This window comes from Lutra lutra, unplaced genomic scaffold (assembly GCF_902655055.1).
Source record: "Lutra lutra unplaced genomic scaffold, mLutLut1.2, whole genome shotgun sequence".
NCBI classification, from domain to species: Eukaryota; Metazoa; Chordata; class Mammalia; order Carnivora; family Mustelidae; genus Lutra; species Lutra lutra.
The window spans coordinates 150823-222911 of record NW_025923844.1 but is presented as its reverse complement, the minus strand read 5'-3'; the positions used below and the strand labels follow the sequence as shown (position 1 = coordinate 222911).

At 46.1% G+C, this 72089-nt stretch overlaps 1 long non-coding RNA gene and 2 pseudogenes across 1 annotated transcript; 2 read left to right on the top strand and 1 right to left on the bottom strand.

Annotated features, from left to right (window-relative positions):
- The first annotated feature begins 23377 nt into the window (after positions 1-23377).
- Positions 23378-38282, top strand: LOC125092696 (uncharacterized). Its single transcript, XR_007125045.1, has 3 exons — positions 23378-23388; positions 37065-37070; positions 38151-38282. It is a non-coding gene; the product is annotated as an uncharacterized LOC125092696 (long non-coding RNA).
- Positions 38283-49290: 11008 nt separating this feature from the next.
- On the top strand, positions 49291-55888 carry LOC125092693 (uncharacterized; annotated as a pseudogene).
- Positions 55889-57909: 2021 nt separating this feature from the next.
- Positions 57910-66051, bottom strand: LOC125092692 (uncharacterized; annotated as a pseudogene).
- Between the last annotated feature and the right edge of the window lie 6038 nt (positions 66052-72089).

The following is a 72089-nucleotide window of genomic DNA, read 5'->3' as shown; positions in this document are numbered from 1 at the left end:
TCTGCCCATTATCCAGAAGAAGCTCTCAGACCTTTACTCTAAAGCAGGAATAACAGATATGTGGATGAAACTTCAGCAGCCCCTCTAATTTACAGTACCTCGCTACCCTGTTGGAGAGGGAAGGCCCTCCTTTCTCAGGGCCGTGGATATGCTCTGGCACAGTTAAGAGGCACCTCAGGCATCCTATTTTCACCCTGCCCACAATGATTGGTGTGAACAAGAAGGGATCACTAGGGTATCCACTGTGCTCAACCTCCTCCAGCCCATGGGCGGGCACACCCACATATTCCTCTTTCCCTAAAACTCAAGAGGAAGGGGTGAGGCTGCCCTTGGATAGTTCAGAGGGGTGGGCATCACCTAGTCTACTCAGTATTAAGTACCTTATGGCACCGGTTGGCAAATGCCCTGAGGCATTGAAGGAGAGGTTTGAGCCAATATCTGCAGCATGTGAAAAAGCCATATCCCTGGGGTTTCTGAAAGCCAGAACCCCAGGAAGTGGGCAAGCAGCAAGAGAACACCTTTCTGTATCAGATGTCTCCAGGCAAGTAACCCTGATACGGACTACACTAGAATCTGGGTGCCTGGCTGCAAGGGTTCCAAGTTCTGTTGGGGTTTGTGGTCAAGGAAGTGACATCATTGTCTGGGATCCCCTACCACTGTCCACTCCTGGTTTGACACCTACACAAACAGTGCTCTGGTCTGTTATCTCCTTATCGCCTTTCTTCAGGAAAGGCCACATCTATACACAGTGACACCAACACACTCCTCTCCACAGGGCCCCTGGGAAGATCTGGGTGCAGCCAGGGCCCCAGCTTGGAAACACATCTGGTTTCAGACACAACTCTATTCTTACCTGTTTTTGACCCTGGATAAACCATTGTGCCTGACAGGGATGGTCTTCTCTGTAAAATACGGATGATAATAGCATGTCCTTCTACCAGATATCCATAGGCGTAGGTTGGGTAATTTCTATGATGTTAGATGACCAGTGTCACATGTAGAAAATACCTCCAACCAAATTTCCTTCATCTTATCAACTTCTTTGAATCTGCTACTAGTCAGATTCCACCGCACAGTCCCTACTGGTTTGTGTGATTTTGTATGTACATGCACACTCTCTCCTATGTGAACGCATGTGTTCATCAGTGCTCACAGTCTGGAGTCCCAGAAGAACAGGGTAATAGCTTGGGTATTAGCTTCCCAAGATCTTAGGCTTCTAATTTTCAATTCAAACCCTAAAGAAGTGATTCGATCCTTGTCCATTGAGGGTCAGAATCCACCCTTACCCATAGAGATTGCCTGTTCTGTGATGTAAGCCATTACCTTCTTTCCAAAGGGTGTGATGTCCATTCAGTGGGTTTCCATGATCTGGGGTCATCCTCCAACAAGAACCTGGGGAGATGTCTCCTATCTAGGATAACAACAATCACCCTCAACCTGTTACCATTTCCATGTCTATAGCCACTTCCTTCTAGACAACCTTTTCCTGAGTCACCAGTGAATAGCTAGGTGTATCCAGGTCCCCACCTTTGAGGACACTCAAAGAGCTGGGTTCACTCCCGGTAAGCCTTCCTTCCAGTCTGATACTGGGCAAGGCACAGACCCTGCAGAGATCATCACCTTCTCCCCTCAGGGATACCATTGGTTCCCCAAATCCTCTGTAAACATCCTTGTGTACCCACCTCTGCTGAGCGTGATCTGGATTTAGTGATTCACTTTTATTCCACAGAACATGGTAACATGACCCAAAGGCCCTGCTGAGATTTGGTTATAAAAGCTCACTGTTCAGGCCAAGTTGACTCTGACCCATGTTCTCTATCAGATCCTTATACTAGAGTACAAGCCCTTAGGTTGAACCATGACACAGACATATACACGTGGCCTAGCCCTGTTGGTCAACAAAAGACAGAGGAACTCAGTTCTTTCAGATGAGCCATGTCTAGCGAATGCCCCTAAGTGAGCTCAGGTTCTCAGTGAGGCAGGTCCTCCCTTGGTGTTGAACAACAGCCCCAACCTGAGAGACTCTGGAAGGAGCCCCCAGGTGAGCACTGTTGGATTCTTGATCCCCTGAGACCAGGAGACAATGTTTGTGGGTTCAACCACTGAGTATGGAGACATGTGGTCACACAGCACTGGGAGAAGGGCACTGATACTGTCAAAATGCCCCAGGCCCTGGTCCTCCTACCCTCTCTCTCTGCTCTCTTCATCAGCTTCCTCTGGCCACCCTGGCCTCCTTTCTAACCTCCACTCTGAGAATATTAAAGTCTGCCTCTGATCCTCTGCTCCATGATGCCCTCTGACAGGCTGAATACACTCAAGATCTGTGCAGGGTTGTCTCCTTCTTTTCCTGCCAAAGGAATTCTCAATGTCTTCTCAGAATATCCATGTCATTTCCCTCACCTGGTGGAGCTCAGGACTTAGTTGTAGTCCCTTGCTCTTTTCCTATGGAGCAATTGCTCTTTTCATTCACAATTTTGTTTCTTCTTTGTCCATCTTTTCGTATAGACCCTGAGCTCTTAGAGAGAGAATCTGGTTGGCTGATAAGCACTGTTACCATCTGAGTATGCAGTGCCCAGTGGCAAAATGAACACAAAATGGGATCCATCCCAACACTGACCAGCTCCATTGCTTGAGCCTCATTGATTTTGCTCATGTGTAAGTCCTTTTGTTTTCTTTTGTTTTGTTTTTTAAGCTAACTATACCTGACGTGGGGCTCAAACTCATAATCCTGAGATCAAGTATCCTACTGTCTGAAAAAGACGGGTGCCTCTTTGGTCATTTTTAAAGGATTTAGGCTGGTAACTATTGAGGTTTGGTGATTTTAACATGTTGTAGGTATATTACATTATGTTAAATTACCAAGTAACTCCCCAAATTTTGGTAGCATGTCACCGCAGATTTCCTCCCATGACAGTGCTGAGTGGCTCTTAAAATTAGGAGACTGAAATCCTTTATGTAGTCTTTTAGGAAGGCAGATTCCCTCCACCATCACCCTTCTCACTCCCTGGGTTGTCATGCACATCTGATGCCATCAGCACAAGAGGAAAGATAACAAAGAAATACACAAAGGAGGGTGTTTCCAGCCAGGTCTTGAAGGCCTAAATGTACACCTTTATGCTCAATCTTTTATTTATTTATTTAGGTATTTATTTATTTATTAGACGGAAAAGAGCACAGGAAGGAGGGGAGGGGCAGAAGGAGGAGAACCACAGAGATGCTGAGGTGAGGAGGACAGGGTTTTGCTGATATAGACCTGTGGAGGGAACAGTTTAGGCCACACAGAGCAATTCTCCATCAACTGGTAAGCCGTGAGTAATGAGCAATCTCTCAGATCCCTGTGCCCATGACCAGCCATCAGGGGAGAACTTCCAGGGATTGCTTCATGAACTCAGAGAACATTGAATGGTGGGAAAATTTTCCTTATTTAGGAGGGGCATGAAAAGTCAATCATGATGATGATACTTTCTCTTCTTGGACCAACAGCATCAGCCACAAAAGAAGATCCTGAACCACTTCAAGAGCTCCTCTAGCTCCCACTATGGTGCCTGTGGCAGCTTCATAGCTCAAGGGGTGTGGGTGGGAATAAGTTGTGCGCGTGATATGGCTGTGGATACAGCAGAGGGGAGGTGCCTACTGCAAAGATTTTATCGACAACGAAGTGCATGATTGAAACACTTAGGAGTCTACTACCGTGGGGGACATTCCTGGCTTAAAAGTGTTCAAGTGGTGAAGCAGGTTGGAATCCCAGATGTGACAGTATGAACTCAGGATCCTGTGGGGTCAGAAGAAGAACAGGTGGGGCCTGAATGCTTCAGAGTTCCCAGATATCAGTTAGGGGGAAATGGCGGTAAACCACGAAGATAGCTCCTGGCTTTCTGCTCTGTGTAGCCCAATACCCTGAATCACAGCCTGGTTGGGCATTCACTTTTCTGGGAAGGGTTCAGCAAAAAACAGAAGCATGGCAAGATCTACAACACCCTGCAGGTATCGAGTGGGTCTGTGTCACAGGAATCCATAGAAATTGGATTTGGTGATGCCTGGCTGGCTCAGTTGTTTAAGCAACTGCCTTCAGCTCAGGTCATGATCCCAGAGTCCCAGGAGCCAGTCCCATATCGAGCTCCCAGCTCAATGGGGAGTGTGCTTCTCCCTCTGACCTTCTCATAAATAAATAAATAATAAAGTAAATAAATAAAATAAAATACATAAAATAATAAAATGTGAATAAATAATAGATAGATGGATAAATAAATAAATAAATAAATAAATAACAAAATCTTTAAAAACAAAAAAATATTGGAGTTGGAACTCAGTTGCATGCCTGAGATAAAAATGTCTTTTCACTGGCAGCGTGAACACAGAGTTCTGGCAGAAACTGAGGAGTTAAGACTGGTGGATTGTTTTTTTCTTTGAGGGTTCACTGAAGCTCTGGGGTGCAAATTTTCAGCTCCTGGATAGAGAGCAGGGTGAAGTGATATGCATCTCACCCACTGGCGCTGCTAGCCTTCAGGGAGTAAAACAACACCACATACTGGAATCCAGAGCTGCTTACACAGAGTCCTGTCTCTGCTGCTTAGGAGAGCTGTTTTTGCACTAGCTGACTTACACTTGAGGATAAAGTCAAGAGATCCCTCCCCTTGAACACAATCACGAAAGACTCCCTCCTCTCAAGTTTACTGATAATAGAGGGTTGCAAAGCTTCACCGCTTAGGGAAAACACTAAGTAGCATTCTTAGATTTTTATTTTGTAGGGTTTTTAATTTTTTTCAGGTTTTTCATATTTTTCATCTCTTTTAAAATAATTTTTATGAGAGAGAGAGTGGGGGTCTTTGGGCAGAGGCAGAGAATCTTGAAGCAGACTGCCTGCTGAGCACAGAGTCCAAATCTGGGCAGGGTCCCAGGTGGATTTCAGATCAATATGAGCTGGAACTGAACAACCGTGCCACCTAGGCTCCCTTCCAAGAGTAGCTTTAATTGAGAAGAAATTAAAATAAGATCAATCCTAAATATGCATGAATAAAAAGGAAGAGTAGGAGAAGGAAGGGAAAGAAGAAAGGAAAAATCAGAGAAAGAATAGTCAAGGAGTGATATGAATTTTACTAAAGTGTGGCATGAGGCAAAACTAGAATGAAAGAACTTTATTAGTAACATATTCGTGGTATGACCAAATGTGTTTTGTATTTATTCTATGTGCTTGAAAAAAATATCTTTCTATTTTTTAAACTATGCATGAATTATTTCATTTTTATCTTTAATATTGAAAGAAAAGACATTATATAATTTACTTTCTCAAATGTCTTAGGATTTCTGGCAGGGATTCTCCTCAACCACACTGTATCATCAAAGGTCTTGTAGGTGATCCTTGACTGTGTTCTCGAACGTGAAACAATAATAGTAGACATTCCTGCATCGTGTTTGTTTCTTTTTTTGTCCATTCTGCAATGATAAGTACTAATTAATTTAGTTATGTACATATTAAGTGTCTTTTTCTCTATCACTTATCAACTCCAAAAGGGCAGTCACCTTTTCTGTTTAATTCACCAAAATAGAATCAGTTGCTAGCACAATGACACATGAGGTAGGAACTCAATAAATACCTTGGAACGAATAAATATGTAAAAAAAAAAAGGAGAGAAATTCTTTCACAGTTTAGAAATATAATTGAAAATCTATAAACACGACATAAAAATTGATTCATCAGAGCCAATGGTTGCAAATTTGTTGTCACAAAATGGGCCATTAGTGTATAGATTTTTTTTTCTTTTTACTACTCTTTCATTACTATTTTTCACTAAGATTTGTTATTCCTCAAAGTGAAAAATAGATATATTGTCTGAGAAAAGAATAAATAATTGTTTTAGACGTAGTGTAAACACCAGGACCAGCACTAAGTTGAGGCAATTGATGCATCCAGAGCACAAGCTGTCAGGAGACATGCACACCTAGGTTTGCACAAGTCTCATCCATGAATCTTCATGACCCTGCAAGTGATTGGCCCCTTAAATTTTGTATCCTAGGGGCCTCACTTGTCTCATTCTGGTATCTATGTTAATTTATCTATTATTTATTCTTTCTATAAACTTATCCTTGAAAGAGAAATGGGTGCATTTCCAGGCTATCTCAGTTGCCAACAATAGGTTCATGAATTTCCTTCTTTTCATATACAGATTTCTTTCCATCTCTTGACTGCCTGACAAACCCACATAACAAAACTTCCAGATTGGTGACAACTATCTATTTCCTTTCCTCCAATCCAATACTGCTAATTGTGAACCAGCTTACTGGCTCCACTAAACATTTTTGTTATCCAGACTTAGCTGGTGTGTAATGAGACTTGTTACTCTTTTCTTCATCACTTTGTGCAGACCAGAGATTACAAATGAAGTGTTGGGTCTCAGTGCATAGACACCTTTTTTTTTGCCTTCAACATACTTAATGTTAACTACTTCCCAACATTAAAAATTATCAATTTTATAGGAAAATCCAGATATACAAAATCTCAAAAATAAAATAAAAATATTTTAGAAGATTTTCCTTTATTTATTTTAGAGAAAGAGGGAGAGGATGTGCATGTGCATGAGGTAGAGGAGGGGCAGAGGCAGAGGGAGAGGAAGAGAAATCTAAACCAACCCCATGCTGAGCAGGCAGCCCCACATAAGTCTTGATCTCACAACCCTGAGCCAAAAGCAAGAATTGGATGCTTAATCAACTGAGCTACCCAGGTACCCCATAAAACACATTTTTTTTTAAAGAAAATCTGAAAAGGGTCTTTTAATACATGGCTCCAGTCAGCTGGAGCTTTCTGAACATTCAGCTGAAATAAATGCCTTTCTTAGAAGCTGCCAAAGGACTTACCACAGATAAAGTGTTTCTTCTCAGTTTTCAGTTAATTTCAGACATCTGAATTCTCCAATGATACCTAGCCCTCATATATGAAAACTCTATTGACAGTGGGATGGGGAGACCCCCCCTTTCTAGAAAATGTAAGTTACTGCTCAACTCACTCCTAAAAACACAAGATCCCAAACATTTCCACATTATTTTATAGACACAAACTCGTTAGGCTAAGAAATGTCCCTTTGACATTCCAATCACCCATAGCACTGGTATTGTTCTTTTTATTTTATTTCTAATTTTTTAAGAAAAAATACTGTAGTATCATTAGCATACTATGTTATATTAGGTTCAGGTGTACAACAGAGTGACTTGATAATTCTGTGCATTACTTGATGCTTACCATGATAAACAGTCACCATCTGTCACCACACTGCATTGTTACAGTACTATTGAACATATTCCCTATGCTGTACTTTACATTTCTGTACCTTATTTATTTTGTAACTGAAAAAATTTTACCTATTTATCCCTTTTATCTGTTTTTCCCATTCTTCTACCTATTTTCCCTTTGGCAATCACCAGTTTGTTCTCTGTACTTAAGAGTTTGGTTTTTGTTTGTTTTTCAGATTCCACATATAACTGAAATCATATGGTACTATTGTTTTTATAGTACTGTCACTCCTCTTAAACTTCACATGTCTTGTCTTTTAAAATCTGTACCACACGGGGAAGGAGAAAGTACCAAACTTGTATCCCATATTATATATATATATATATATATATATATATATATATATATATATGGTGTGTGTGTTTACACACACACACACAGTATACAGGATAGAGAGGTAGATTCTGTGAATAAGAAAGTGTGAAAGTTGAGAGCTTTGGAGTTAAAAACTGAATTTCCAGAAGTGGATCCCTGGTTCAAATTTCAACATTACATATTCCTATCTTGCTAGGCAGGAGTCACACCTATAATGTCTTTACCAAAGTATTCTTCCAGCCAACAATTCTTTTTCTCTCCAGATCGTGCTTTTTGTGTGTTTTTCAGTGTGGATGGGCTGACAGTTTTCTGAGTATCCAAAGTCTGATTCCTTTTTGCTTAACAACTGTTTAACAATTCCTTGTTAAAATCATCTCTAAGCTCTTGCCCTCTACCATGAACTGTAACAAAAATCCAGCTAGCACCCTTGACTTTTTTTTTTCTTAGAAATCTCCTCAGGTAATCATTCAAGCTCATCACAAATATATTCTGTTTTCCAGAAAACACTAAGCACAATTCAGCCAAGGGCTTTACCTCTTTACAAAGATCACCTTTCCTGCAGTTTCTAATGACATTCTTCATTCCCATCTGAGACCACATGAGCATCACCTTTAAAGGTTCATACTTCTACTGACAGTCTCTTCCAGTCAATGTAGCCTTTTCTAACATGCACCTTGTAACTCTTCCAGCCTTTCTCCATCCCACTTCCACAAAGTTACTTCCATATTTGCAGGTATTTGTTATAGAAGCTCCCTACTTTTCAATGGCAAAATCTCAATTTTGTTGCTAGCATTGTGTTAACAGAATGCCAGCCACCAGACTGGGTGTCTTAAACCAAAGAAATTTATTTTTTTCAGAATTTTGGAAGATGGAGGCCCAAAATTAAGGTATCAGAAGGTTTGGTTTCTCCTGAAGCCTCTCTTCCTGGCTTGGAGACCGGACCTTCTTGCTCTGTCCTCACATGGTCTTCTCCTATGCAGGTCCATCTTTGGTGTCTCATCCCATTCTTATAAGGGCACCTGACTTATCGATTAGGATTGGATTAGGATTTAATTTAATTTAAGCTACTTAATTATGATTTAATTTAACCGAATTGCTTCTTTAAATGATTTATTTTTTAAAGATTTTATTTATAGAGGGAGGAGTCAAGATGGCGGAGAAGTAGCAGGCTGAGACTACTTCGGGTAGCGGGAGATCAGCTAAATAGCTTATCTAAAGATTGCAAACACCTACAAATCCAACGGGAGATTGAAGAGAAGAAGAACAGCAATTCCAGAAACAGAAAATCAACCACTTTCTGCAAGGTAGGACTGGCGGAGAAGTGAATCCAAAGCGACGGGGAGATAGACCGCGGGGGGAGGGGCCGGCTCCCGGCGAGCGGCGGAGCAACGGAGCAAAATCAGGACTTTTAAAAGTCTGTTCCGCTGAGGGACATCGCTCCAGAGGCTTAACTGGGGTGAAGCCCAGGCGGGGTAAGCGCGGCCTCAGGTCCCGCAGGGTCGCAGAAGGATCGGGGGTGTCTCAGTGTCGCAGAGCTTACCGGTATTAGAACGGGGAAGCCGGCTGCAGAGACAGAGCCAAGGAGTGACTCTCAGCTCAGGGTTGCCTTGAACCAGTCGCAGGCTCGGTCAGCTCGGAGCGCGGCCGGAGGCCAGGGTGACGGGAGTCATTTGGCGCTGTTCTCTGAGGGCGCACTGAGGAGTGGGGCCCCGGGCTCTCGGCTCTTCCGGGCCCGAGACCGGGAGGCCGCCATCTTTATTCCCGTCCTCTGGACTCTACGGAAAGCACTCAGGGAACAAAAGCTCCCAAAAGCGAACCCGAGCGGATGACTCAGCGCGGCCCCGGGTAAGGGCGGTGCAACTCCGCCTGGGGCAAAGACGCTTGAGAATCACTACAACGGGCCCCTCCCCCAGAAGATCTACGGGAAACCCAGCCAGGACCAAGTTCACCTACCAAGGAGAACGGCGGAATTCCAGAGGAGAAGAAAGCAAAGCACGGAACTCATGGCTTTCTCCCCATGATGTTTTAGCCTTGCAGTTAATTTATTTTTCTTTTTCAATTTTTTTTTCTTTTTCTCTTCTTCTGCTAAATTTTTTTTAACTTTTACCGTTTTCTTTTTTTAACGTTTTTTAAATAGTTTATCTAATATATATATATATTTTTTCCTCTTTTTATATTTTTTCTTTATCGGCTTTCTTTTTCTTAATAGTTTTTTTTTCTTTCTTTCTGAACCCCTTTTTATCCCCTTTCTCCCCCCTCACAATTCAGGATCTCTTCTGATTTGGCTAAAGCATATTTTCCTGGGGTTGTTGCCACCCTTTTAGTATTTTACTTGCTCCTTCATAAACTCTTATCTGGACAAAATGACAAGGCGGAAAAATTCACAACAAAAAAAAAGAACAAGAGGCAATACCAAAGGCTAGGGACCTAATCAATACAGACATTGGTAATATGTCAGATATAGAGTTCAGAATGACGATTCTCAAGGTTCTAGCCAGGCTTGAAAAAGGCATGGAAGATATTAAAGCAACCCTCTCGGGAGATATAAAAGCCCTTTCTGGAGAAATAAAAGAACTAAAATCTAACCAAGTTGAAATAAAAAAAGCTATGAATGAGGTGCAATCAAAAATGGAGGCTCTCACTGCTAGGATAAATGAGGCAGAAGAAAGAATTAGCGATATAGAAGACCAAATGACAGAGAATAAAGAAGCTGAGCAAAAGAGGGACAAACAGCTACTGGACTACGAGGCCAGAATTCGAGAGATAAGTGACACCATAAGACGAAACAACATTAGAATAATTGGGATTCCAGAAGAAGAGGAAACAGAGAGGGGAGCAGAAGGTATATTGGAGAGAATTATTGGAGAGAATTTCCCCAATATGGCAAAGGGAACAAGCATCAAAATCCAGGAGGTTCAGAGAACCCCCCTCAAAATCAATAAGAATAGGTCTACACCCCGTCACCTAATAGTAAAATTGACAAGTCTTAGTGACAAAGAAAAGATCCTGAAAGCAGCCCGGGAAAAGAAGTCTGTCACGCACAATGGTAAAAATATTAGATTGGCAGCAGACTTATCCACAGAGACCTGGCAGGCCAGAAAGAGCTGGCATGATATATTCAGAGTACTAAATGAGAAAAACATGCAGCCAAGAATACTATATCCAGCTAGGCTATCATTGAAAATAGAAGGAGAGATTAAAAGCTTCCAGGACAAAAAAAACTGAAAGAATTTGCAAACACCAAACCAGCTCTACAGGAAATATTGAAAGGGGTCCTCTAAGCAAAGAGAGACCCTCAAAGTAGTAGATCAGAAAGAAACAGAGACAATATACAATAACAGTCACCTTACAGGCAATACAATGGCACTAAATTCATATCTCTCAATACTTACCCTGAATGTTAATGGGCTAAATGCCCCAATCAAAAGACACAGGGTATCAGAATGGATCAAAAAACAAAAACCATCTATATGTTGCCTACAAGAAACTCATCTTACACCCGAAGACACCTCCAGGTTTAAAGTGAGGGGGTGGAAAAGAATTTACCATGCTAATGGACATCAGAAGAAAGCAGGAGTGGCAATCCTTATATCAGATCAATTAGATTTTAAGCCAAAGACTATAATAAGAGATGAGGAAGGACACTATATCATACTCAAAGGAACTGTCCAACAAGAAGATCTAACAATTTTAAATATCTATGCCCCTAACGTGGGAGCAGCCAACTATATAAACCAATTAATAACAAAATCAAAGAAACACATCGACAAGAATACAATAATAGTAGGGGATTTTAACACTCCCCTCACTGAAATGGACAGATCATCCAAGCAAAAGATCAACAAGGAAATCAAGGCCTTAAATGACACATTGGACCAGATGGACATCACAGATATATTCAGAACATTTCATCCCAAAGCAACAGAATACACATTCTTCTCTAGTGCACATGGAACATTCTCCAGAATAGATCACATCCTCGGTCCTAAATCAGGTCTCAACCGGTATCAAAAGATTGGGATCATTCCCTGCATATTTTCAGACCACAATGCTCTAAAGCTAGAACTCAATAACAAGAGGAAATTTGGAAAGAACCCAAATACATGGAGACTAAACAGCATCCTTCTAAAGAATGAATGGGTCAACCAGGAAATCAAAGAAGAATTGAAAAAATTTATGGAAACAAATGATAATGAAAACACAACAGTTCAGAATCTGTGGGACACAACAAAGGCAGTCCTGAGAGGAAAATATATAGCGGTACAAGCCTTTCTCAAGAAACAAGAAAGGTCTCAGGTACACAACCTAACCCTACACCTAAAGGAGCTGGAGAAAGAACAAGAAAGAAACCCTAAACCCAGCAGGAGAAGAGAAATCATAAAGATCAGAGCAGAAATCAATGAAATAGAAACCAAAAAAACAATAGAACAAATCAACGAAACTAGGAGCTGGTTCTTTGAAACAATTAATAAGATTGATAAACCCCTGGCCAGACTTATCAAAAAGAAAAGAGAGAGGACCCAAATAAATAAAATCATGAATGAAAGAGGAGAGATCACAACGAACACCAAAGAAATACAGACAATTATAAGAACATACTATGAGCAACTCTACGCCAACAAATTTGACAATCTGGAAGAAATGGATGCATTCCTAGAGACATATAAACTACCACAACTGAACCAGGAAGAAATAGAAAGCCTGAACAGACCCATAACCAGTAAGGAGATTGAAACAGTCATCAAAAATCTCCAAACAAACAAAAGCCCAGGGCCAGACGGCTGCCCGGGGGAATTCTACCAAACATTTAAAGAAGAACTAATTCCTATTCTCCTGAAACTGTTCCAAAAAATAGAAACAGAAGGAAAACTTCCAAAGTCATTTTATGAGGCCAGCATCACCTTGATCCCAAAACCAGACAAGGATCCCAACAAAAAAGAGAACTACAGACCAATATCCTTGATGAACACAGATGCAAAAATTCTCGCCAAAATACTAGCCAATAGGATTCAACAGTACGTTAAAAGGATTATTCACCACGACCAAGTGGGATTTATTCCAGGGCTGCAAGGCTGGTTCAACATCTGCAAATCAATCAATGTGATACAACACATTAATAAAAGAAAGAACAAGAACCATATGATACTCTCCATAGATGCTGAAAAAGCATTTGACAAAGTACAGCATCCATTCCTGATCAAAACTCTTCAAAGTGTAGGGATAGACGGCACATACCTCAATATTATCAAAGCCATCTATGAAAAACCCACCGCAAATATCATTCTCAATGGAGAAAAACTGAAAGCTTTTCCGCTAAGGTCAGGAACACGGCAGGGATGTCCGTTATCACCACTGCTATTTAACATAGTACTAGAAGTCCTAGCCTCAGCAATCAGAAAACAAAAGGAAATTCAAGGCATCCAAATTGTCCAAGAAGAAGTCTAACTATCACTCTTCGCAGATGATATGATACTCTATGTGGAAAACCCAAAAGACTCCACTCCAAAACTGCTAGAACTTGTCCAGGAATTCAGTAAAGTGTCAGGATATAAAATCAATGCACAGAAATCAGTTGCATTTCTCTACACCAACAACAAGACAGAAGAAAGAGAAATTAAGGAGTCCATCCCATTTACAATTGCACCCAAAACTATAAGATACCTAGGAATAAACCTAACCAAAGAGACTAAGAATCTATACTCAGAAAACTATAAAGTACTCATGAAAGAAATGGAGGAAGACACAAAGAAATGGAAAAATGTTCCATGCTCCTGGATTGGAAGAATAAATATTGTGAAAATGTCTATGCTACCTAAAGCAATCTACACATTTAATGCAATTCCTATCAAAGTACCATCCATTTTTTTCAAAGAAATGGAACAAATCATCCTAAAATTTATATGGAACCAGAAAAGACCTCGAATAGCCAAAGGAATATTGAAAAAGAAAGCCAAAGTTGGTGGCATCACAATTCCGGACTTCAAGCTCTATTACAAAGCTGTCATCATCAAGACAGCATGGTACTGGCACAAAAACAGACACATAGATCAATGGAACAGAATAGAGAGCCCAGAAATGGACCCTCAACTCTATGGTCAACTCATCTTCGACAAAGCAGGAAAGAATGTCCAATGGAACAAAGACAGCCTCTTCAATAAATGGTGTTGGGAAAATTGGACAGCCACATGCAGAAAAATGAAATTGGATCATTTCCTTACACCACACACGAAAATAGACTCAAAATGGATGAAGGATCTCAATGTGAGAAAGGAATCCATCAAAATCCTTGAGGAGAACACAGGCAGCAACCTCTTCGACCTCAGCCGCAGCAACATCTTCCTAGGAACATCACCAAAGGCAAGGGAAGCAAGGGCAAAAATGAACTTTTGGGATTTTATCAAGATCAAAAGCTTTTGCACAGCAAAGGAAACAGTGAACAAAACCAAAAGACAACTGACAGAATGGGAGAAGATATTTGCAAATGACATATCAGATAAAGGGCTAGTGTCCAAAATCTATAAAGAACTTAGCAAACACAACACCCAAAGAACAAATAATCCAATCAAGAAATGGGCAGAGGACATGAACAGACATTTCTGCAAAGAAGACATCCAGATGGCCAACAGACACATGAAAAAGTGCTCCATATCACTCGGCATCAGGGAAATACAAATCAAAACCACCATGAGATATCACCTCACACCAGTCAGAATGGCTAAAATTAACAAGTCAGGAAATGACAGATGCTGGCGAGGATGCGGAGAAAGGGGAACCCTCCTACACTGTTGGTGGGAATGCAAGCTGGTGCAACCACTCTGGAAAACAGCATGGAGGTTCCTCAAAATGTTGAAAATAGAACTACCCTATGACCCTGCAATTGCACTGCTGGGTATTTACCCTAAAGATACAAACGTAGTGATCCGAAGGGGCACGTGCACCCGAATGTTTATAGCAGCAATGTCTACAATAGCCAAACTATGGAAAGAACCTAGATGTCCATCAACAGACGAATGGATAAAGAAGATGTGGTATATATACACAATGGAATACTATGCAGCCATCAAAAGAAATGAAATCTTGCCATTTGCGACGACGTGGATGGAACTAGAGGGTATCATGCTTAGCGAAATAAGTCAATCGGAGAAAGACAACTATCATATGATCTCCCTGATATGAGGGAGAGGAGATGGAACATGGGGGGTCGAGGGGGTAGGAGAAGAGTAAATGAAACAAGATGGGATTGGGAGGGAGACAAACCATAAGTGACTCTTAATCTCACAAAACAAACTGAGGGTTGATGGGGGGAGGGGGTTGGGAGAGGGGGTGGGGTTATGGATATCGGGGAGGGTATGTGCTATGGTGAGTGTTGTGAAGTGTGTAAACCTGGCGATTTGCAGACCTGTACCCCTGGGGATAAAAATATATGTTTATAACGCTGTAAAAAAAAAAAAAAAAAAAAAGAAAGAAAGAAAGGATGAATCCCCAAGTTTTGTAGCAACATGGACGGGACTGGAAGAGATTATGCTGAGTGAAATAAGTCAAGCAGAGAGAGTCAATTATCATATGGTTTCACTTATTTGTGGATCATAACAAATAGCATGGAGGACAAGGGGAGATGGAGAGGAGAAGGGAGTTGAGGGAAATTGGAAGGGGAGGTGAACCATGAGAGACTATGGACTCTGAAAAACGATCTGAGAATTTTGAAGGGGTGGGGGGTGGGAGGTTGGGGGCACCAGGTGGTGGGTATTGTAGAGGGCACGGATTGCATGGAGCACTGGGTGTGGTGCAAAAATAATGAATACTGTTATGCTGAAAAAAATAAAAAAATTAAAAAAAAAAAAAAGAAAAAAGAAAATGGGGATGAGGCTGAGGGTCACAATGCATGTTTGTGCCCAGGGTGTCCCTCATGGATGGGCGTGGTCTCATGGGCCATGCAGCTGGTTCCCACTTTGAGGGTTTGACCCCCATCTTCACAACAAGGTTTTCCTGCCATGCGGAATGAGGTGTACTCTGTTGCTTGAGGTTCCCCCATAGGCCGAATTTGAACTAAGGTCTGTGCACAGATGCCTGAATACCCAGGTTGGGTAGAAATGACAGCCTCGGGCTGTGGCAGGTCCCACCTGCAGGATATGTGGCTTGCTCCCTGGATGGCTGATGGGAGGTTGGGGCTCAGGCTGTGTCAGACAAAGCATTAGTGCACAGGGCGGCCTATGATATTGGGGGGCTGTCGAGGGCTGTGCAAGTCGATCCTCACGTCGGGTTTCTAGGCAGACCCATAGAGCACATTTTCTTTCTGGTTGGCAGGACGAAGGCTGCATTTTGGCTCCAGAATTCCCAATTTGGAGGGCTTGTGGGCCAGGAGTGTGATGACGGAAGTCTGAACACACAGGGCCAGTTCAGTTCAGTGCCGAGTGCATGGCAGTTCCAATGTGCACCATCTGATTCGAGATCTCCAGCCCCTGAGTAAGGGCGAGTGTCAGATGGTCACTAACGCGGCAATTTGTGCCCATGATGGCCGATGAATGGAGGGGTGATCTCATGAGGCCATGGAGGTTTTCCCAGGCTGGTTCTTTTGAGAGTCTCCAAACAGCAAGGTTTCCTTCTGTGGGACAGGCAGAGTCCTGTTTGATGGCTTCAGGGTCACCCATATGGAAAGTTTTGGTAGTAGAGCTCTCTGCGTGGATGCCTGGAAAGCCCACCTCAGCTTACCATTGCAGCCCAGGAACAAGACAGTTTCCATCTGGTGGCTCTAGGGGAAAGTGCCCAGTGGGCTGAATTGACAAGGAGTCTCATGCTAATGGGTCCCAGTGCTGGTTTGTGTCTAGGGAGACCTTAGAATGTGGTGGGGGCTCAGGCCCATGCAGCATTCGCCTACCCTGAGTGCTGGACAGAGCTCCCAAGACCCTGGTTGCCTTCTGGGGACAGGCGGTGTACTGTTTTGTGGCTCAGGGACCACATGTTGGACCATATGTAGGTATTCCAGAAAAGGCCTCTTGGGATACGTGCCTGCAAACCTATGTTAGTGTTCCGATGAGGTCTTAGAGGCATGTCAGGTTCCATCTTCTGACTCAGGGTCATTGACCTGGGTGTCTGCCTGAAGGTAGGTGTGTGGCATGTGTCAGACTGCCCTTTTGTCCAGAGTGTGCTACGAAATTGGGGTGGGCTCAGGGGCCTTGCAGGTGTCTCCTAATCTGAAGGTTTTGTGCAACTGGGATGGACAGAGTTTCCTTCGGGAGGGCAGGCACAGTCCTGCGGTGTGGCTCCAGATGCACCATCCTGGAGGGCCTGTGGGCCAGGGCTTTGGGAGCTAACATCTGCAAACACAAACTCGGGTTAGTGTTAGGGGCGAGGTGATGGCACGCTTGATATGCAGACCCTGAGGGCATCTCCTCAGGGTTTGAAATTAGGGCGGCTGGGAGGCGGGAGTGCAGGCTTTTCTGTCTGGATTGTGTGTCTCGGATGGCCACAGAATGTAGGGGTGGCCTCAAGGGGCCATGGGAGATACTTCCTCTGTGTGAATTCTGCCTGGCTCCCAAGGGTTTAGGGTCTTTCAGGGGGAAGGGAAGAGTGCTGTTTTCCGTCTCAGGGGTCCCACCAAAGCAGGGATTCCCGAGATGGGTTCTGGGTCAGGGCGCCTGGAGAAACCGACAGAGGGTTAGGATTTGGGCCTAGGCGCATGGCAGGCCCAATATGCGGGCTCATGGTCCAGCTACGGAGGGGCCTTGTTTGAAAACGGGCTCAGGCTGAGGGTCACAATGCCTGTTTGTGCCCAGGGTGGCTCTCATTGGTGGGCGTGGTCTCATGGGCCACACAGATGGCTCCCACTCTGAAGGTTTGAGGCCCATCCCCACAGCAAGGTTTTCCTGCTGTGCAGAAGGAAGAGTACTCTTTGGCGCTTGAGGTTCCCCCATAGGCTGGGATTTGATCTAAGGTCTGGGCACAGATGCCTGAATACCCAGGTTGGGTAGAGATGAGAGCCTCAGGCCATGGCAGGTCCCACCTGCAGGATATGGGGCCCTCTCCCTGGGTTGCTAATGGGAGGTCGGGGCTCAAGCTGTGTCAGACAGAGCATGAGTGCACAGGGCGGCTTATGATATCGGGGGCCATCTAGGGCCTTGCAGGTTGATCCTCATGTGGGGATTCTGGGCAGGCCCATGGGGAACTTCTTCTTTCTGGTGGGCAGGCAGAAGGCTGCGTTTGCTTCCAGAATTCCCAATCTGGAGGGCTTGCAGGGCAGGAGTGTGAGGACGGAAGGGAGGCCTCATGAGGCCTTGGAAGTTTTCCCACACTGGGTGTTGTGAGCTGCTCGAAACTGCAAGGTTTCCTTCTGTGGGACAGTTGAGTCCTGTTGAATGCTCAAGCACTCCCATCCGGAAATACTCGAGAGCAGGGTTCTAAGGATGGATGCATGGAAACCCCATAACACATTCCCATTGGCTCCTAGCGACAAGGCAGTTTGATCTGCTGGCTCAGGGTAGAGCTACCCAGGTGGCTGAGTTGAAATGGACCCTCATGAGGATGGGTCATAAGGTGGGTTTGTGGCCATGGAGACCTTGGAATGTGTTGGTAGCTCCGGGGCCCTGAAGGATTCTCCTACCTAGAGCATTTGGCTCAGCTCCAAATAGCAAGCTTCCCATGTGGAGATGAGAGGTGTTCTGTTTGGTGCCTCAGGAAACCCCCATATGCTGGTACAAGAAACCAGACCTCTGAGGAGAGATGCCGGGAAACCAAAGCTAGGGTTCAGTGTAGGGCTTAGGGGCCTGTCCAGTTCAATCATCTTTCTCTGGACATCAGTGTGCATGTCTGAGTGGAGGTATTTGCTCAGGGTGTGTCAGAATGCACCTGTTTGTCCAGGGAGGCCTACACTATTGGGATGGCCTCACGAGACTTGGAGTTTTTTCCTAATCTGTAGGGTTATGGCCAATGGAATGGGTACAGTTTCCTTGGAGAGGGCAGGCCCAGTCCTGCCGTGTGGCTCCAGAGGCCCCAGCCTGGAGGGTGTGTGGGCCAGGGCTGTGGAGAGGGCCATGGACGAGTCTCCCTCTCTGGGAATTTGGCCCGGCTTCCAAGAGCTTGGGGTCATTCTGTGGGAATGGAGGAGTCCTGTTTCCTGCCTCAGGTGTCCCTCCAAAAGAGAGATTCCAGAGCAGAGCCCTGGGTACGGGTGCATCAAAATCCTGATCTCTGGTTAAGAATGGGTCCTATGGGCATGCCAAGCCCCATTTGTGGGCTCCTGGACCAGCCACTGAGAGGCCTTATTAGAAAACAAGGCTCACGCTGAGTGTCACAATGCGAGTTTGTGACCCAGGTGGCCCTCAAGCATGGGCGTGGACTCTTGGGCCATGCTTTTTCCTTGCACCATGTCTATAGCAAGGTTTCTTGTGGTGGGGAAGGAGGAGTTCTGATTTGTGTATCAGGTTCCCTTCTGTGCAGGAATTGGAGATGAGGTCTAGGTTCAGATGCCTGAAAACCCAGGTTGGAAAGAAATGATGGTCCAAGGCCATGGCGGGTTCGACGTGCTGGTATGCGTCCGGCTGTCTGGGTGTCTGTCGGGAGGTCTGGGCTCAGGCTGTGTCAGACAAAGCATTAGTGCCCAGGGCAGCCTATGAAATTGTGGTGTGGCCAAGGCCTATGCAGTTTGATCCTCGTTTGTAGTTTCTTTTCTGCTCCATAGGGCACTTTTTTTCTTCTGGAGGGTCTTAAGGTCCATGATCAAAGGAGAGAGACTGATACAGAGGGAAGGTCAAGCAGAGCTTTAATTCTCACCAAGCATCGAGAATCAAACTGACCGGTATGGGCCATCACTTGCAAAGAGGCGACCCCTCCCTGCCTCACAGACTAACTTTTATAGAGGTAGTTTAGCCGGGCTATACACAGGTGGCCAATGAGTTTACAATACACAGAGAAAACTGCACAGTCATGTTAGGTCACACACAGGCGGCCAAATGAATCTCCTTTCACCCTAGTAGATATATGCACGCTCCACTGATTGCATGACTCTACCTGGCCTGACCCGCCCTTGTATCTGGGCCTTGCAAGTAAGTTCCTCTGGGAGGGGCATGGTCAGTCTAAGTTTACTGCATAGGTCAATCTAAATTTACTGCATAGGGTCAATCTAAGTTTACTGCCTAAAAACCAAAATGGCTCCCTCTGTTAACGTAGGCCCTTACATTCCCCCCTTTTCTTTGGAGATTTGTCAAATCCTTGACTTTTCAGCCAGTTCTATGTTATATTGAGCATATAAGGCTAACATTTTATCACTCTAATTTTCTCTTATACAAATGACATTAGTCCACAGTCAGCTGATGAGTTAGCCATTTACCACTTTGTATAACCTTTTCCATTTTTCTTAATTTCCTTCATCTAATCTCCCAGCTATACTTTACCTAACCAGGTAACAATAGGAGCAACAATACACTCATAGTCTTTTGAGTCTTAGCTTTAGTCCCTGGTCAGCGGAGTCCATCGGCTGAGGCTTCCATCCCTTGGGGGCATCCTCGTCCTCATTTGACATGACCCACGTGAATCCAGGCCCTGATACCTTCTACTTTTATTGCCCTGTGGATGGTCAGGATGACAGTATAGGGTCCCTTCCAGAGGGGCTCCAGGTTTCCCACTTGGTGGCAGCATATCCAAACCAAGTCCCCGGGTTGGTAAGGATGTGGCTCCACCTCCCTCTCCATCTCTGTGTGGGCAGTTCGGATCCCTTCATGGGTTCTTTTTAACACAGACTGTAATGATTGCAGTGAATGGAGTAAAGACTGATCAGTCATTTTGCAAAGGCAACTTCTTATAGCCAAGGGCAGAGCGGGGTGGTCTCCTGAACGTTATTTCAAATGGGGTCACCTTGTTTAAGTAGGATGTACATCGCGCCCTGAGGAGGGCGAAAGGAAGGAGATCCACCCATCCACCACCAGTCTCCAGAATTAGCTTTGTCAAAGTCTCCTTAAGAGTCCGGTTCATTCTCTCTACTTGACTGGAACTCTGGGGCCGGTAGGCACAATGTAGTTTCCACTTAGTGCCCACAGACTTGGGCAATGCCTATGAGACAAAACTCACAAATGCAGGGCCATTGTCTGACCTGATCACAAGAGGCAGCCTAAACCTAGGAATTATTTCTTCTAATATATTTTTGGCTACCACTCCTCCCATCTCATGTTTGGCGGAAAAAACCTTCATAAATCTTGCCTTGGGGCCCATGTGGCCTGGGCCATCTCCTTCATTTTATGTTTCTTCTTTTACCCGGTCTCTCTCTATTTTTTTTTCTTCTTTATTCTTTCTTTTTGCTAGAGATGCTTGGTTGCTCAGAAGTACTCCAGGGTGCACCTTGCCTGCATCACGGTCGATACATTCAGCTACACATCCGTTCAGCCATCTCTCACCAAAATGAGAGGAGGAATGCCCAACAGAAGAAAAATTCAGACACTGGGCCTTCTGCATCAGAACTATTGGATATGGACATAGACAGTATGACAGAAAGGGAATTCAGGCAACAATTATCCAGGCAATAGCTAGGTTGGAAAAAGCATTTGATGACAAAATGGAACTGATTAGGGCAGAAGTGAAAGCCACCAGGGATGATGTTCACAATATTCTCAGTGAGTTCCAATCTAGTCTAAATTCTCCAAAAGCTGGGGTAACTGAGGCAGAAGATAGAATTAGTAATCTGGAGGACAAACAGATAGAGAAAAAGGATCAGGATGAAGCCTAAAACAAACAGCTTAGAAGGCACGAAAACAGAATTAGGGAAATAAATGATGCCATGAAAAGTTCCAATGTCAGAATCAATGGAATTCCTGAGAGGGAGGAAAAAGAAAGAAAACTAGAAGATATAGTTGAACAAATTCTCCATGAAAAATTTCCCAATCTCGCGAATGTAACCACCATTCATGTACTAGAGGCAGAAAGGTTTACCCTCCATATCATAGAATATAGAAAGACCTCGAGACACCTGATAATGAAAATGATGAATCATAATTGTACACAGGAGCTCTTGAAAGCAGCTAGGGCAAAGAAATTCCATATGTACAGAGGGAAGCCCATCAGAATATCCTCAGACATGTCCACAGATATCTGGCAAGCCAGAATGGGCTGGCAAGAGGTATTCAGGGCACTAAATGAGAAGAACATGCAGCCAAGAATACTTTATCCAGCAAGACTAAGATTCAGAATGGATGGAGAAATAAAGAACTTACAAGACTGGGAAGGTTTAAAAGAGTATGCAACCAGCAAGCTGAAACTGCAGGAAATATTAAGGGGGGGGGTTCTATAAACAGGAAAAAAATCTAAGAATATAATTGAACAGAAATATATGGAGACAATCTATAGAAAAAAAGAATTCACAGGTAACAGGATGTCTATTAAAACTTATGTCTCAATAATCACTGTCAACGTGAATGGCCTAAATGTGCCCATAAAATGACACAGGGTTGCAGTTTGGATAAAACGACAGGACCCATCCATATGTTGTCTACAAGATACCCATTCTGAACCTAAGGATACAACCAGACTGAAAGTGAAGTGATGAAGAAGAAAGTCTCAAGCCAATGGGCCTCAAAATAAGGCTGGGGTAGTGATTCTCATATCAGAAATATTAGATTTTAAACTAAAGACTGTAGCCAGAGATACAGAAGGATACTACAGCATCCTTAAAGGGACTATGCACCAAGAAGATCTAACAATTTTGAATATTTATTTCCCCAATATGGGAACAGCCAAATACATAAGAAAACTGTTAATCAAGACAATGACTCATACAGATATGAATATATTAATAGTAAGAGATCTTTTTTTTTGTACTTAATTATGTTTTAGTTAATGTTTACTGTTTACATCTTGTTTTTCTTTTTCTTTTTTTAATTTTATTTTTTATAAACATATATTTTTATCCCCACGGGTACAGGTCTGTGAATTGCCCGGTTTACACACTTCAAGGCACTCACCATAGCACATACCCTCCCCAATGTCCATAACCACACCCCCCTCCCAACCCCCCCTCCACCCATCAACCCTCAGTTTGTTTTGTGAGATTGAGAGTCACTTATGGTTTGTCTCCCTCCCAATCCCATCTTGTTTCATTTATTCTTCTCCTACCCCCTTAACCCCCCATGTTGCATCTCCTCTCCCTCATATCAGGGAGATCATATGATAGTTGTCTTTCTCTGATTGACTTATTTCTCTAAGCATGATACCCTCTAGTTCCATCCACATCATTGCAAATGGCAAGATTTCATTTCTTTTGATGGCTGCATAGTATTCCATTGTGTTTATATACCACATCTTCTTTATCCATTCATCTGTTGATGGACATCTAGGTTCTTTCTATAGTTTGGCTATTGTAGACATTGCTGCTATAAACATTCAGGTGCTCGTGCACCTTCGGATCACTACGTTCGTATCTTTAAGGTAAATACCCAGCAGTTCAATTGCTGGGTCAGAGGGTAGTTCTATTTTCAACATTTTGAGGAACATCCATGCTGTTTTCCAGAGTGGTTGCACCAGCTTGCATTTCTCCGCATCCTCGCCAGCATCTGTCATTTCCTGACTTGTTAATTTTAGCCATTCTGACTGGTGTGAGGTGATATCTCACTGTGGTTTTGATTTGTTTTTTCCCTGATGTCGAGTGATATGGAGCACTTTTTCATGTGTCTGTTGTCCATCTGGATGTCTTCTTTGCAGAAATGTCTGTTCATGTCTTCGGCCCATTTCTTGATTGGATTATTTGTTCTTTGGGTATTGAGTTTGCTAAGTTCTTTATAGATTTTGGACACTAGCCCTTTATCTGATATGTCATTTGCAAACATCTTCCCCCATTCTGTCAGTTGTCTTTTGGTTTTGTTAACTGTTTCATTTGCTTTGCAAAAGCTTTTGATCTTGATAAAATCCCAATAGTTCATTTTTGCCCTTGCTTCCCTTGCCTTTGGCGATGTTCCTAGGAAGATGTGCTGCGGCTGAGGTCGAAGAGGTTGCTACCTGTGTTCTCCTCAAGGATTTTGATGGATTCCTTTCTCACATTGAGGTCCTAAATCCATTTTGAGTCTATTTTCGTGTGTGGTGTAAGGAAATGATCCAATTTCATTTTTCTGCATGTGGCTGTCCAATTTTCCCAACACCATTTATTGAAGAGGCTGTCTTTTTTCCATTTCCATTTCCATTTCCTGCTTTGTCGAAGATGAGTTGACCATAGAGTTGAGGGTCCGTTTCTGGGCTCTCTATTCTGTTCCATTGATCTATGTGTCTGTTTTTGTGCCAGTACCATGCTGTCTTGATGATGATAGCTTTGTAATAGAGCTTGAAGTCCGGAATTGTGATGCCACCAACTTTGGCTTTCTTTTTCAATATCCCTTTGGCTATTCGAGGTCTTTTCTGGTTCCATATAAATTTTAGGACTATTTGTTCCATTTCTTTGAAAAAAATGGATGGTGCTTTGATAGGAATTGCATTAAATGTGTAGATTGCTTTAGGTAGCATAGACATTTTCACAATATTTATTCTTCCAATCCAGGAGCATGGGACATTTTTCCATTTCTTTGTGTCTTCCTCAATTTCTTTCATGAGTACTTTATAGTTTTCTGGGTATAGATTCTTAGCTCTTTGGTTAGGTTTATTCCTAGGTATCTTATAGTTTTAGGTGCAATTGTAAATGGGATTGACACCTTAATTTCTCTTTCTTCTGTCTTGTTGTTGGTGTAGAGAAAAGCAACTGATTTCTGTGCATTGATTTTATATCCTGACACTTTACTGAAATCCTGTACAAGTTCTAGCAGTTTTGGAGTGGAGTATTTTGGGTTTTCCACATAGAGTATCATATCATCTGCGAAGAGTGATAGTTTGACTTCTTCTTGGACGATTTGGATGCCTTTAATTTCCTTTTGTTGTCTGATTGCTGAGGCTAGGACTTCTAGTACTATGTTGAATAGCAGTGGTGATAACGGACATCCCTGCCGTGTTCCTGACCTTAGCGGAAAAGCTTTCAGTTTTTCTCCATTGAGAATGATATTTGCGGTGGGTTTTTCATAGATGGCTTTGATAATATTGAGGTATGTGCCGTCTATCCCTACACTTTGAAGAGTTTTGATCAGGAAGGGATGCTGTACTTTGTTAAATGGTTTTTCAGCATCTATGGAGAGTATCATGTGGTTCTTGTTCTTTCTTTTATTAATGTGTTGTATCACATTGATTGATTTGCAGATGTTGCACCAGCCTTGCAGCCCTGGAATAAATCCCACTTGGTCGTGGTGAATAATCCTTTTAATGTACTGTTGAGTCCTATTGGCTAGGATTTTGGCGAGAATTTTTGCATCTGTGTTCATCAAGGGTATTGGTCTGTAGTTCTCTTTTTTGATGGGATCCTTGTCTGGTTTTGGGATCAAGGTGATGCTGGCCTCATAAAATGAGTTTGGAAGTTTTCCTTCTATTGCTATTTTTTGGAACAGTTTCAGGAGAATAGGAATTAGTTCTTCTTTAAATGTTTGGTAGAATTCCCCCGGGAAGCCGTCTGGCCCTGGGCTTTTGTTTGTTTGGAGATTTTTGATGACTGTTTCAATCTCCTTACTGGTTATGGGTCTGTTCAGGCTTTCTATTTCTTCCTGGTTCAGTTGTGGTAGTTTATATTTCTCTAGGAATGCATCCATTTCTTCCAGATTGTCAAATTTGTTGGCGTAGAGTTGCTCATAGTATGTTCTTATAATTGTCTGTATTTCTTTGGTGTTCGTTGTGATCTCTCCTCTTTCATTCATGATTTTATTTACTTGGGTCCTTTCTCTTTTCTTTTTGTTAAGTCTGGCCAGGGGTTTATCAATCTTATTAATTGTTTCAAAGAACCAACTCCTAGTTTCATTGATTTGTTCTATTGTTTTTTTGGTTTCTATTTCATTGATTTCTGCTCTGATCTTCATGATTTCTCTTCTCCTGCTGGGTTTAGGGTTTCTTTCTTGTTCTTTCTCCAGCTCCTTTAGGTGTAGGGTTAGGTTTTGTAAATGAGACCTTTCTTGTTTGTTGAGAAAGGCTTGTACTCCTATATATTTTCCTCTCAGGACTGCCTTTGTTGTGTCCCACAGATTTTGAACCATTGTGTTTTTTTTTAAAGGTTTTATTTATTTGTCAGAGAGAGAGAGAGAGCGAGCACAGGCAGACAGAGTGGCAGGCAGAGGCAGAGGGAGAAGCAGGCTCCCCACAGAACAAGGAGCCCGATGTGGGACTCGATCCCAGGACGCTGGGATCATGACCTGAGCCGAAGGCAGCTGCTTAACCAACTGAGCCACCCAGGCGTCCCAACCATTGTGTTTTCATTATCATTTGTTTCCATGATTTTTTTTCAATTCTTCTTTAATTTCCTGGTTGACCCATTCATTCTTTAGAAGGATGCTGTTTAGTCTCCATGTATTTGGGTCCTTTCCAAATTTCCTTTTGTGATTGAGTTCTAGCTTCAGAGCATTGTGGTCTGAAAATATGCAGGGAATGATCCCAATCTTTTGATAACAGTTGAGACCTGATTTAGGAACCAGGATGTCATTTATTCTGGAGAATGTTCCATGTGCACTAGAGCAGAATGTGTATTCTGTTGCTTTGGGATGAAATGTTCTGAATATATCTGTGGTGTCCATCTGGTCCAGTGTGTCATTGAAGGCCTTTATTTCCTTGTTTATCTTTTGCTTGGATGATCTGTCCATTTCAGTGAGGGGAGTATTAAAGTCCCCTATTATTATTGTATTATTGTTGATGTGTTTCTTTGATTTTGTTATTAATTGGTTTATATAGTTGGCTGCTCCCACGTTAGGGGCATAGATATTTAAAATTGGTAGAACTTCTTGTTGTACAGATCCTTTCAGTATGATAGAGTGTCCTTCCTCATCTCTTATTATAGTCTTTGGCTTAAAATCTAATTCATCTGATATAAGGATTGCCACTCCTGCTTTCTTCTGATGTCCATTAGCATGGTAACTTCTTTCCCACCTCCTCACTTTAAATCTGGAGGTGTCTTCGGGTGTAAAATGAGTTTCTTGTAGGCAACATATAGATGGGTTTTGTTTTTTGATCCATTCTGATACCCTGTGTCTTTTGATTTGGGCACTTAGCCCATTAACATTCAGGGTAAGTATTGAGAAATATGAATTTAGTGCCATTGTATTGCCTGTAATGTAACTGTTATTGTATATTGTCTCTGTTCCTTTCTGATCTACTACTTTTAGGGTCTCTCTTTGCTTAGAGGACCCCTTTCAATATTTACTGTAGAGCTGGTTTGGCGTTTGCAAATTCTTTCAGTTTTTGTTTGTCCTAGAAGCTTTTAATCTCTCCTTCTATTTTCAATGATCGCCTAGCTGGATAGAGTACTCTTGGCTGCATGTTTTTCTCGTTTAGTGCTCTGGATATATCACGCCAGCTCTCTCTGGCCTGCCAGGTCTCTGTGGATAAGTCCACTGCCAATCTAATATTTTTACCATTGTATGTTACTGACTTCTTTTCCCGGGCTGCTTTCCTGATTTTCTCTTTGTCACTAAGACTTGTAAATTTAACTATTAGGTGACGGAGTGTGGACCTATTCTTTTTGATTTGGAGGGGGGTTCTCTGAACCTCCTGGATTTTGATGCTTGTTCCCTTTGCCATATTGGGGAAATTCTCTCCAATAATTCTCTCCAATATACCTTCTGATCCCCTCTCTCTTTCTTCTTCTGGAATCCCAATTATTCTTATGTTGGTTCATCTTATGGTGTCACCATAAATATGCTTTAGCCAAATCCGAAGAGATCCCAAATCGTGAGGGGGGAGAAAGGTTCAGAAAGCGGTTCAGAAAGATAAAACAAAAAAACAAAAACAATTTAAAAAAAAAGAAAACGAATTAAGAAAAAATATAAAAAAGAAAATATATATATATACATTAGATAAACTAGTTAAAAACTTAAAAAAGAAAAGGGTAAACGTTAAAAAAATTGGCAGAAGAAGAGGAAAATTTTGAAAAAAAAATAAATTAACTGCAAGGCTAAAGAATCATGGGGAGAAAGCCATGAGTTCCGTGCATGCTTTCTCCTCCTCTGGAATTCCGCTGCTCTCCTTGGTATTGAAACTGCAGTCCTGGGTAGGTGAACTTGGTCCTGGCTAGGTTTCTTGTTGCTCTTCTGGGGGAGGGGCCTGTTGTAGTGATTCTCAAATGTCTTTGCCCCAGGCGGAATTGCACTGCCCTTAACAGGGGCTGGGCTGAATAATCCACTCTGGTGTGCTTTTGGGAGCTTTTGTTCCCTGAGCCTTATCCGTAGAGTTCCTGAGGATGGGAATGAAGATGGCAGCCACCAGGTCTCTGGCCCAAAGGAGCCAAGAGCCCGGGACCCCACTCCTCAGTGCACCCTCAGAGAACAGCACCCAATTACTCCCGTCACCCTGGCCTCCGGCCGCGCTCCGAGCTGACCGAGCCTGCGACCGGTTCAAGGTAACCCCGAGCTTAGAGCTCACTCCTCGGCTCTGTTTCTGTAGCGGCTTACCCATTCTAATACCTGTAAGCTCTGTGACACTCAGACACCCCCAATCCTTCTGTGTCCCTGCAGGACCTGAGGCCACGCTGACCCCGCTGGAGCTTCATCCCGGTTAGGCCTCTGTAGCGATGTCCCTCAGTGGAACACTTTTTAAAGTCCTGATTTTGTGCTCCGTTGCTCCGCTACTTGCTGGGAGCTGGCCCCTCCCCCTGCGGTCTATCTACCCGTTGCTTTGGATTCACTTCTCTGCCAGTCCTACCTTTCAGAAAGTGGTTGATTTTCTGTTTCTAGAATTGCTGTTCTTCTTCTCTTTGATCTCCCATTGGATTTGTAGGTGTTTGCAACCTTTAGATAAGCTATCTAGCTGATCTCCACTACCTGAAGTACTCAGACTGCTACTTCTCCGCCATCTTGACTCCTCCTCTACCAATAGTAGGAGATCTTAACATGCCACTCTCAGTAATAGATCATCCAAGCAGAAAATCAATAAAGAAACAAGAGCATTGAATGACACTTTGGACCCGATGGACCTCATAGATAGATACAGAACATTCCACCCTAAAACAACAGAATACTCATTCTTCTCGAGTGCACATGGAAGCTTCTCCAGAACAGACCACATACTGGGTCACAAATCAGGTCTCAACTGATACCAAAAGATTGAGATTATTCCCTGCATATTCTCAGATCACATCGCTTTGATCCTGGAGCTCAACCACAAGGAAAAGTTTGGAAGGAATTCAAACACCTGGAAGCTGAAGAACACCTTGCTTAAGAATGTTTGGATCAACCAGGAAATCAAAGAAAAACATAATTCATGGAAACTAATGAGAATGAAGACACTTTGATCTAATGCCTATGGGATACAGCAAAGGCTGTCCTATGAGGGAAATACATAGCCATAAAAGCCTCCCTCAAAAAAATGGAAAAATCCAGAATACACCAGCTGTCTCTACATCTTAAAAAACTGAAGAATCAACAACAAATTAATCCAACTTCACACAGAAGAAGGAAATAATCAAGATTAGAGCAGATGTCAATGATATAGAAACTAGAGATACAGTAGAATTCATCAATGAAACTAGAAGCTGGTTTTTTGAAAGAATCAATAAGATCGATAAACCATCGGCCAAACTAATCCAAAATAAAAGAGAGAAGACCCAAATTAATAAAATTATGAATGAAAAGGGAGAGGTCATAACTAACACCAAAGAAATAGAAACAACCATCAGAAATTATTATCAACAGTTATATTCCAATAAGTTAAGCAACCTAGATGACATGGATGCATTCCTGGAAAACTATGAACTTCCAAAATTTAACCAGGAAGAAATTGACAACCTGAATCACCAATATCTAGTAATGAGATTAAAGCAGTGATCAAAAACCTTCCAAAAAACAAGAGTCCAGGACCTGACAAATTCCCTGTGTGGTGCACGAAATCTTTCACTGCAGTAACTTCCAGAGGACAGATGGTCCTGTCTACTCAGGAAAACCAAACAGAAGTTCTCCCCTGCACTCAGCAGTCTCTGCAATTCACAACTCTTAGACATAGAGGCCCCCAAATGTCCAGTACTGACCCATAGGTAGTGACATCTCTACACTCCTATTCATCAGGAAGAAGATACAGAAGATGAGACCGTTCTCCTTCAACAACTTTAATAACTAAAGGGTCTAAACTTATCAGGAGGACATAAGGAGGGAAGAGAAGGCGAGTTGAGGACAAAGCAGAAGTTGGCATGCCACAGCACCCCTCCACAACATGTGATATGGGTGACATTCCTCAGGCAATCTGTCTGCCCTAAAGCAAAAGAAAGGAAAAAAAAAAAAAAAGATTCTTCACAAATAGAGATCAAAACACTGCAAGACCTCCCTCAGTTTACAAATGTCCTAGTGATTGCCAAGGAAGAGCCTTGCTTGTCAATAGGCTAGCTAAATTCCAGAGACCCGTAACTCCATTTCCTGAAGCCCTAATATCCCCCTCCCCTCCATCACACTGACAGAGACTAAGGCAGAAGGAAATGTCAATAAAACGGAATTTCTTCACAAACCTGCAGTCTCTTAAAGGACCTGTGAGAGGAAGAAGTTAACATTCCTCCAGGAAGTTCCCAACTATCTTTCTATTAATCCCTTCACTTGACAAGAGCAGAGCCTCCTGTATCCTCGGTGTCCTCTGTCCTAGTGCAACGTTCTTGCAAAACCTCCCTTTTGCACGACCTCCCCCAATGCCATCCTAGAGAGTCAGCCTCCCGTCAGGACCCCAGCATAGCAACCCTCTCTATCAATGGGTCGTGTCCCTGTGCTTTAATAAAAATCACCTTTTTCCAGCAAAGCCATCTCAAGACTTTCTTGACCATTAGCCTTGAACTCCAACGTCTTTCCTACATCAGTCCTGTCTCTTGTAGGGCTCCTGTGGAAACAACCCTGCAACAGGGTCCTATTTCTGTCAACTCTTCCATCTCCATCCAACTAATGCATTGCACATTCTTTGTCCTCTGAGGACAGGACACTTCTGTGATTCTTGCACTGAAACTGTGACATGGCAACTCTTTCAGTCCTCGACTTTGTTGGGTTTGCCCATCTTAAACTCCCCAACATCCCATCCTCACTTTCTCTCACATGTTTATCTGGTCAATAGATTCTCATCACCAATACCCTATAATAGGTTTCTGCTCCTGAGTAGAGGACTCCATTTCTTTCCTTTGTCATCAATCTCAAATCTTAACTCTCAGATGTTTGTCTCACAACTTTCAAAATTTTCTTTCCCCTAATGCCTCTCTACCAGTTTCTCTTCTCACGTTTTTCAAGCATGCCCACACTTGCTTCCTTCCTTCCTTCCCTTCATTATCTTTTTGTTCTTTGTATTCTTTCCTCCCTCCTCCTCTTTATTTCTTTTATTCTGTTATTCTGCCAACATAGAGTTCTTCAGTAGTTTTTCATGTAGTGCTCCATGTAGTGCTTATAGTTTGCCTATAAGATCCAAGTGCTCACGGCAATACATTCCCTATTAAAAAGGATGGAGTGATACTCACACGGGTGCATCTCAAAGGTCTGCTTCTCTGCAAGTCAATGGGAAGTTTCATGGTCATGAACCCTGGTCTTCCACACTACAGCTGGACATGGGTTACACTAAGCATTCACCACAAACTCCTGTATTCCAAGAGACTGAGGAAATGGGTTGTCACACCAAATATCTGAATAATTTCATTTCTTGGCCGAAATGGGTCTCAAGTCAAGCCATCACCATGTAGAAAGATGTATCTGAATTGAGGAAAGGAACATTGCACTCAAAAAGAAGTGGCATGAAGAGTTTTACACAAAAGCTATACCTTAAGGAGGAGGCTGGAATTACTACGAGTCAGGAAGGGAGGAACATGAGTGAGCAATCCTTCCACAGCCCTTCCTGTTCTGGACATTAGCAGAGGGTTCACACTGCACAGGAACCCAGCCAATGCTGGGGCACAGGAGGGAGATTTCTTGTTTCCCTCACCTCACTCCATGTGTGTTGTGTCCTGGGAATAAAAACCTTGAATTTACTGACAATGGAAGAGCCTTGAGCCATGTGTCCCTGGTGCAAGAGGCATCAGAACTCATTCATCCTGGATCGCACCACACACATCTCCCCAGTCTGGGATAGCCTTTAGTCAGGGCTCTAACCTCGGGAGACATGAGAGAACTCACCCTTCCGAGGAAAATAGACATGATACGCATGGGGGAAACAATTCCAGGGCAGTGTTCACCTCTGTACACAGAAAAACCACTGGAGAGACACCTGAGGATGTAATGAAGATTATAGACCCTTCATACAGAGAGCTCTGCTCTTATTCATGTCCAGGACCTCACAGGGGATAGAAGCCATGTGGTGGGACAGCTATGCCAGAGCTTGCAGCAACATGCATCCCTTCAAGGCCATGGGCACGTTCCCACAGACAGAAACTGGTTGAATGCCATCTTCAAGGGAAAGCACTAAGTCCAGCCACACCCTTAGCCAACATCTGAGGACCCACACTGGCGGGAACCCCAACAAATGTGGTCAACGTGGAAGAGCCGTTAGATACAGCTCTCACATTTGGAGACACCAGACAACTCAGAGCAGAGAAACCTGTGTCTACCATCACTGGGGTCCCACCTGTACCCAGAGTGCACAGCTTTCTCACCACCACAGAAATCACACAGTACAAACACCGTGACTCCGATCACTGAGGCAGAGCCTTCTGCCGGAAGTGGTCCCTTTCAAACACCAGAGAATGTACACAGGGAGAACCACTAGCGCTGTATCTTAGTGGGAGAAGCTTCAGCTGGGGCTCAGGCCTGAGATCCCGCTACCATCTCAGAGTGCATGTCATCCCTCACACGGGAGTGAAGGTGCAGCGATTTCCTTGGACCCTCTGCATCATTGCTGTTGCTGAATGCTGATGAAATCCACGTGGGAATCCCATTCCTCACAAAGCCAACACGTGAAGGACCTGGGAGGATTCATACACAAGAAAATCCTCGTGGTGTGATGAGGAAAGGACCGTGCTCAGGAATCCCTCTTCCTTAGCCAGCAATGACACCCTCACACCGAGGAAACACTGATCTCAATGCAATGGGGGGAAATTCTTCCCCAGACAATCGCATCAGAAAATCACTGTGCAAATCCCTCCCAAGGAATTTCTTAGGGTGAAATTGAGATACAATCTCAGACACTGACAATTTTTCACTGTAAACACATACAACTAGGTCCCGTTCTGAGGGATGTTGAATGCACTGTTCCAGTAACCAATAGCTAGAAATATAGCACATCTGCTCTGATACATCAGTACCAGCATAAAGGTCATTATCACTGAACAGGCGGGGTCTCACAACCGTGCACACTGTACCAAGTAAGAACGGGGGCCTTTCCCTTTACTAGCTCTCACAACTGACACAGGTACTGTCTCTTGGTAGGAAGTTTGATCACAGGAAGTAACACTACCTGTGTTCCATGACAACATCAATTGGAGGGTTAACTCAGAATCTCAGAACACAAGGTGATTGATGTATGTTCACAAAAACGTTCACCTATCAATGTACGTAGATTGCAAGGATGAATGGTAACAAGATTCAACAAACACATGGTTTGTGATCTACCTCTCATGTGTCCTTAATTCTACTGATATTGTCCTCAGAAATTGGAAAGGATTTACAAATTAATTACATGCTTAGAAATATTTCTATTGGGGATCCTGGGTGGCTCAGTGGGTTAAGCCTCTGCCTTCAGCTCAGGTCATGATCCCAGGGTCTGGGGATCGAGCCCTGCATCGGGCTCTCTGCTCCGCAGGGAGCCTGCCTCCACCTCTCTCTCTCTGCCTGCCTCTCTGCCTACTTGTGATCTCTGTCTGTCAAATAAATAAATAAATCTTAAAAAAAGAAATATTTCTATTTACTTCACTTATTTGAGAGCGAGAGAGCTAGAGAGGGAGAAAGAACAGTCGGGGTCGGGCAGCAGGGAAGAGGGAGAAGGGTGCCCAATATGGGGCTTGATCCCCCAGGATCCAGGGATCCTGACCTCACCCAAGGGCAGATGCTTACCCAACTGTGCCACCCGGGGGCTGGTAAATTAATTTCATCTTTTACAAAGGAGTTCTGGAAGAACTGTTGGTACCAGGGCAGGAAAAACCTCCACAGTTCAGCATCAAGCAGTGAGGGCTTCCTCCCAATCTATGAGAACCTGGGAGCCAAAGGGGTTTACTCTACCATCAAGTTCGGCTTCATATCTCTGGGCCTGAGATGGTGTAAGACAACTGCAGACATGGGAATACTCTCTGATTCAGAAGATTTTAGAACAGGAGGGGGCTCTTACACTCCCTTCCATAAAGACAAAGCATGTCCAGGAATGCCTGCATGGTTCTTTCAGTTAAGGGACCAACTTTTGTTTTTGGTTCATGTTATGATGTCAGCGTCATGGGATTGAGCCCCATGTCATGCTATGCAAGGCATGTGGAGCCTGCTTAAGGGTCTTTCTCAACCTCTGCAACTCCCACTCCCCAATCCCGCCAAAACAAAAACAAAAACAAAAACGGAAAGAGAGAGAGAGAGAGAACATGTTCAGAAGTCCACTCAGACATCCATTTGTAAAGATGCCCGGTATTCTTTGCTCTAGATAAATGGCCCAATAAAGCAAGTGTGGGCAGAAAGTTGATCATAGAGAGAATGTCTATTTATAAGGTCAGCCTGCAATAACTCAGGATTCTGCTACCAGAGGCAACCTGGAGTTCAGAAGTTTTGTGTGGGGCAGGGACTTGCAGAACATTCTCCATATGTGCCACTAAGTAATTTTCCCCAAGCAGCAAACTCTAGATATTCTGGTTAAGGGTACATCTCCAATTTTATCGACAAGAAGAGGGTACCTTTCCCTCCAGAAGAAAGACAGAAGCCAGCAAAAAAGACACCCAAGTCAAGGCCTGAACCTCAACCCAGTCGGAGGTTCAGAACCATGACAACTTACCACTGTGATGCACATCCACCAGAGAGATGACAGGGCTCACACTCCTGTATGTGCTGCACTTGAATCTGCACAGAAGAGACAGAGGCCAGACGCTTTGGATGCTGCCCACGAGGCTATGTCCCCTGAGCCTCGAAGTACCACCTGTAAAAACAAGGAGAGAATTTCATTGAGGTCTCAGGACTCGCACTTGGGGAGACACAGAGTCACCCATGTTGGAAAGCAGGCCCCTCCCTCCCAGCAGGGAGTTCAGGCTCAAGGAGGCCAAAACCACAGGGCCCCACCATCTGTGAAAGTCTTTGCATTGCTGCTGGAAGACCTTCCACTAATACCTGCTTGGCAATTTGGCTGCCAGGAGTTCCATGAGGCTGAAATGGGCCTCTGGTCTTTCCTTGCTAAGACATGCCTCTCATGGACCCTGGAACTCAAAAGGAAAAAAAAAAAACTACCTTTCACTTCCACAACACCCATCCACTTCAGGGTCATGGCTACGGCAGACTTCACACTGTGAACATTTTGTCCTGATAAATGCCAACCTTCCAATAAAGCACAGAGCATAGATCCAGGCTTCAGCACCCTGGCAATCTGGCTGGCTGCCGTGGCTGCCTGGGACTGCCTGCCTCCCTCCCTGGGTCCAGTCCTTTCCTATGAGCATCTTCCTGGGCCCTGTGACTCTGGCTCTGCCCCAGGTGCCCTAGGCCCTGGGTGCAGGCTGTCAAAAGGTAGTTGAGGAGCAATAGACTCCAGCTGGCTGGCCCTGTTTTCCCCTCAACCCAACCACCGTGGTGACCAAGGTGGGCCCAGGTGCCAGATGGGACTGAGGCCCCCGCCTTCCTGCTCAAACACAGGGGACTCCTCGGAAGCAAGGCACATCGGCCCCAAATAACCTGCTGCTTAGCCCCCACTCCACTGGTCTGAATAACCCTTTTGGACAGAAACCTGAGACGCCAACACAACCTACACTCCAGGCAGCGCATTTCACTCAATCTCATGTATTGCAAATGTTTTCTGATGGTTCCAGAAAAATCCAGCTAAGTTATGGCCCAGGTGCTGTTATTGTTTAGAACCCTTAATCTCCCCAGATTTTGAAAGGTCACCTGACCCATTTCTGAAGGCTGGCACAGCGACCACGCCCACTTCCCCTGCTAGCCTGGGACTCTGCCTGCAGAGGGAAATCCCATCAGTGCTGGACAGAGGCAAGACACTCTAACTGCCCCAGCTGACCTGAGCAGGCGCCCCAGCAGAGGAGGGGAGAAGAGACAGGTACCTCAGGTCAGAGACAAGCCCACATGGTGCTCCACGAGACATGACCTCCCTCTGGGAGCCGCCAAAGAAGGGGCAGCTATGACAAACTCAGGGGCTTTATCTTATCACAAAGGGGTATAAACAATGAGCCACGGGGCTTTCTCAGACCTGAGAAGGGGCTGTGACCAGCAAGTCAGGCTGGCGTGGATAGCAGGTTGCTTCGGGCCCACCTGGCACCGTGGGCCACCGAGCACAGACTTCTCGGCATAGGCCAAGTTCTGCACATGCCTGGATTCCCCATGAGGCAGTGGCTCTCTCCAGGAGCAGGTCCTGGGAAGCATGTGGTTGACTCCAGGTGTGAAATAATCCCTCAGTTCTGAGTGCAACACTGGAAGCATCTCTCTGTCCATTGGGTTGGCCCAGTCCTCCACAGATCTCCTCTTTCCCAGCAGTGACCTGGAACCCACAGTCTCCCCTTCCCACGGTGCCCTGGAACCATGATCTTCAACAGGGGCATGCTGCTAGGCCCCTGAGAGAGGCAGGCCAGGACTCCCAGAGGGAAGGGGCACCCGGAGCATACCAGTCTCACTCACAAACACCTCCACATCACGCTAGATGGGCTCAGGCCAATGCTCTTGGAGGCCGTCAGGATGACCCCAAAGTGCCAGTATTTGTTCACACTTACAGGTGGAAAGAGATGGGGAGCAGAGGGTCCAGAACCACGTCCCTCTCTTGAAACCGCACTGAGCTTCTGCGGGGAAAGCCCCGGGCATGCCCAGAGGGTCTGTGTGGAATGGCGTCCTCCTCCTTCCCTGACTGGGGACTTTCATCCACCCAGCACAACAGCAGACCCACCCAGCCCCTCTGTGCTCAGGGTCAAGGGGACAGCAGGCTCTCTTCCAGATGAAGAGTGGAGGTGCCAGAACACAATGTCATGGGCCTTGCCATTCCTCCAGAATCTCTTTGTGAGAACAGATGGGGAAAGACCCCAGCATTGGAGCAAGAAATGCACTGTTTGGACTCTTGAGTGTTTTAAACTTATCATTTTTCGGTGGCTTCTACCTTGCATTTCTCCTTGCAGTACTACTGAAAATGTCAAAATAAGTGTTCCTCCAAGAATACAATTCAACCATCAGGTCTATCCAGAAATGAGACCCTAAGTACCATCTAGATGTGACATCCTCAAATCTTCTTCTTAGTGGGATTCAGTCTGAAGACTCAACTAGTTTGGATGATCCAGGAACTAGGAAACTGCCTCCTTCCAGGGGCAGAAGGGACCCGAAGCAAGTTGCCAGTCACCCAGACAGTGAAAAGGGGTGGTAGGAAATCACACTAGGTTCACTGGTGTTTTCCTGTTAGAAAGATGGCAAAAAAAGAGATGGACAAGAATTCTCAAGGAAGATTCATAACGATGGAAGCTTTGCTAAGAGAGCCGCTCTGAAACTAGAGTGTGAAGGACAATCAGGAAGGAAATAATAGGCACATCTCCTGATTCAAGTCTCTGAGCACCGTGAACTTTTGACTTCCAACCCATGAACCTGCTCAGTGGTGGAACCACTACCACCTGGTACACAACCTTCTGTGTACCAGGAGAGAGAATGTAATTTCTGTTAGCTGCCAGCACTCATCATCATTCTTTCAAAACAAGTGCCTGTGCTTTTCCCTCATAATCCTGTACTCCCTGCTCAAAATCAGGAGCACACCTGATTTCTCTCCACTCTGTGTCTCCCAGATCACTGTGCCTAATTCCCCAAACAGAAGTGTCCTTTTTTTTTCTTTCTTTCCCAGCACCCACTTCTTAACTGACACAAAGATGTACCAATGGAAAGGGCCATGTTAGGCTATTTTTTAGACTATTTGTACATCGTCAGGTTATGGCAAACATCAGAGGTAACGTTAAAATGCCAAAGTCCACCTCACCTTAAATTCAGAATCCTGAAATCAATGGGTTTCCAATTCAGCCTTTTTGGAGAAATTCTTTCCAAAGAACCAACCCCGGCTGTCAGAAATAAAATGTCTATTTTGGGGGTGCCTGTGTGTCTCAGTAGTTTAAAGCCTCTGCCTTCAGCTGAGGTCATGATCCCAGGGTCTTGGGATCGAGCCCCACATTGGGCTCTCTGCTCCGCAGGGACCCTGCTTCCTCCTCTTTCTCTGCCTGCTTCTGCCCACTTGTGATCTCTGTCAAATAAATAAATAAAATCTTTAAAAAAAACAAAAAGACTATTTTGACAGAATGTCAGAAATACATCTAATTTCCTCCATCGTAGTCTATAAGGTACTCTAAATAGCTATACTTGTCTTCACACCACCAACACCAAGGAAACCCTCGCCAAGTCTTAATCTCCAATTAATTGTTATCCAGCATTAGCCAAAGTGACAGAGATTACTTGATATTATTCAAAACTTAATTTCTTAAAAGTACATATTTTCATAACATCGTTAAGAAAGTTTCCCAAAACTGTGCCCAAAAAATGATCTATTTAGATATCAATTGGATTAAAGGGTATAATTGTGCTACCTGAAGCAGCATGATGATTGCATTGTTGTGTGTAAATATATGCTGTTACTAGTTTGGATTTTTCCCCCTCCCATTGTATTATGTTGCAGAACTCATAAAATATCTTCATTCACGTTTCATTTTTATTAACTTGTTTATTTATTTTGTAACGATTTTACTCACTTCTTTGGCAGAGAGATAGATCTCCCAAGCAGGCAGAGTGACAGGCCGAGGCAGAAGGAGAAGCAGGCGCTCCTCCCCTGAGCAGGGAGCTCAACTCGGGCTGGATCCCAGGGTCTGGACCTGAGGCGAAGGCAACTGCTTAAGGGACTGAGAAACCCAGCTGCCCCGGGTTGAAATTATTTTAAAGAAATCACATTATATTTGCTGCCTGTAAATGCCTATATCCCCTGGGTTGTTGCCAAGGAGTTCTGAATTGTCTCCAAGAGCAGGACCCGAGCCGATGGCCAATACTTAACCCACTGAGCCACCCAAGAACTCCTAGAGAGACTTTGTGAAACAATCTTGTATAATAGGCGTTTTCCAGAGTAGCAGATGACAAATGAACATTTAAGTCTCCTATGTGCCCTCAGGAGTATCTTCTTTTTTAGTGTAAAAAAATGTCGTTAGTTAACTTACAGTGCAGTATTGCATTCTGTAGTAGAATTCAGGGATTCATCACATCTCCACCATTCAGTGCTGATCACAACAAGTGCATTCTTCAATGCCCATCATCCATCTACCCCTCCCCAACCTACTTCCCTCCATGACCCCACAGTGTGCAAGAATGCTTTCACTCTGAGAGTTCTGTCATGAGCCATCGCCATGGTGACCTGATGACACACACCCATCCTTCCATTTCAACTGTTACTCTGTGAGCCGAGCCCCTTGCAGTTTGGTGAACAGGTGTAAAGGTCCCCACGATGGGAAATCTCAACTGCTGTTCTTCAGGTATGTGCCTATCGATTTTCTCAATTCTCTTCTCTCAGATTGGCTACCTCACTTTTACAGAGACTGGCTTCTTCTCTTTGGCTTTTCCTTTCCACCCTCTGAATTCTCCTCCCAGTTTGATGCCTGTATTTGTTAGTTTTTCTGGGTTATTACATTGGGATTTCTTCGGGAAGCTGCCTTCCTTAAATCACTTCTAAATTCAGAAAACCGTACTATTTCTGAATGCAAATTTTGGACACTGTCATACAGAAAACAGACCCAGGTCACACACCGCACTGCTGTCCCTGGATCAGGAGAATCTTGGTGCGACCCAGGCAACACATATGAGGGGAATGAATTGCTGGTAACCTCTTCCCGATGGAGATGACAAAATCGGAGAGGAACGGTCAGTGGTCGAAATGCAGCTGTTTTTAGGAGAGACACTGGAAGATATCAGGGTGTTTTCATGGGTCGAGGTGGAGGGTTTCACATGCCATATATTTGATGCCTGGGAGTGGACGGGAATGGGCTGTGCCACCGTGCATGTGGAAAGAACACACGGCAGCTGCACAGTGGCCTGTCTGTTGGTCTCAAAGATGATCCTGGGCTGGGTTCTCAAGGTCCAGCCTATGTAGGGAGACAGGAGACTGTCCCCTAAACCTACAGTCTCCAGAGGGGATCAAGAAACCTGAGAGTAGACAGGAGATGTTGGGGAAGAATGAGAGATTAGGGAGGAACTCACTCCAGCCAGGGTAGTGTCACTTCCATCCAGGCTTCTCAGAACAGTCCTCACATCAAGAGTAGTCCATTCAGCATCATACATCTCCTTCCTGAAACCAACCATCCCCAGCCCATGTGGCCACTTCCATGTTCATTCGTACATGAACTGCTCCTCGGGATTGGCCAGCTCTGGCAAGTGAGTTCTTGGCAGGGTCAAAGTGTGACTGTTGGGAGTGGAAGGCAAGCAAATTCTCGGAGGGGTCCTATGCGACTGTTGGGAGTTTGAATCAGCTTGGGAGCCAAGCAGAATACCAGTAGCTGTGGGTTTCAACTGGCCTTCAGGAAGGCCATGGGCTACTGTGCTGACCTTGCAGAGAGGTGAGGGAACATGGCCAATGCTACATGTTTCTGGTCCATCACAAGGGCTCCATTTGGAAGAAACCGCTGCATATTTTATGTCAGGGCCCCAAACGCAGAGGTGACTGAGGACTGAGTCTGGTCTCGTGGCACTTGCTCTCCCCTACGGAAACACTGGCACAGGAGGATTTGAGATTGTGAGAGCAGCTCTTGGTTCAGGGGTTCAGGACGTTTTCTCAGGGACCCTGGGTGGGTGTCAGGGGCTTGGGGATCCCCATCCACAGGGAAACAATGGCATTCCTTTCCAAGATCCATCACTCATCAGGGTGGCAACTCTGTACAGTCCCTTCACTACCCTACATTTCAGTGCCTTCCACTGTCAAATGGGGCTTCCAGCCTGTTGCCACTCCCATCGGTGCTGCTGTGGGGAAGACAGGAGAAAGGGACACGGATTCTCTGCTTGCTGTACAGTGTTGTTCTCATATGAAGGATACAGAGGGGGCTTCCATCCTCCCATGCAGTGGAGCCATCCCAAGTCCCATGTCTGGATTCACCCACAGCCACCCATCTAGCTGATTCCATAGGCAGTCCATTCCTCAAAACCTACTGAGCCACTGGGAAGCATCCCGTCCTTCTCTATGTCCCAGGCACTCTTTGTACTCAATCACTTGGGACACCATGACGGCACACTAACATCTAGGCCATAGGGCAGGGAAATGGGGCACAGAGGGTTCTTGGGACCAATTTCGGGTAGGTGTGGCTGCTCCATGGGATGTGAACCCAGGCCATCAGGCGTGCTCCCAGCACTCTGCTGTGTTTCTGTCATGTCTCTTCTAAATACAAGCTATTGCCCACAGAACCTGTGGGTATGGGAGGGGGAAAATTCAGAGCAAAGCACATGGGGACCTCTTCCTAAGTCCCACCTGGAGGGAGGAATGACTGCTGGGCAGCTGGTGAGTAGGGGCAGAAGACGGTTGGACTAGAAATAAAGAATGTCGAATCCCCCTATGGTCTTCTGACAACAAGATGCCAACACTGCTCTCTATTTCTATGTGTCTCCCAGCAATCTGTGTGGAGCTTACCCCTGAGGATGTGGAATCACCCACAACCACAATGGCCCCTCCACCACCACCCAAGAAGAAAGTCCGGTTCTCCCTCCAGGATCAGGCCTACCACATCGGGGAAACTGAGGAAGGTATCTTGGATATTGACACATTACGTTAATTAGAGATGCATTTCGTTCAATAGCACAGACATAACTGAAGCTTTCAAAACTGCTGAGACAAATTTTCCTATGATTTCACTGGTAGCTGTTTCCCTCTATGCCATCCATCACCATTAAGTCCACAATCAAGATGAAATTATCATTCAAACTGGATCCAAGGGGCACAGAAAATAAGTGTCTACTAGCTGAAGGGATGGATCTTAGGGCTTTTTGGAAAACGGGTCCTTATAGGTCTCTCCAGGAAACATGGTTCTTAGATGTGCAGGAAGGAAGAGACTATGTTTTCCGCCAGTAACACTTAACATAAAAATGGAACAGAATACTACAGGAAGTTTCACGTTCTGCCCCCTCCACTTCCGTCCATTAGCCACATCTTACACGGATGTACTACGTACCTTCAAAGGAACAAAACGACCTCACAACATTTGGGGAACTAAAGTACATAGTACATTCCATGTGTTTACCATTCTACAAATTGGGTCAATGCATTTTGTGAAGTCTTCTCATTCTGGAAACAGAAGACAGAAATCTGCTCACTAATGTCTAAGACAGCTGGGTTCCCAATAGCCATAGACAGGCACAGCCCCCAAATCCATCATGGGAGGAAAGGACACATTAAATGGCATCCATACACATCATGGAGTGCTATTCAGCCATAAGAAGAAACAAAGGTTTTCAATATTTTAGGAAATAGATGGACCTTGGAAACCTAACACACATTTTGAGAGCAAGCACACAAGGAAAGAGGTACATTACATGAACCCAAGCTTTGACGACACTAGAGTAGGGACATTCGTAGACCGAGAAAGTAGAAAGGATGGTTCAGGGAGGAAAGGGGGAGGGCTGGTCATGTCGTCACGGGTACAAAGGTTCCATGAGATAGGATGGCAATGTTTTCCCCATAGATGGCAGTGCTGTCTACAAAGCATCAGGGAAGTCAGCAGTGTCACTGAATGTAAACAATAAATACAACCATCCACATTACTTAGATTCCATCACCGAAAAACCCACTACTCCAAGGTAATAGAGAATGATACGGTCACAGAAGAGATGCACGGAAAACAGCTGAACAGGCCCCATGGTGAAGTGAAGCAGTGGTTAAGTTGGCTTGGATTCACAGTGGGCAGGAGGACTCAGGGGACTGCACACTGTAACCCAGTGTACCTTGAGTGTTTCCCAGACAGACGCTGGTGAGTTCCCACTGATGGCATATCTTCTGTTTGAAAGCCAAGGCCCCATTTCCCTTTTCCATTTTGCTCCCCTCCTCTGTGTTTGTATGTACACCAAGGACGTTGGCCCAGCAGAATGCCAGGCCTTGCTTGGTCACTCTTGAGCACATCCATTCACTCTGGCCCCACATCCACATCAAGCAAAGGTAACTTCCCAAGTCATTCCTGAGTAGTGCAGCCAATGTCCTGACAGCTCCTCTGTGTTCTCCTAGATCCTGTGGAGGGCCAGTCCAAGGAGCTTCCTAGGGGCTGGACAGAGGAAGGTGCCCCAAGTCTCCCTGAGGTAAGCTCGCCTCTCTTTCTCAGAGACAGAAATGTTCCTTCCTTGATTTCTTCCGTCAATGGAGGATGAAAATCTGGCACTTTACGTCCCAGGGGAAGGGGGTAGCAGTCTCCCCTTGTGGAGGAATGCTGGGTCCAACCTCTTATGGACAGTGGACCCAAAAAGGGTGATGACACAGGACAGCCTCAGTTACAAACTCGATGCGATCAAGCACCTTCTTCAGCAGAAAAGGTTTCTCCTTGAAAAAGAACATTCTATCCATTGATCAGAATGGACATTGGAGATCTGCCACGAAAAGCTCCAGCATCATTCAAACTGTCCTCTTTAACTCGGGTTGGGGTACATGGACTCAACCGTGGGACCTCATCCAATTAACTGCCTGAAGCCCTCCCCAAACCAAAGGGATGGCCCAACAGTGGACATGATGCTAGGATCCTCTCTGTGTTTCCTTTTCCCCAATCGCAGGTAGACTCTGGGAGGAATGACAGCTGTACGTATTTAAGAGCATCGGGCTCTGGGAGGAAATCTAGAGTACAAAGAAGCCTGATTCTGGGTTCTGACAAGGAATGGGGGTTGGGGGATACTGACAGAGAAAGTCCAGTGAGGCACGGTCACCACGTTGTACAGGGCCTGGAAGAACCAGTACATATGGAAGGGGTGATTTGTGTGCACATGGGATGAAGGCCCTGTGTGCATGGGTGTGTGGCGGTGTGTCTGTCTGTGTGTGTCTATGTGTTATTCTTGTGAACACGAATGTGTGCCATTCTCAGGAGTTATTTCTTACACTTCCATCACAATCAAATTGTCACCCTCCCAAAACACTGTCATCACCCTGGCATACTTTACATACTCCTTCCCCTGCTCACTACAGCTATACATGGAGGACGTTTCCCTTTGCTTTCCTGAGACAGGCATGGTGCGGAGATGAATGTTCCTAACCTTTGACCTCCTACTTGGAAAGCCAAGATTTGAGCTCAGGTTTCAATCTGAAAGTTGCTCTGGCCTATGCACTTGTGTTAGTCCCTCAGCCAGTGGTCATGATGTACCATAGGTTCCAGCTAGCAAATGGCCACCAGCAGCTGTGCACACAGCCAACAACCTAGATTCTATGAAGGTCCCCGACAGGACCCACCATGACACAGTGGCCCCCAAGGTCACAGAAGCCGGGGCAAGATAGAAGCCCATGTTAAAGATTATAGCCTGGACCTTGGAGTCAAGTGAACAGAGAAAAGCCACATCCTCGTGCTCAAGCCCACAATGCTGGAATGGGTGTGGACCCATGGAAGACAGAACAGGGCAACATCCGTTATAGCCAGTCTCAATGTGTACACATGACCAATTGCAGAAAAGCATCACAGAGGGAATTTACTGTACTTGATAAGATTTCCGTAAGCCCCAGGAAGGTTCACATTCTCTAAGCACACACTCACACACCTCTGGCAAATAGGAAATCAAGGTCAATCTTGGTTGAAAGCTTTGGACCCAACAACCCCGGGGCAAATCTCTTGCAAAGCTGGCCTACAGATTGTCAGCACACAATCCAAGACTCCTCTGTGTAAGGAACTTCCCACTGGTCAGAACATGTGGGAGGGTTTGGACAGCCACTGTCTTCATGGGAAACACACACACATACACGGGAAAGCTCAAGAATAGTGGAAGGAATATATCAAACTCATCGACGGTGCTGGCTATTTATGTAAGCTACAATGTCAGTGTTCTCAAGCATTGTACATGTGATTTTCTGAAGACAAATCATGAGTAAAGCAAACTACTAGGCTTCTTTTTTTTTAAGATTTTATTTATTTATTTGACAGAGAGATCACAAGTAGGCAGAGAGGCAGGCAGAGAGAGAGGAAGGGAAGCAGGCTTCCTGCTGAGCAGCGAGCCCGATGCGGGACTCGATCCCAGGACTCTGGGATCATGACCTGAGCCGAAGGCAGCGGCTTAACACACTGAGCCACCCAGGCGCCCCTCTAGGCTTCTTTTCTGAGGGTTGAATTCATCCCAGCAAGCAAGGCTGCCTATTATTTCGTGCAAAATCTTACAGAGACGTGATGAATATAGTCACAGCATATGGGGATCTTGGTCCCAGAACTGATTTCCAAAGAAGAAGCATGGGACACCTTAGTGGCATGTCAGTCAGGAGAGGTTATGGGACTCAGTCCTCACACAGAAGCCAGGTTAGGGTTCACATGTATTGTACTGACTATTTGGATTTGATTGGGCTCACTCTAGCTAGAAAGATAAAAACCCTCTTCTCATTTCCTTCCTGCTTCTCTCCCATCTCTTCCTCTCTGCACCAAGGAGAAGGCCAGGCAGCAGTGCGATCCATACCTCTTACGCACCCACATGCACACACTCGCCTCCTGTCCTTATCCATCCAAACTCCCTGCCTCCTTCCTCAGCAGCCACACCAGTGTCCTCACAGTGGTTTTGTATCCTCCCAGCTCCCCCCGAGGACCTGATGGAAAAGCTACCCATTTTGACGGCAGAGGAAGAGACTCCAACTCTCCCTCAGGTAAACTCATTTTTCTTCAAGATTTTATTTATTTGAAAGACAGAAAGACAGAGAAGGAGAGAGAGGGACACAGAACACACGAGATCGCAAGCAGGGGGAGTAGCAGAGGGAAAGGAAGAAGCATGAGGGGCTCCATCCCAGGACCCTAGGATCAGGTCCTGACCTGAAGGCAGAAGCTTCTAAGTCTGAGCCACTCGGTCACCTCGGTAAAGTCATTTTGTGCTTCTGAGGGAAAACCAGTGTTCGAATTCTCTTTCCTTGAACATCTGAGCATGTACATGCCAGAGGGGAGAGACAATTTCCTTGGTGCTTAGAGCCTGCTGTGAGTTTATATCATTAATGGACACCATATTTAGATGGGCACCAAGAAAACATCACCACCATTCCTTCACAATGGATGGTCATGAACATTTTCCAGGAGGTTATTCTGTCTATGGAAAATGGCTTTGTAATGAGTTGCTGAAGAAAATGGATTTGGGAGATTTGACATTCCAAGCTGGAGCCTTTTCTGGAGGTTACGTTCTCCATCTCTGGATCATAAACTCAATGACCGTATCCCATCTAGCTTGCTTACAACACCAAGGGCATAGAGATGTGTGCACATGGTGTGCACAGGATGCTGGGATCCTCACTGGGTTTCCCATTCTCCAACTGCAGGAGGCGGCAACCGGAAATGGACCATGTACGCATTCTCTCATCAGTCACTTTAGGGGGACAGATCTAGTTGAAGAACAGGGTAGTGCTTTCTCTCCTCCTTTGGTCTGGAGAGCTTCCCTTATTCTGAGTTCCTGCTGGGAATGGAGGCTGGGGTGGACTGAACAAACATCGTATCCTTCAGAAAACCAGGACCATGTACTATAGTCCCTACAAACCAGTAGTTCATTCAGGTGGTTTGCTTGGTGTGTCTAAGGGTTGGGGCTTGTTTTTGTGTGGGTCGATGCGACGGGACTGGGCATGTGGTGTGATGAGTGCGGGCGTTTTTTTTAAAAGACATCTTCCACTTAATGGAGTTGATGACATGGGTCAAAGTTTCAAAGCCAAACCTCCTTCATCCCCTCTGCGCACACCATGTAAGACACCACATTCCTCGCTTACCACAGCTACACCTGGAGGGTTGCTTAGGATTCCCCTTCCTCAGACAGGGAGGGGGAGAAAGGAAGGGACCCACACCTGTCCTAGCTGGGGACATTTCTCAGACATGGTCAAAACACAAAAGAATCAGAAGAAGGTTTAGTCTACCAAACATCATCACCAGTCTTACAAAAACGCTCACAGCTTGAATGCACGGAGTGAGGGCTCACTGGCAAATGGCAACTGCCAGGAAAGCTTCATCATTAGCTTGGTGCCTGATGAAACTTCCTGAAAATCTGCTACATGGCCAGGTTAGTGAGTGCTCTTCTATCACCTGGCCTCCACTCTCTAATGAACTTGCTGGTTCCTGGGGGGGGGGGCATTCCTGGGAAACTGGGTCCTGCTGACTCGAAGGACCCACCCATATGCCACAGAAAAGGAAGACTGGGAAGAATCAGCACTTTGTGGAATGGGACTCTTTTTGAATGCACAGATGTCAGTATGTAGAAATCCGGTGTCTTTGATTTTCCTTACCATGCAAGACTCAGGAACAAATATAAAACTCTAGGGTAGTTGTGCTAGCATTGAATGCAACCCTACCACACAGTGTTCTTCTGAAGAAATACAAACTTCTAGAAGAGGTGAGAGATAGGGAGGAGCTGCACAGGTTGATCCTGGCAAAGAAATGGTCTTGACAATGACCACAGCATGGTTGCAGGTTGGAGGAACTTGCCTGTCAGCAAAATGTAGCTTGCATATTAATGTTTACCCTCTTTTAGATTGAAGAGGTCACACTGATTCAATTCCCTGTAGCTAAAGTTCAGAGTCAATGTTTCTCTCTCCATTCTTGTTCCTTCCCCTGACCTTTCTTGAAGCAGCAGCAGCAGGCTCAGTCCATAACCATGTAACCCAACATCTCCATACACTCCCGTGCACTTCCACCCCAAGCTAAACCCCCCGAGCTCTTCCTGCTGAGCCCCACCAGTGTACTGAACATTTCTGTGTATCTCTACCTAGCTTCACTAGATGGACAGGCGGGTGAACTTTCCACAGGAATGAAAGAGGAAGACGCCCCACTTTTCACCAGAGTGGTACATTGGCCTTTCTTTATGGGAGATACAAAATTCTTTTGGCTTTTTTAATCCAAGTCACATACATAAAATCTCAGTATGCACAATTTACATGGTAGGGAGAAGTTTTAGTGAGAATCTGTTACCAAATGCTACCAAGTCCCAAAGACATTGCAGAGGGGTGGGGACAACTACAAAAGGATCACCAACCATCTGGAGGGCAGGGAGCTTTGGTACAGGTGGCAGCTATTCCTCCTTGCCACCTATTCTGTCCAGTGGGACCCAGAACGTGGGACCTGTAGGAAGACTAGGCACATTTCTGTTTGACTCATTTTGCTCTCTTCATACTTTGGGGCTCATGGGCCTCTAGCACACTTCCCCATCTGGTTTTCTCCCATCCCCAGGGAACAAAAAAGCCATGCAAACAGGACAAACCCTGATTTGATGCTCATACTGTTTTCTTTTCTGAAATCACAGGTATCCCTGCTGGTAGGGGAGGGTCTTAAGTATTCATGCCTAGAGTCACTCACTTGTTCGCCACAACCTGGAAAAGTGGAAAGATGGGGCTTCCTTGCTCCATGATGAAAACCATGCTCATTCCAGGTCCTGCGGGATTGAGAATAAGGGTCAGAGTAACAGAAAGGTATTTTCTGGGGAAATACCTGTGGCCTCATGGCCCTGTCCCCGGAAACTTCTCTGCTGCCCTTAGGTGGTGCACTTTTGGGTGCAGGGAGTAGGTGTGCATTTGAGATGGACTATTTCACAGCTACTGCATGCCCTCTAGCTCCAATAGGAGGCAGAGTTTCTATTCACATCCATGTTCCTCTCCAGGACCTTTCTTCCTCAACCCAGGAAGGGCCAACTGCAGCTCAGCCCATACTGATTAGCTCCACACCTCCACACACTTGTCTGCACGTGCATGCCAAACAAAGCTCCCTGAGTGATTCCCGAAGATCTCCTGACACTCTCCTGACACTCTTGTGTGTATCTACCTAGATCCCCTGGATTGCCTGTGTGATGGTCTTGACATGGACAGCACAGAGGGAGAGGCCCCATTTTCCACAAAGGTGGTAAGTTAGCCTTTCTTCATGTGATGTACAGTCTCCTTTGTTTCTCTTATACTTGAAATCAGATCGGAACACCTCAGCATGTACAATGTCCTTGGTGGGGAGATTATTGAGGGAGAGTCTGTTACCCATGGATACCCCATACCAAAGACCCTATAGGAAACATCAGGTTTGGTTATAGTCCACAGGGCAGTGAGCTTTTTCACGGGTACTATTTACACTGCCTTGCCACCTGATTTGTCCAATGGACCAAGGGCATGCAAACTCTAGGTGGATTTCATATCACTGCCCATGACTCTGCCCATCAGCAAGACAAAAAAAAAAAAAAAAAAAAAAAAGCTGTGCACACAGGACGAGGCATGTCTTGACGTTCATCATGTCTTCTTTTATGAAATCTCAGGTGGCCCTGCTGGAAAGGGAGAGAGGTAAGTATGCTGTACTCATTGGTTGGGAGCAACCTGGACAATGGGCATGATGAGGCTTCCTTGCAGGCTCCATCTTGAGAGCCACCCGGAATCCAGATCCTGCTGCAAGGAGACTAGGGGTCATGTTCCGGACTGAGACCCGAGGCCTCACGACACTGTCCCCGGAAGCTACCGTGCTGTTCTTAGGTGCTGTAGGATTGGGTGCTTGGCATGAGGTGTGTTTACATGGGAATCCATGCACTGTGATTCTCAGGGTTGGTGTGTGTGTCAGTTGGGTGAATGGTATGTTCTCGTATGCATCTGTTCCCTTCAACATGGCAATTGGTGGTGTCTATTTTGTCAAGGAAGTTTCCCATCACCATCACGTAATGAACGTCCATGCATGTGAAAATTATTCAACACCTACAATTGAAATAGATGTTCTTTCCTTGCAAATACACATCAATTCCCCTAGAAAACAAATGCCGTTGCTAACTGGGGAGGGGGAAACTGTGCCCCAAAGACACAAGTGTTTCTTTTCCAATCCCTGTTACTCAGTCAGTATCCATGGGTCTCTCACGTCATGGTATGTCTTGGGCAGGAATGGTCACAGTACCTCCCTCTTGTCACTTCACTCACACACATGTCTCTGCATCAGAGGCCCCATGATGCGTCTTCCAAATCTCATCAGAAGCACTGAGGGCTGGGACACACTCCTCCCTTCTGCAGGTGGCTTCTGGGCAGCCTCATGCAACAGCCCATTCGGGGAGGACCCTGACAAAGGAGCAGTGGCCAGGAATAGATGTGGCCAATTCACTCTGTGTTTCTCCGTGGAGATCTACCATTCCCCTGCAGATACTGTGTCTAAGAATTAAACTGGACTTATCCAATTGGAAATCTCACACCCACCACTGGTCCTCGCTGGGGTTCTCTGAGGTGGGCCCAAAAGGTGTCCCATCAAAGGGGAAATGAGGTCTTCTTTAGGGACTGAGCATCACTGGGGGGGGGACCTGGGTCCCCTCCATGCAGGAATGAAGGGTGCTCTGTCCATTGTAAGGTGGCGAAAGAGAACCTCAAACCTCAACAGGTGTGACAGGATAATCACCACACATTTACCTGGCCATCTGTCCATGCAAGAGGGGCTTGTTTTATTAGGAAGTTTTGAGCCAACAGAAAAATCAAGGTAGTTCAGTTCCTGGGAATGAAAACAGAGCCAAATAAGGTTTCAGGGTTCTTTTGCAGCAGCAAGACTTTTGTTCATGAGAAACATATACTTGAACAGGATCTGATTTTCTGATGTTTATTTTCCTCACTCACATGTGCAGGATCCTCGGGCATACCTTTCGCTGCTTTCTGAGGACACTCAACAGGCTTTTTCAGGGTAGTTTCACCATTCTTCATTCCACTAATTGCATACAAAGTTTCAAATTTTCTGCATCCTTCCAACATGGGTTTTGGGCTTGAATTCCTGCTTTGGGTTCTCACTACCCTAACAGACAATGCGACAGCTCAGCGTCCTTTGGATTCACATTGCCCTCACAATGCCTTATGTTGAGCATCTTTTCATACATCTGTTTGGCCAGTCATTTGTTCCCTTTGCAGCACATTTTATTCAAATCTATTTCTCTATTCTTTCATTTGGTGAAATCCAGTTCCTTTTTTGTTTGTTTGGTTTGTTTTGCTTTATTTGGTTTGTTGTTTTCCTTTTTGTCAGGGAACACACCTTTTCTGAAATAAGGATTGCAAATGATGTCTCCAATCTGTGGGCTGCCTTTTCATTCTGTTCGCTGTTTCAAAAGAGGATGCTTTTTTCTAGGCGGTCCTCTTGTCAAGCATCATGATGCCAACAAGAGCACATTGATTTTGCATTTCTATTTTGCTCCCACGTGCCCCTATCCATTTTATGACAACACCATCCTGTTGCCTCCGAGGAGTGATCCAAGGTATTCGAAGGTCAGCTTCTAGGGACTTACCACCTACTTCTTCATATTCAGAAACATTTTGGCTTGTTGTGTTCCTTTTTGCTTCCATATCTATTCTAGCAGTTTCTCTGTTTCAAGAACATCACATTGTGCTTTTGGTCCTTGGTGCACTGAATCTGTTCCCCAGTTAGTCTAGGAACTGGGAGTTCACCTTAATCTCTTACGGTCCAAAGGCCTCCAACAGTGCTTGGTGGGTTTGCATGAGCCGGAGAACCACTTACCTATCAACGGCCCTGTAAGAACAGCCACTAATGACCGAGAAATACATGGGAGAGCAGGGATTATCTCTCGCTCCTGGTTTCTAGTGCTGAGCTAACCAGGAAAGAGTCTGTCTGCAATCTATCTTACACAGTTATTTATTATCTCAATGAACTATATGAAAATCATCAAGGAAAAGAAAACGTCCAGTTGCTCACTCCCACTAGCCACATGTCAGGAGTCCCATAACGACTGGAGTATTAGGTGGTTGCATTGGGAGGGGAGAGTGGTCATGGGCATGTAGAACTGATACTGAAGTGACTGCTGAGGAATCCTGGTCTCATTAGAAGGGATAAAACACCAATCCCTGTCTCCTCAAAGGGTTCTGGCTCCACCAGCCCGGTGAACATCTGACAGCAGAGCAAAAGGGTCAGGCAGATGCTGCATGGCCCATAAACATCTCAACAGAACTCAGATGAATGGGCAAGGCAGTCTCTCTCATAACAGCATTGCTCCTGTTTCAGTTCCTATAGATCTGCATGTAGAGAGCATCCATGACTCCAGCAGTGATGATGAAGTCTCTTCAGTTAGGGAATGGCACAGAGGAAGGGAACAGTGTGACAGAGTTCCTGGGAACATGGGGTTGCTCCTGCCACTCTGGAGAATGAAGAACGTGTGTAAAACAACCACCAAGAAAAGGATTGCCTTGGCAACAGGCATGATTTGCTCATTTCAGTTTCTGCACGAAAAGAACAAACATTTTGTCCACGGGCCTTTAGGGTAGGCTGGGTTTGTCATCACCACTCGACTCCTCGGGCGGCTATTTTAAGGACATTTCCCATCAATCCTGCTCTTTCCTCCCTTTGCCACTGCCACATGTCAAATCCTGGTCTCTTTGCTCATGGCCTCTTGGGAATGGTACAGAAGAGATTCTGGACCTTTCTTGGCACAGGCCCAGACCTCATCATGCTCATGACTTGGCGGCCCCAACAACCCTCTCCTGTGCAATAGAACCAGGACACTACATTCTGGTGTGAGCCAGGAGATGGAAGACAGGTAAACTCTTGCCTTCATAATGTCCACTAGCAAACCTTCCTGGTTCTGTCCAAGCTGCTGTACTTTCAAGGGGACTCTGACAGCTGGAGAAGGCAAAGCATACTTCACCTAGGTTCAATACACAAGCTCCCGTGTCCCTTAGCTTCTGCCAGCCTACAAAAACCAGCCAAATCTGAACTTTGGACATGTTCCCAAGTGACCGACGCCACAATGCAGCTGCCCTGAAGACCCCCTTTTGTGTCTCAGGGTCCCCCAGTCCTGTGTGAAGGGGCTGATGGACCTGCTTCACACACTTGCTGTCCCAGGTCCACTCTACCTCTTACCAGTTGTCATCTAGGTATAGCACAGAGACTCTTGGGAGCAGAGGCAGGCAGTCACAGCTCCTCTCACATACCCACCTCTCTGGCACACATCCCTGTCCCTGCCCCTCACTCACTAGTCATGCCCAAACTTCAAACATTCCTCAGGCCTGCCCAGGACCCTACACACACCCCTGCCCCATTCATTCCCTACAAACCTCAGCAGAAGCACTGGCAGGAATCCTGGGTTTCAGTGACCACAACATTGGACATTTTCCAGGGCTGCCCTGAACAGCTGAGGGCACCTGGAGAATTTCCTGTGCCCCCATCTCCATTCAACCTCTGTAACACTTATGGAACTATAGAGCGTTGTATGAGCCTGAAACATGTCCCTGGGAAGGTCATCTCAGTCACTGGGCAGACATGGGCTATGAGGAGGTGGTGGGCCATCTCTCCCTGCAGCTCCGCAGCAATCCCAGACCCATGACAGCTGGTCCCAGCACTGGGGGATCGAGGGTTGATTCTGTGGGTGCCAGGATATCTCCTCTCTTTCCTTGGTTGCCCCCTCTTGGACAATAATGTTACTGGTGGAGTTTGGCAGGGGAAGGACATGGAGCATCACTAGGGGAGGAGGAGGAGGAAGGGGAGCAGGGAGGGAGAGGAACAAGGACAGAGGAAGGCAAAGTCCTGCAGAGGCTGTCTTAGGGACGGTGACAGCCTCCAGGAGAGAAAGGATCACACAGATGGGCTTCCGGGTTTTGGCGAGAACCGGAGGTGGGAAGAGCAGGTGGGTAACCGGAGACCCACCTGCACCCTGTGGAGATCAAGCAAGGAAGGCCAGGGAGGACTCAGAGCTGGGGCCCCACCCAACTGAGGGCAGAGCCCATCATCCCCAGAGCAGCAGGCCAGAGGTCATCAGCTCCACTAACTCCCCTTTGTCCTCTCTCATGGCCACCCCAGCATCCTCGCTGCTCTCTGACCCAGAGGAGGATTCCATGGAAGGCGACAATTCTGAAAAAAGGAGCCACACTGCGCCTGTAATTCATTTCCAACTCTATCCCTTGGGCTTCTTCTCTCATCTATCCATAAGCCCCTCCTCCGAGGTATTCCTATTTCCTTGCTTTGGCAACACCCACCCTGGAGGCCCTAGTCTCAAGCAGGCACTAAGGCTTTGCATCTGAACTACTGCATGAAATACTTGGGTAGACCTCCTCAGCCATTTCCTAGCTTCACCCTAAGTGCTCACCACTGAGTCTGGGAAGCAGCCCTGGAGAGCAGAGCAGGGAGTAGGACTGGAGTTGGCAGGGCACATCTCACCCTGTTAGAGGGGCCTCAGGAAGGGAGGCTAGGGCTGGGTGTCCCCACTTGGTTCTCTGCAGCCTGGGAGTCTGTGCTCCTGTCCCGTTCTGCTCTTGCTTTCAGCTCTCTAGAAGCTTCCCTTTGGTGGACTTGACAGAAACAACAAGGGAAGCAGAAGAGAAGGACTTGGGAATGGTTTGAGTTGGGCAGGAAAAGTGGCAGGCAAACATGGACACATGCTCTCCCTCGTTGCCCTGACTTTGTTGTGGGCACCTTGGGAAACCACACAAAACCCAGGGTGCTACCCTAGCCTCTGACCACAAAGAGGAGATGAGAGGAAGGTCACAGTCCCTGCAGGCACTAGAAAACCCTGAGAACATCCAACCAGGAACCTCCACCTGATCCGTGCAACTCCCTGTGGTGGTTGTGCCATGTTGTCCAGGCATCACTGAACTTGGAGGGAGGGCACTGGCTGCCTGGAGGGACTGGACCCAGGCAGTCCATGCACTCTGCTCTTCTGGAAAAGGGACCTATGCCCCCATTGACCTCTCACGCTGCACGACCCAAGCCTTGCCACCCCACACTGCAAAAACCAGCATTTGGCTTGCTCCCAAACAACACTGGTTGTTCATTTCCTCATTTCCCACTTCAGGCACCTGAGAAACAAGCAAAAATACAGTTCCCCGGTCTTATAGGAGAAGGACAGCTCACAGATCCCAGTGTTGCATCCCTGTGGGCACAGAGTAGGCCCTGGTCTCCACCTGAGTCACGTACACCAGACACTGCCATAGGACCTGACCAACACCTCCAGTCCCCCGAGCCTCCAAGACACCTCGTCGAGGTAGTGGGTCCCCTCATGGACCATTTCTCTATGTCAGTTTGATATTCTAGAGACTCTCCTCAATCCCTCAATCCACAGGGAAGACCAATCAGGGAAAGGCCACCCTGACTGCTCCCACCTCTCCCACTACCTGACCATAGCATGGGGACTGTGCAAACTCCCTTACCATGGGAGTCGGGAGCACGCCAGCTCTTCCACACCACCTGCAACATTTGTGTGGGCAAAGGCTACACCACAGAGAAGGGCATTTCGAGGGCTCTCACAGAGCTGGAGTATGGACAGCCGTCAGGAAGAGGACCCCGCTATCATGGAGGAGGACGGTCAGGAAAGGGGCCTGAGTGTCCTGGGACTGTAGCCTTCATTCAGCCCCAGGGGGCCCAAGGGAAACTTCCCTTTCTTCATCTCACAGATGGATCCTGTAGGGAAACCTCTATCTCAACACCTCAGAAGACACATCTCACAGAACCCCACAGGCCTCTGGTAAGATTTGCCCTAGGCCCCATGCCATTCTCTATCTCATACCACTTCAACTTCTGTCTCAGCAGCTGCACCACAGTCTGCCCATGACCCCGAGGCACAAGAGTCTCCAGAAGTGCTCAGACATATGGAGCCAGAAGCGCCCTGGGGCCCCATTTGAGGCTTCGATTTGGCCCCGAAGGAAGACTCGGGATGACAACACAAGGAAACACGCCGGGCAGGAACGCCTCTTTTGCACCTGACCTCCGCAAGCCAAACAAAGTGAAGACTTCTATGCAGTCCACCAGAAGAAGGCACTGGAACACCGAGGATAAGAAAACAGGACGCTCTGATCCGGCCACCACACCCAGAGTTGGCTGCCCAGGCCTTGCTAATGACTGACACATAGAGCAGGAGACAACAATCTGGGCCTACAACAGTCCATTGTCTGGTGAGACTGAGCCCACCTGGGACCGGGGGGCACAGCAGGCTTCTCGTCTTTGCCCATCTGCTACAGGGGCTGCTCTTCCTCCCGCTGTCCCTCCAGTCCCCAGTAACCATGCAGAGCATGGCAGATGTAGGAAGAAGCAGGACTGTCAGGGCCCCTTGACCACCCTGGAATCGACCCAAGGGGCAGCAGCCACCCCAGCTGAATTCCCCTAGGGTGCTTCCCCTGAACTGCCCCTGTCGCCTCCATGCAGAGCCCAATGCTGGGCTCAACAGTGACAGTGGCCCCACAAAACAGGCCCTCCTCAGCCTGTGTGTTTTGCAGCAGCAGCAGGTGTTGGGATGAGAGGCTGTCCCTAATCTGAGCTCGACCTCTGCAGCACCCAGACACCATGGCAGAGGAACTGGGGCCCCAATCACCATGCTGCACCTCGGGGAAAGCTTGGGCCTCAAGGACGGCAATGCTAGACACCTCGGGCATACAGAAATGGGATCCAACATTCCTTTGGTGGGAATACAAGTTAGTGCAACCAGTTTGGTGAACAGTGTGGAGATTCCTTAAGAAATTAAAAATAGAGCTTCCCTATGACCCTACAATTGCACTACTGGGCATTGACCCCAAAGATACAGATGTAGTGAAAAGAAGGGCCGTCTGCACCCCAATGTTCAGAGCAGCAATCGCCAACATTCCTTTGGAAGCATGTTAAAGCATTTCACATTTTGCTCTCCCTGAACCCTCCAAATCCAAAGGCCTCAGGAAGCATTTCTTCTCCCAAGGCAACCCTATCTATCTCCCTACATTCAATAAGAATCTCTTCTCCTTTTAATGGGGCATCACTGGAAACATGGATGATTTGACCAGGGCTTGGACGCAACTGTCCTATGGAGAGAGCTACACAGAGATGCAGATGGGACCAAAGGGCTTTAAGGAACTAAGACTGACTTTCAGAAAACCTGCAGCCATCAAGCCCCTTGGGAATTTTGGCCTGATCACATGGTTCCAGACTTCCCCACCGTCTCACCAGAAGCGTAAAGAATGTCACTCTCTGGCAGGTGTAGGAACCTTGGGTATATTGGGCACCTCAGGAAGAGGAATGTGCCCAAACCCAGTAACACAGGCATGTCTGATGGCAAGCCTTTCCCTTGCCTTCTGTCCTAGAGAGACAACGATTAGAGATTCCTCAAAAAAGTCCCAGTGATGCAGATTCTAAGTGATCACCATGATTGATCACTAGGCTTGCTAAGCTTAAGTTGATAATTGCACCACATGGGTTAAAGCAGGGCTTGCTTTCCAAGGATGTGAGCCCTGAGCTGGCTGTCTCTGGAAAGGAGCATTCTTTTGAAGAGGAAAAGTAGGCTTCGAAAGCCCACCTTTGTGGATGTTCAAGTCTAACTCTGGTGGCCTTTCCATATGTGTTGCTTACCTAAGCTAGACAACTTGAAGTCACCTTCAGAAACATTTCCACATTAGCTCATGGACAGGCAATCCCCTTGCTTCTTATTCTGCGGAGATAATACTAGGACCCCATGGGCTCAGGGTTAATTCAACAACTGGAACATGCAACTGATTCCCCCACGACTGTAGAATTCAATTAGCACCTTGTCTAATTGGATGGGACTGGGATGAGGAACGCATTCCCTCAAAGACAGAGAACATACACAACTCCACAGGATTCTCTGGGGACTTATGGAGACAATGAAGGAACCCACTCTCTCTGTAACTGGAGTGGAGGGTACACTTGGGAAGGCCCTGATTTCCCAGGCAAGTTTTCTCCCAGTTACCAGTGACTCCTACTAATGAGGATCTTCAGGCGAGACCGCAAAATAAAAAGGGTTTCTTGGAATGGTTTCTTCCTTCCCAGTCCTACTGATCCAAGAAGCCACCCCATTCAGGTACAATGGCAAACAAAGGCTTTAGCTAAACATCCAACTGCCCTCCTGGGAAAAGGAACCTCCCAATTCATATGGGGATGGCCCCTATCTCTAAGGATTTGGCATCAGTTCCAGAGTGTCACAGAGAACAAAGGCCACCAAACCATGATAGGATAGAAAGCTCTTCTTCTTCTGAGGAAAGTAGACTTGATATGCATGGGGGAAACAATTCTAGGAAGTGCTCACCTCTGTACACAGCAAAATCACTGGAGAGGCAACTTAGTGATGTAACGAAGGTGGGAGACGCTTAATTCAGAAAGCTCTGCTCTTATTCATGCCCAGGACCTCACAAGGGGTAGAAGACATGTGGTGGAATTGCTGTACCAGAGCTCGCAGCAACATGCGTCCCTTCAAGGCCATGGGCACATTCCCATAGACAGAAACTGGTTGAATGTCATCTTCAAGGGAAAACATTCAGTCCAGCCACTCTCTTAGCCACCATCTGAGGATCCACACTGGTGGGAACCCCGACAAATGTGGTCAACGTGGAAGAGCTGTTAGATACAGCTCCCACATTTGGAGATACCAGACAACTCAGAGCAGAGAAACCTGTGTCTGTCATCACTGGGGTCGTGCCTTTACCCAGAGCACCCACCTTTCTCACCACCACAGAAATCACACAGTATAAACCTTGTGTCTCTGATCACTGAGGCAGAGCTTTCTGCCAGAAGTTGTCCCTTTCCCAACACCAGATAACTCACAAGGGGAGAACCACTAGTGCTGTATCCTGGTGGGAGAAACTTCAACTGGGGCTGAGGCCTGAGATCCTGCTACCATCTCAGAGTGTGGGTCATCCCTCACACAGGAGCAAAGGTGCAGGGACCTATTGGGACACCCTGTAACACTCCTGCTGCTGAATGCAGATGAAATCCATGTGGGAATCCCATTCCTCATGGAGCCAACAAGTGAAGGACCTGGGAGGATTCACACAGAAGAAAATCCTCCCGGTGTGAGGAGGAAAGGAATGTCCTCAGGTATCCCATCTTCCTTAGCCAGCAATGACACCCTCACACTGAGGAAACACTGATCCCAACACAATGGCGGGAGGATTCTTTCCCAGACACTCACATCAGAAAATCACTGGGCAAATACCTTCCAAGGAATTTCTTAGTGTGAAATTAAGATACAAACTCAGACACAGAATTATTCACTGCAAACACATACAATTGGGTCACGCTCTGAGGGATGTTGAATGTGGTATTCCCGTAACCAGTAGCTAGAAATAAAGCACATCTGCTCTAATCCATCAGTACTTGCATGAAGGCAAGTATCACTGAACAGGCCGGGTCTCACAACCATGCACACTGCACCAAGTAAGAACGGGGGACTTTCCTTTATTAAATCTTACAACTGACACTGTACTGTCTCTTGGTAGGAAGTTTGACACATAAATCCACTGCCTGTGATCCATGAGAACATCAATTGAAGGGTTAACTCAGGATCTTAGAACACAAGGTGATTGACGTATGTTCACGAAAACATTAATCTATAGATGTATGTAGATAGCAAGGATGAATGGCAATAAGATTTAACAAACACATGGTTTGTGATATACCTCTCATGTGTCCATAATTCTGCTAATATTGTCCTCATGATTTGGAAAGGATTTACAAATTAATTACATGCTTAGAAATATTTCTATTTTCTTTACTTATTTGAGAGGAAGAGAGGTAGAGAGGGAGCAAGAACAGTCTGGGTCGGGCAGCAGGGAAGAGAGAGAGGAAGCAGCCTTCACATTCAGAAGGGCGCCCAATGAAGGACCTGATTCCCCAGGATCCAGGGATCCTGAACTCAGCCAAAGGCAGATGCTTAACCAACTGTGCCACTCATGGGCTGGCAAATTAATTTCATCTTTAACAAATTTGCTGTTTTGGAAGAACTGTGTGTATCAGGACAGGAAAAAAATGTACTGTACAGAGTCAGGCAGTGAGGGTTACCTCCCCTACTATGAGAATTTGGTAGCCAACTGCTTTTCTCCACCACCAAGAATAGCTGTGTATCTCTTGGCTGAGAAGGTGTAAGACCATTACTGATATGGAAATAGTCCCTGAGTTAGAAGATGATAGACCAGGAGGGTGTATGTACACTCCCTTCCATAAACACAAAGCACATGCAGGAATGCCTGTAAGGTTCTTTTAGTTAAGGGAGCAATTCGATTTTGGCTCAGGTCCTGATGTCAGTGTTGTCAGATTGAGCCCCTGACGTGTCATGCTCTGCACAGCATGTGGAGACTACATAAGGGTCGCTCACTCCGTACCTCCACTTCCAAACTTGGCTACCAGGAGTTCCATGATGTCTATGCCAGACTAAAGGAGGAGTGTGTAGAACAAGACGTGATCCAGATGTCAATCACCATTGGCAACTAGTGACAAGAGATTAAATAAACTTCTTGCTGCTCCCAGAACCAAACAAAAGACTTGAAGGAATCATATTAAAGCTGCATTTCACATGACCATCTTAGCAATGATTACTTCTCCTAGAATCTTCATATTAGAAATGTGTTCTCATTCATCTACCCTGAAACTTCAGGGATATAGAATTCCTAATGGAGATGTGCAAACACTCTACCTCCTCATGTCTTCTCTATGTGAGTGACCTTCTTACTGACCCTCTTGATTTTGGCTGAGGTGATGATCTCAAGGTTGTGAGATCAAGCTCTGTGTCATGCTCTGAAAAGCGTGTGGAGCCTGCCCAGTGTCTTGTCTCTCTCTCCCACCTCCCCCTCCTAAAAAAAAAAAAAAATCCACTAGAGATCCATTTGTAAAGATGCCTGATATTCTTTACTCTAGTTTACTGGTCTTAAAAAGAATGTGTTGGCAGAAAACACTATTTTGGAGAGAATGTCTATTTATAAGATCACCCTGCAATAACTCAGGATTCTGCTAACAGAAGCAACCTGTATCTCAGATATTTTTTGGGGGGGGCAGAGAATTGAAGAACCTTCTCCATATGTGCCGCTAAGTAATTTCCCCCAAGCAACAAACTCTAGATATTCCGGTTAAGGGTACATCTCCAATTTAATTGACAAAAACAGGGTATCTTTCCCTCCGGAATAAAGACAGAAGCCAGCAAAAGAAGACACCCAAGTCACGGCCTGAACCTCAACCCAGGCGGAAGGTTCAGAACCAAGACAACTTACCACTGTGATGCACATCTACTATGGAGAAGATAGGGGTCACACTCCTGTACATGTTACACTTGAATCTGGACTGAAAAGACAGAGGCCAGATGCGTCGGATGCTGCCAATGAGGCCAAGTCACCTGAGCCTCAAAGCACCACCTGTAAAAACAGGGAGAGCATTTAGTTGAGGTTTCAGGACCCACACTTGGGAAGACACAATGTCACACAACTGAAAACATGCTCCTCCCTTCCAGCAGAGAGCACAAGCTCAAAGAGGCCAAAACCACAGGATCCTGAAATTTGAGAAAGACAGCATTGCTGCTGGCAGACGTTCAAATAATACATGCATGGTCAATTGGCCACCAGGAGTTCCATGATATCTATGCCAGGCCCAAGCAGGAGGATGTGGGCCAGGAGATGGCCCAGAAGTCAATCACCAACTAGTGACAAGAGTCTACATAAGTTCCTGCTGATCCCAGAACCCAAACGGAAGATCTGGAGAAACCCTATTTCAACTGCATTTTGCATGAACATCCTAGGGATGCTTAATTCTCCTTGAATCTTCTTTCACCTTTCACATGCGTTCTCATTCATCTACCCCATAACTTCAATGACACTGAACTCCCATAGGAGATGTGCATATACTCTACCTCCTCAATGTCTTTTCTACTCTACATGAGTGACTCTGTTAGTCTTGCTTCCTTTCTTTTTTCGCAACGTTATTTGGCTTAAATGAGCCTCTGGTCTTTCCTTTCTAAGACATGCCTCTCATGGACCCTGGAACTCAAAAAAAGATATTAAAAATTCCAACAACTAATCATCACACAATACGAATGTAACCTATACCTTGGAGATTGACGTTATTTCACTCCTAAACAAAGACTATGCTACTGACCCAAAGGGCAAGCCCTCCAACAACAAGCGTCTAGAGGATTCTGGGATGATTTGGGGTATAGTTCTGATAGGATTTTCCAATCAGAAAATGCTGCCAGCCTCCAAAGTGAGGTCCCCAAACCTGACTGTGAACTAAACAGATTCAGAGATTTGCAAGACCTATTGTGAGGCATAGAAATGCCTGAAAGTGGTGGCAGCGGGTGCCAGTTCACATGGGTGACGTATTTCAGTTGAACGGATTTGGGATGGTTTCTTAATGCAAGAAGGCAGCCGGAAGCACACTTGGTTTCTCAGCACCTATTCTAACTAAGCCTGGCGGGCATAGTAATGGACCATTTCCATTACTGCAAAATACTAAGATTTTGAAACCTTACTGTGCTGGAACTTTTCATGAGGAATCTCTAGTGTGAATTTTCACTAGTGTGTCCAGGCCAAAGCCAAGCCCAATACTCACATCAGACTTGACTGCAATACCTGTCGAATTGGGTGGATTCCTCTTCTTGAGGTCCCACAAATATCCTGAGGTTTCTATACCTGCCAACAAATAACATTCCCTACTCATCTGGCAAGGTTCCTGGGCACTGTATTATCAAGGTGTCAAGCTGCTACTGCCAAGGGCCTCCACAAAGTCATACTTAATTCCTGAAAATTGTCTGGTTATTATCTGAGTCTATACACATTATATCTATTTATCTAGCTAGCTAGCTAGCTAGATATAGATATCTATATATCTATATCTATCTATCTATCTATCTATCTATCTATCTATCTATCTATGTATCTAGATAGATAGATATTCAAGAATATATCTATATCTATATATAAAAATTGGACATTTCACTCAGTCCTTTGGTAAAATAACCAATGTTTCCAGCGGTGTCCTGTTCCAAGAAAAAGGCACTTGTGCTGAACTTATGCCAATTATACTAAGTACCTTGGAAGAAAGAATTCTCCCTGAGAGTTTCTGAATGAGGGTTCAGGGAGGGAGAGAAGTTAAAAGCTCCCATTTGTTTACACAGAAATATTTCATTACGTTTCTGTAGATCATGGATATTTTCAGATACAGTTTCCCTCAGTCTGGAAGAAGAAACATTAAAGAACCAGCAATGTTTCAAACAAGAGTCACAAAGGCAGACTCATCTTCCTCAACTCACTCAGTTCCCTGTTATCAATTCTTGTTCAGCTTGAATGCAGCTTTTCCATGAGTTCTTCAAATCCGTACCCAGTTGTTTGAGAATTCTCACAACCAGACAATAAGACCCCATGAGACACATCACCGTATACAGTCACAGGCATTTAATGGTAGAGTAAGGATAAAAGGCCGGCAGACACACGCTTAATGAGATATATTTTCACCAAACACAGAAGGCAAGATATCAACATGGAAGCAGAGAGGCCACAAGACCTGAATCCTGGTTCCCAGGGCATGGCATGTCCATGAGTTTCCATATCTCCTAGACAAACATGCTCATGTCTTCTGAGCTAAGGGTTCTGCTTCTAGAATTTTCTCTCAAGGAGAAAACCAGGGGGGGTTGTAAAGGATTTGCAACAATGTTCATGGAGGCTTCCTGGATGATGGCAAAACCTGCAGCCCACCTCCTTGCCTGAGGTCCACAAAACTGTTCAGTGCCCCCTTTGCATCCACCATTGTCAGGTGGGTCTAGCCCTTTCTCCCCTGGTTGCACAGCAAATCCTCTCCTAGGGTCCCACGGGCCATTTGGCCTCTGTGTTCCATGTCCTCGACAGATCTCTTTGGAAGAAGGTAACCCACATAGTGGTGGAAGGAGCAAATATAGTCCTTCCCACCCTTTCTCCCTCCTTGAACCCATCCAAGGTTTGTGCAGGGGGAGAAGAGCTGCAAGGACATGTAGATGGGGCTCTTGTTCTGTGGTGCTTCCAAGAATCCCCTTGCACAGAGCCCGAGCCTTAGTGCTTAGCTGATTATTTTGGTCTCCACCCTCACTATCCACCCCAGCCACGGGGCAACATTCCAACTGCCAGCCTCCTCAGAAAGAACTCCCACACCCTAGCTAGCTTCCCTCCGTCCAAAGCCCTGGTGCTGACCTAGGCATTCAAAGGAGACTGGATGAGGAGACATGCCCACCGCAACCAGGTGCCTGAGTGCACTCCACACCACACCATCTACTTCAGTGTTGTGGTGATGGCAGACTTCCCGCTGTGTGCATTTTGCCCTGAGACATGCCAGCCCTCCAATGCAGCACAGAGCACAGAGCCGGGCTTCAGCCCCCCAGTGACCTGGCTGGCTGATGCAGCTGCCTGAGGCTGGCTGATGCCCACCTCCTTCCCTGTCTCCAGTCCTTTCCTATGAATATCTGCCTGGGCCCTGCGATTCTGGCTCTGCTCTGGTGCCCTGAGCCCTGGGTGCAGCCATCAACAGGCAGTTGAGGAGCCACAGTCTCTGATGGCCGGCCCTGTGCTCCCCTCAACAAAGCCAGTGTGGTGACCAACGTGGGCCCAGGTGCCAGAAAGGATTGCAGGTCCTGCCTTCCTGCTCAACCACAGGGACACCTCTGAAGCAAGGTATGTCAGCCCCAAATACCTGCTCCACAATCCCCTCCCCACCGCCCAAATAACCCTTCGGGACAGATGTATAGAGAAGCCAAAAAAATCTACACTCCAGGCATTGCATTTCACTCAGCCTCTCATAGTACGCAGGTGGGTCAGAGGAGCATTCAGCACAATAGCACAAATAACACTTGAGTAGTGAGCAAATGTGTTTCTCCCAGCGCAGCAACATTTCCAGATACCCTGCAGTAGGCCTGGTTGTCAGCCTACCTGTGCTCCAGTAAGACCCCTGATCTGACAATGATGAGCAAGCCACAGACCAAGAGTACCTCTGCAGGGAAATGGGCCCAAATGTATCCTGGATACTTTCATTTTGTTGTTTTGATTTTACTCCAAAGTCCAGGGAGATACCTCTGGGGGCATGGATGGGGCTTTCTGTTCAAGAACACAGGAAGTAAATGAGCCATATGTTCCCCTTGACACCACTCCTGGGATAGGCTGGGTCAAGCTACTATGCATGTGCTACCCTGTGACCTCAGCAGGGCCAAAGCACAGCCTTCTCCCTGGATGTGGAGAGAACAGGGATGCAGTGCCTGAGCCACATATTCTGAAGCCAGATCTCTAAGGGAAATATGCATGTGGGCTGTTTATAGCATAGAAACTGGTAGGCACCATGCTGCCCTGAAAGCCCCCAAAGCTCCTGGCAGCCTCAGAGTGGGGGTTCAGTGGCTGATCTGCATTCCAGTCCACCCCTGCTCTGTTCTCAGAGCTAAGCTGGAACTCCTGTGGTCCCTCCAAGGTCAGGTCGCATAAAAAGGGCCTATAGTAGTTGGGTTGGCCCTGGGAAGGGAACCCACTGAGGCAGATCTCAGAATGAGGCTGGGCAGAATATCAGGGGCTCACTGATATGGGAACACACAGCAGATTGCTGTGGGAACAGGGAGCCCAGTGTCTGTGGAGGGTGTCCACATCACTGCCTCAACAGCTGTGTCCCTGGTGAATGAATGAATCTGCCCCACATCTTCTATAGAACTGGGCCCCAGAGCACCTTGTCACCCAGGATTTGGTGAGGAGAAACCAAGACAATGAACAATAAGCACCTCACCACTGCTTGGAACAGAAGCGGCATCCATGAAGACACATCTCCCTAGGATTGCTTGGTAGAAAACATGTTTTGGAACCCCTGGCTCAGCTGGTCATGTCGTTTTGACATCAGAGAAAAAGCTTCTGGCTTCAGAGAGCCTCCCTCCAACATGGTGACTCAGATCCACCCTGATCGAGTCACACAACCTCCTCTCCAGGTACATTCCTGACTGTCTGTTAAATATCAGGCTGTGTAGACACACTACATTGCAAGCTCTGCCCCAGGAAGCTGTGGACCCAGCAAGTTTGTGGCTCCCAATTGGGCCCAGCTGTCCTCCCCGTGTCACCAGGACAGTGGACCTGGGCCTCTGGCCTTACCTCACTTCTCAGTGTTGATGACAGTGCCCTCTAGGTGCTCCCCCAGCCCTGCCTCCTCTTGGTAATCAGTTTGAAGATGTATGCTGACTCTGGGGCCAGCTCAGTGGCTGTGAATCACCTCACCATGGCACCCATCTCCACTGTGGTGAATGTGCTGGAGTTGCTTTTGGCCAGGCAGTAGATGATCTGATACCCTGTGGGTGGGACAGGAGGGCCATGCATCAGTCTTATCACCCCCTCGGACCCCACATTCCCACCAGCCCGCCACCACCACTCTGCTGTGTTTCCACCTCATCCTTCATCCTCTGCAAGCATCTGAGAGAAATGGCACAGCCGCAGTGGCAGATGGAGCTTCCGAGTGCTGGGCCCCCATGACTCTTATTCCCCTTCATCCAACCCACCTCCAAGAAGTGGAAAAAATTTCATCTTTAGTGATTCAATACATACATAAAACACCAGTACTCATCATGTCAGCAATTTAAAACAGAGAAAGTAAAGAAATAATCTAAATGCCATCAGTGGCTGAATGAATAAAGAAATTGTGGTCGATAAACACAGTGGAATCCTACTCTGCCATAATAAAGGATGAAATCTTTTGATTTGCAACATGGTGGCCCTTGAAGACATTTTGCTAAGTAAAACAGGCCAGACAGAAAGACAAATAAAAGAAATCACTTACACGTAGAACCTTAAAAGAAACAAAACAAAAGCAAATATGTGAGCTCACAGACATAACAGATGGGGCTGTCAGAAGTTTGTGGTTGGAGGTGGGAGAAATGGGTGAAGGTCCCAAAAGGAAAATAGAAAACAAACCCAAATATAGCATTTTTTTCAATTAAGTAATCTGTACCCCCAACATGACTCAAACTCATAACCTGGAGATCAAGAGTCACACACTCCACCGACCCAGACAGTTAGGGTCCTGGAATTGTTGCATCTTCTGATACTCAATGAATGGAGAAAGGGGAAACTAATTTAATCTATGGTATTTTGAGGGCTAGGTATTTTTTGGTAAATGTACAAATGAAAGAACACATTCGTCAGGGTCACACACTCAGGACTGTATCTAGTTCTAATATTTATCACAATACTGAAAAAGTAACTTGCTTTTTTAATTTAATTATTTATTTGAGAGACAGAGAAGCGGGGGACATAAGCAGGGGGAGGGACAGAGGGAGAGGGAGAAGAAGACTCCACACTGAGCAGGGAGTCTGAACTGGGGTTTTATCCCAGGAACCTGGGATTATGTCCTGCGCCAAAGGCAGAAGCTTCAACAAATGAACCAACCCAGTGCCCCTACTTAACCTCTTTTCTGCCTGTTTCCCCACTTCTGAGGATATTATGGATATTTGCTTTTAGAATAGCTTCTATTTTCAATTGAATAATAGTTTTTAGATTTGAATGAAATAGAGGTCACTTAGAATAACACCTATGAGAGTAAGCCCCCAAAAAATGCTTTAAAAAATCTTATTCTAGGGGTACCTGGGTGGCACAGTCAGTGAAGCATCTGACTCTTGATTTGGGCTCAAATCAAGATCCCCACTCCTGTGAGAGAGCCCTACACCAGGCTCCACACTCAGCGGAGATGCTGCTGGAGGATTCCCACTCTCCCTCTGACCCTCCCCTCTCTATCATATTCTTGTGCCTGCAATCTCTTTCTGTCTCTACAATAAATAAATTTGTCTAAAAAAATCTTATCTTGAACATTTGGTGGTTGCATAATCATTTTCATAATTGAGAAGTACCTCCTAGTTTACAAAGCACTTTTATACATACTTTCTTATTGGAGTCAGGATATTTTCCTGGGAGAAGAATTCACTGTGTTTATTTATATAGGAAAATAAAGAAAACCAGACTTAGAGCAGGGGTGTGTTTTGTTCATGACTGCAGAGCTAATAGATGATCTTCTGTTTTTAGTCCAATGGAGGAGGAAAAGAAAAAATCCAAACACTGTAACAAGACCAATGAAGGGCACTAGAAACTCATAATGGAATCAATGCAGTAAGATGATGCAATATTTATAAATATTTACCCACCCAGCAGTGGATATGTAGAGCATATATTAACAGACCTAAGAGAAGCAATCAGCACAAATACCATATGGAACTTTAATACCTCACACTTCTCTCAATGATACACCATCCAGACAGAAGATCACAAAGGAAACATCAGCCTCAGACAACCCATTACTTAGATGGACTTGAAAGATACACACAGAACCCTCCATCCAAAAGCAGCACATGGAATGCACTCCTTTGAAGTGCACCTAGAACATTCTCCACCATAGGTCATATGTGAGGCCACAAGACAAGTCAATAAACTACAGAAGCCTAGGATTTTCCCAAATGATGAGTGAAACCAAATCTAGCAACATTTCCAAACACAGTGGTATAGAACTAGAAATCAATTACAAGAAGAAAACTGGAAATTCATAAACACAGAGACTAAACAACATGCCACTGAACAACCAATTGAGTTCATGGGCAACCTGAAATATGAACACAGAAATACTTTGAGGCAAATGAAAAAATAATACAATCAAACAAGAGTTATGGAATGCAGTAAAATGGGTTCTAAAATGGGGCACCTGATTAGTCAGTGGAGCACTGTGACTCTTGATCTTGCAGTTTTGAGTTTCAACCCCATTCTGGGCATAAAGGTCACTTTAATTTTTTGAAGATGTCATTTATTTATTTGACACAGAGGGAGAAGAGAGAGACTGAGCAAAGTGGAAGGAGCAGCAGGCATTAGAAGAGGAAAAAGTGGTTCCCAATTCTGACCAAAGAGCTGATGAAGTGCTCAATTCCAGGACCCTAAATTCATGACCTGAGCCAAAGTCCAATGCCTAACAGAATGAGCCACACAGGGACCCCTTAAAGCTAACTTAAAAAAAAAAAATAAGTGGTTCTAAGAAAGATGTTTATAGTGATACTGGCCTAACTCAAGAAACAAGAAACATCTCAAATAAACAAGCTAACTTGATACCTCAAGGAGAGAGAAAAAGAACAAATGAAGTCCAAAGTTAGTAGAACAAAGCAAGGAACACATCTGAGCTGAAATAAATGAAATACAGACTAAAAAGACGACAAAAAGGAAAAAAAGAACATAAAACAACAAGAACAACAGATCAACACAGAGCTGGTTCTTTGACAAGAACAAAGCTGACAGAGTCTCAGCCAGATTCAAGCTAACAAAAAAGAGGGAGGACTCATCATCAGAAATGAAAGAGATGTTCCCTGATACCATAGATATGCAAGGCTCATAAAAAGTACTATGAACAATTACACCCCAACAAGCTGGATAATCCAAAAGAAAAGGATACATTCCCAGAAACATACAACCTGCCAAGACTGAATCTTGAAGAAACAGAAATTCTGAACAGACCAGTGACTAGTAGGGAGATTAAATAAGAAATCAAAAACTTCCAACAAGCAAAAGTCGAGGACCCCATGGTTTCACCGGTGAATTCTATGAATCCTCCACAGAAAAAAATGAATACCAATCCTTCTCAAAGTCCAGAAAAACAAGGGGAGTGTATGCTCCCCACCTCATTTTATGAGGCCAGTATGGCCCTTATCGAAACCTCCCAAGGTGCCCCAAGAAAATGTCAGACTAGTATCTGTGATGAACATAGACATAAAAATCGTCTCACAAATCAAACTAATGTGCCGGATTCACAAAACAAAGGATCAGCATCATAAGACCATCTCAACAGATGCAGAAAATGCATTTGATAGCTCTGCTACCAAATCACTGCCCCCCCCAACCTGTACTTCTGCTGCCTGGCTGGTCCCTACACCCCGTACCATGGACAGCCCCTGTGCCATCCCCCCACTGCCACCCTGCTGCACCCTACACACCCGCCGCTGTCCCTTCCACCCCCCGTTGCTGACAGGCCACTGCCACGAGAGTTGTCACCCTCTACCCTGCTACTCCACAGCAGTGCCCCTTTGTCCCACAATGGCTAACCCCTGCCATAGCTGCCCTGCTGCCTTGCATGTTGCAACTGATGCCCTGCTGTGCCATCCTCAGTGCCCCTACCACTCCCTTGTGCACCCCCAGGACTCTGCCACCCTTCTGTGCCACTCTCCAGTGCTTCTACTGGCCTGGTGCCTGTGTTTCCAACAGCACCACCACTGCTACCGTGGTCACCCTACTGCTCCTGCCCACCTCCACTGCCCTGCCATGCCCACAAGCCATGCCATGCCATTGCCAGGCAGCTGCTAACCCGCTGGTCCCTCCCAACCACATCCGGGCCGATCCCTCCCCACTCACCTCCACTTCTGCTGCCATCCAACTGCACTTCCTTAAGTCACTGCCTTCCTCAAGTCACTGCTGTCTCACTGCCCTCCACTGTCATTTCTTCACTGCATACTGTCCCTTTCCTGCCGCAGCTGTGATGAGCCCCTGCCCTGCCAACACAGCTATTAACCTGATGCTCTTGCCCTGCTGGTCACACCAAACCCCCCGAAAATGCTACCGCCTGTCGGCGCCCCATCCCTGCTCCAGTGCCTCCAGATTCCCTCCCCGTTGATCTTCTGCTGCCACCCCATTCATCCCAGCCTTCTGCCAATGCTGCTACTTTCTGTGTGCCCCCGCTTTGTGATGTTGTCACCTGCAGCACACCCCTCATACTGTCCACCTTACCACCGCTGCTGTAGCTAAGCTTCTGCCCTCTGTCCCAGGCCACTGCTGACCTTCAATGTCCAGTACCCACTGACATGCATTAAGGCCCTACCCCACCCTTTATGCCCTTCCTGTGCAGTGGCTGTGCTGCTGCCTCCCAGTTGGTTCCGTCCCCCCTTCTCCCCACGCCACCAACCGCCTGCCACCCCACATGCACCTCTGCAGCCATCTATCCGACCCTGCCCACCACCATGCTCATTACTGTCCTGCTTCCCCACCACATTGCTGCTACCATCCCTCTGTGCTCTCCCCGCACCTCTACCCTGCCGGGTGCCCCACACTCCCACTACCAATCCCCTGCCCCTCAGTGTCATTGCCCACTTACCGCCAACTTGCTTCTGATTGGCTACCGCCCTGTGTCCCACTCTTGCCCTATGTCCCGCTACTGCCCTGTGTCCAGCTGCTGCTGCTGGTCTTCATAGCCCAGCCCTATGCAGCCCTGCCCTGTTGACTTGCATGCCTGCCCCACCTGCCACGATGCATCCCTGCTGTTCCAGCCCCGCTCCCTGCAGCTACCACCTAGTGCTACCCCTGCCCCCAACTCTGGAGTCTTCCTGATTCCCTAACCCTGTTGCCGCACTGCTGCTGCACCATGAGTTCTACTCCACCTTCCCCGCAATGGTACCACCAGGCTGTCCCCATAATATGAGCCGCTCCCACCGTGCTGCACCCCCGTCCACAGTGCCCCCACTTACAACTACCATTACCTCTCTGCTGCTACCCTGGGTTCCCGCTGCTGCTGCTATCAGTGGTCCCACCCTGTAGACATGCACCAAGCCCAGCAAAGCCCAGCCCTTGCTTCGTTGCCTGACTGACCATTCCATGACATTGACATCCCACTTATACCCAGCTAGTCCTGCCCAGGCCCAAGCGACACTACCGCCTAGCTACTCCCATCCCCACACTCCGATGCCTCCTGTCTGCCAAGCGTGTGGCTGCCCAGCACATCCACCACACCCCGTGCTGCTACCAGCTTGCTGCCCCGAAAAAATGCACCCCTGCAACCCTGCTGTGCCCCTCCAGGCCCCCTTACTGCCGCGTCACCTCTGTCCTGTGCCCATGGCCTCTGCTGTGCTTCGCTGCCCCACCTTGTTGGCATCCACTATGAGCAGGCCTAGTAAGCCAGCCAAACTGTTGCTGTGCTGATGCCTCAGGGCTGGTCCCACCCTCCCTACGCTGCCCTGCCACCTATAATCCACCCCCCCCACAGGTGCCACACGACTGCCCCACTCGGGTGTCACACATCTTCCCCTTATCCCAAGAAGCTCCCCCTCCCTGTACCAGTGCTGCCTGGTGACACCCCCACTCCCTCTCCCGCTGGCCCTGCACCCTGAGTGTTCTAACCTCTCTGCCACCTCCTCGACCACATGGAGCTTGGCAGCCTTGTCCGCCACACCATGACACTGAAGCCCCGCTGATGCCAGGCCTCCACCATCCAGGACCACCTAGCTGCTTCCCCCTCCCCCTGCTCAATTGTCTCGCTGCGGCCATGCGCATTACTGCTTCGAACGCCTGCCTCCATGCCCCCCTCACACTGCCACCACCTTGCTGCCCCCCACATGTACCCTTGCCACCCTGCTGTACCTCCCCCACACGACCCCCTTTACCACTGCTGCCTCAGCTCCACTGTTGCCCTGTGTCCCAGCCTCTGCTGTGCTTAGGTGCCCTGCCCCCTTGATGTGTACAAAGGACCCGCCCACCACGCCTGCCCCACTGATGCTACCCCGCCCCCAAGACTTGTACT